Source organism: Mirounga leonina, unplaced genomic scaffold (assembly GCF_011800145.1).
Source record: "Mirounga leonina isolate KUSES-001 unplaced genomic scaffold, KU_Mleo_1.0 Mir_174, whole genome shotgun sequence".
Classification (NCBI taxonomy): domain Eukaryota; kingdom Metazoa; phylum Chordata; class Mammalia; order Carnivora; family Phocidae; genus Mirounga; species Mirounga leonina.
Genome location: NW_023270451.1, coordinates 3450866 through 3512628, shown reverse-complemented (window position 1 = coordinate 3512628; position 61763 = coordinate 3450866). Strand labels below are relative to the sequence as shown.

General features: G+C 42.6%; 3 protein-coding genes across 11 annotated transcripts in view; 1 reads left to right on the top strand and 2 right to left on the bottom strand.

The window, feature by feature from the left end:
- Positions 1-1160: 1160 nt before the first annotated feature.
- On the top strand, positions 1161-33110 carry RINT1 (RAD50 interactor 1). Of its 4 annotated transcripts, none has more exons than XM_035020384.1 (15): positions 1175-1336; positions 1779-1824; positions 7051-7235; positions 11391-11632; positions 14723-14896; positions 14996-15145; positions 15695-15851; positions 17264-17362; positions 17472-17697; positions 18212-18349; positions 22449-22648; positions 28467-28681; positions 31274-31454; positions 31529-31647; positions 32530-32890. In XM_035020384.1, exons 1-15 carry the CDS (start codon positions 1295-1297, stop codon positions 32720-32722), a joined length of 2367 nt encoding a protein of 788 aa, XP_034876275.1. In that variant the 5' UTR covers positions 1175-1294; the 3' UTR covers positions 32723-32890. The 4 variants fall into 4 exon arrangements, with proteins under 4 accessions (XP_034876276.1, XP_034876275.1, XP_034876273.1 ...); XM_035020382.1 differs by having other exon boundaries at positions 1176-1336; positions 17264-17374; positions 32530-33110; XM_035020385.1 differs by lacking the exon at positions 1779-1824 and having other exon boundaries at positions 1161-1336; positions 17264-17374.
- EFCAB10 (EF-hand calcium binding domain 10) lies at positions 32833-42526 on the bottom strand. Its single transcript, XM_035020387.1, has 4 exons — positions 42370-42526; positions 34567-34731; positions 34367-34454; positions 32833-32910 (listed from the first exon to the last, which is right to left on the bottom strand). The coding sequence occupies exons 1-4, from the start codon at positions 42476-42478 to the stop codon at positions 32874-32876; spliced, it is 399 nt and encodes a 132-aa protein (XP_034876278.1). The 5' UTR covers positions 42479-42526; the 3' UTR covers positions 32833-32873.
- Positions 42527-61385: 18859 nt separating this feature from the next.
- ATXN7L1 (ataxin 7 like 1) overlaps positions 61386-61763 on the bottom strand; it is a 232862-nt gene continuing 232484 nt past the window's right edge. For all 6 annotated transcript variants that reach the window (XM_035020375.1, XM_035020377.1, XM_035020376.1 and 3 more), the window contains one exon: positions 61386-61763. This exon is cut by the window's right edge. The gene's annotated coding sequence lies outside the window, so the exon portion shown is untranslated.

The following is a 61763-nucleotide window of genomic DNA, read 5'->3' as shown; positions in this document are numbered from 1 at the left end:
ATCCCAGGCAGGCTCCCCACTGAGTGTGGAGCCTGAGGTGGGGCTCAATCCCACAACCCTGAGCCAAAATCAAGAGTCAGACACTTAACAGACTGAGCCACCCAGGTGTCCCCATTTCGCCTCTTTTAACTGGTTATTTACCTTCATTTCTCTAAATAAAATGTTTACATAGTTATTTCTCAGTTTTTCACTTTTAAGCATTATCTATTGACTTCACTAAGTGCAAGATGAGTATTTAGCTCTTCTTCCTTTCCCCATCCCTTCTCGCACCTCCACCACACTTCTCATCTCTTTATCTGCTCAATCTAGTTATACTGTCCTTTTTAAATAGGTTTGTGTTTACTTCATTATGACTAGGTAAACATTACTTACATCTTTGGTGAAGTAGTATACTATGATTATTTCTCTTTTCTTGTTCAGCCTTTTGTTTTTCCTGCAGTTAATAATTATCTTATTTTGATTTAGTACTCATCACTAAGCCCAGTCCAAACTTTTTAATGATTTTTTTCAATCTCTGCCTCCCAAGATTTAGATAGGTGAGGAGTTCTATCAGTTTCATCTGTCTTAAGGAGTCTCTCCTGGAGCCTTCTGGACCTGCACCAATCCATGTCTGGTGATGACTGTTGTTTGAGACTCTCAATTCATTTCTCTCCTGCATTGTATGTTCTGTTTCCTATATCCTATGTCTTCTTTTTCCTTTGTTTAGTCCCTCATTTTAGTAGAGCACAACCTCCAGAAGCATCCTGAGAAAGGAGAAGTAAATGAAAGGGAAAGGACAAAGAAGTGAAAAATAAGAAAGAAAAAATAAGAAATTAGAGAACCACTCCAGGGAATCCAAAATCTGAAAAATAAGAGTTCCGAAAGAAAACAACAACAGGGGTTAGGGAAGAAATGGTCGTCAACAAAAAGTTCAAGAAAACGTCTCCAAACTAAAAGCCATGAGTTTCCAGGTAAAAAAGGCCCCCTGAGTGCCCAGAGAGGTGGAGGTTTTTCCGAGGTTGAGAAGGACCGCCCCCCCCACCTCCTTTGTCCGGAGAGTCTTTGGCCAAGGCCCACTTCCTGAGCGGCCGCGCCGGCCTCCTGCCAGCAGGGGGAGCGACGGCGCACGGCTGGCGACTGCGTGGGCAGGGCCTCTCTGGGAAGAGAGGAAGAAACCAGAGAGACGGAGGGGAAGTAGCGGTGGCGCGCAGCCCCACGGTCTCCCAGGCTGAGCGGGTGTGTGGCCGCCGGCCGCCGCCGAACCCTACAAGCCACGCTGGCTGCGCATGGAGCCGAGGACTCGCGCGGAGGCGGGATGCCCCCGGCCGGCGAGATCGGCGAGGCGCCGGCAGCCCCGGTGAGGCGGCCCTGGTGACCCGGGGGAGGGACACTGGTGACCCAGTGAGGCGGCACAGATCTCCCAAGGGAGAGTGTGTCTGTAAGGTGGCCCTGGCGGCCTGGGGACGTGATTTCCGAGGCCCGGGGGAGACAGCCCTTGCAATCTGGTGAGGGGGCACGGACCTCCCAGGGGAGGTGGTCCCAAGGCGGTAATTCTGGCGAGCCTGGTGACATGACACAGAGCTCTCTAGGGACGTGGCCCTGGAAGCTGGGCGCGGTAACTCCAGCCGTCCTGGGGAGGTGGCAGAGGTGGTCCCAAGGGCCACCTGCATCAGATGGCCCTGACCCCTCAGGGAGGCCCCAGGGGCCTCAGGGGGCCCCAGTGGATGCCCTCTGCGAATCTTGTATGAGTTCCCCGTATCTCCTTAGTCTTACCGTGTCCGTCGCACCTGTTCTTCTAGTGCTGCTCTGAAAGTGCTGACGAAAGGAAGGACGTCGAGGAGAAAAGTAAGCAGACTCGAAACACCTTAGCATTCTCTACCCAGCCATCTCTCCAAAACTCAGCCCTCCGCGGTCTGCAGCGAAGCGCCTTGGCCTGTTATCTTTTAGATGAATCTCTCTCTCTCTCTTTTGTACAATATGCTTGCATAGTATTAAGTACTGATTATCATTATATACGTATCTTTCTTTCTAAAATTGTAAAATATGGGATGATTTGGAGATAAGCACTTCCTGATCCCTACTTAGTGCAGGGACTGATGTGGATTTACTGGAGTGCTGCCCTTCATACTGGATTCAGAATGATTGGGGCCTGTCTGTTATTTTAATGAAGCATCAACTTATCATGCATCAGGAATTTGGAGGGGCTAATGATCTGGGAGAGATGATAGAGTCAAAATGGTAATTGCTTAGTTGTACTTTACCTTCGGTGAATTTACCATTAAAAGTTGATCTGGGAAGAAGAGTACAAGCGATAACTTATTTGCTGGATCTTGGTCTGGACAAGGAAGAGGGAAAAGGTCAATACCTCCATTTCCTACCTAGGACAGGAGCAGGAATGTCAGGAATGTGGACATTTGTCATTCTACTTTAATGAGCTAAGCATGGCAGGCTTTGGAAATCAAGGAGTCTTCAGGGACGTTTAAAGTGAAATTTATTAGGGCAGGAAGGGGAAAGGCATGTAACAGCTATCTCATCAGAGGGTTTTTGGTTCTTCTGACCATGGCAAGTAGTCTAGAATGAATAGTGGTAGGAGGAAGGGTGTCCACATTACTGCAGTGGCTTTAGGAGTTAGGCTTGCCCTTAACATTGCCTGCTGATACAGTCTGCCTCAGAAGGAAAGTTCTAAGTAGTCCATAGCACTTGACAGGCATAGCTCCCACAACTTAGCTCCTTTGTTAAAGGATTGGAGAGTACCGCATATCTTTCCGTTAAACCCTTCCCTTTTCCACCTTTGCCCATTCAGATGCCTGGAAGTTGGTGCCTACTGAGCTGCCATTTAGTAGAATGAGAGACACAGATTATAGACTTTGTCCTTGTCCCTCCTTTGGTGGCTTGGTCAACTTCTTTGCAATTAGGAGTGCTCATAACAAAAAACAGAAGAAGAAAGTCATAAAAACCTCGCAAATCATTGGTGTGTCATCTTACTGAATATCACTTGGGGTACCTGGGTGGCTCAGTTGGTTAAGCCTCTGCTTCTCCTTCTCCCTCTGCCACTCCCCCCTCCCGTGCTCTCTCGCTGTCTCTCAAATAACTGAATAAATGAATCTTTAAAAAAATATATTATTTGACTAAGAACGTACTGTGCTGTATTTAAATGGTGATGTCAAAAGAATATAATTTAAAGTGGCGCCTGGATGATTCAATCAGTTAAGCATCTGCCTTCGGCTCGGGACATGATCCAGGGATCCTGGGGATCGAGCCCCTCTTTGGGCTCTCTGCTCAGCAGGGGTCTGCTTCTCCCTCTGCCCCTCCCCCTGCTCATGCTTGAGCTCGTTCACTCTCTCTCTTTCTCTCTGAAAGAAAGAAATAAAATCTTTTTAAAAAAGAAAATCTAATTAAAAAAAGAATATGATTTAAAAGTAGGTGAAAAAAATTTAATTGAAAAAAAAAAATAAAAGTAGGTGAAGATAGAATTTGCTCCCAAAGCTACAGCAACCTTAGCATTCACCAGACAGTCCCTCCGCACATAGCCCTGCCTATAGGTGTCTGCAGATGCACCACGCAATGCACTTTTTTTTTAATGCACTTGTTTTATTTAAGATAAAAAAAGAGGACACTGTGACTCCTGTACATAATGGTAGATGGATTTCTGTATTAATAAAATTTGATGCAGACCAGCCAATTCAGCTCATATTTGAAGGAGGAAAAAAAAAAAGAAAATTGGGTTGAAAGTCAGGAAACATGGACTTTAATCCCGTTTATAACCTTTAAGTATAAGCTGGGCAAATGTTTAATTTATAGTTGGGAAGTTGAGGCATAGATTTATGCTAGTTTTGCTTCTACTTACTAGTGGGCTACTGGTTCTCAGCATACAAACAAGCTTTTAATTCTTATAAGTTGAATAGAACAAAGGAAAATTTGGTTTCGGGGAGCTGGGGAACATTCCCAGTCCTAAACACATTGGTATATACTCTGTTAATATTTTTTTTTTTTAAGATTTTATTTATTTATTTGAGAAAGAGAGTGAGGGAGGGAGACAGAGCACGAAACGGGGGAGGGTCAGAGGGAGAAGCAGACTCCCCGCTGAGCAGGTAGCCTGATGTGGGGCTCGATCCCAGGACCCTGAGATCATGACCTGAGCTGAAGGCAGACGCTTAACCGACTGAGCCACCCAGGCACCCCTATTCTGTAAATCTTTACATAAATAATTGAATATCTGACAGTTACATTTTGCATTTAGGCATTATCTTTTTTTTAGATATTCATATTTTCATTTTATCAGAAGTAACAGTTGTTTTGTAATGAGGCTGATTATAACCTCTTGCCTTTCTCTAATTGCTGCTTTCTTAAAACTTCATTTTTGGTAAAGAGCCAAGTTCTACAAGGGCAGCTCCAGGAAGAACAGAGGCGAAGTTCAACCAGTATTGCTCCCCAGGAGACTCTGTATTGTTCCCCCAGCTTTATCTCTCATGCACACACACTTTTCTTTTTTTTTTTAGACATTGCTGTAGTCTCTGTAATTAAACATATGCTAGTACAATCAAGCCTTTTTTTTTTTAAAGATATTATTTACTTATTTGACAGACAGAGACAGCGAGAGAAGGAACACAAGCAGGGGGAGTGGGAGAGAGAGAAGCAGGCTCCCCACTGAGCAGGGAGCCCGATGTGGGGCTCGATCCCAGGATGCTGGGATCATGACCTGAGCGGAAGGCAGTCACTTAATGACTGAGCCACCCAGTTGCCCCTACAGTCAAGCTTTTAATTTGTTTATAACTCACTGTGAATGGTTTGTTTAGAGAGGACCAAATCCTTTAGTTAAACCTGAAGTAGAGAAATACACTGTATGTTCAGGTTTATTCTAAGGTTTGGTTTCTAGGAAGTCTGCTTTTTCTCTGGGGCCTTATTTTATAGCACTTATTTCATCTGGAGATCTTACATTTTTACATTATCTTTTTTTTTTTAAAGATTTTATTTATTTATTTATTTGAGGGAGAGAGAGCACAAGCTGGCGGGGGGGTGCAGAGGGGGTGGGAGAGAGACAAGCAGACTCCCCACTGAGCATGGAGCCCGATGTGGGGCTTGTTCTCACAACCCCAAGATCACGACCAGAGCTGAATCCAAGAGTCAGACACTTAACCGCCTGTGCCACCCAGGCTCCCCCCCACCTTTTTTAAAATCTGTAAGTACTACTCAAACCTAGGGAGAGTAAGCCCTGTCTGTGGGATAATTCAAATACCAAGTTTCCTAACCTTCTCCAGGAAGAAGGATATCACAAGTAAGCAAAAGGGGATAGCCTGCACATGAAACAGACACTTCAGAGGAAACAGTATCTCTAACACGCAGGGCTGGAGTAGAAAGAGCTGTGGCAGCATCCGCATATCACGGCACTCTTACCTTCTTTGCCAACACGCCTCCGTGGCTTCAGGTTTCCCTGCGGTGTAGGCACGTCCAGCCTGGCACAGACCGTCAGGGAAGGTAGAGATGGAGGAACTCTGCAAAAGAGGAGCAGTGCTGTTGGTCCACAAATTGAGGACAGTGGAAGAGAATTTAATTTCCTGTGAAGTGGATTAAATGTTTACTAGAAATTTGTTTCTTTGAATAAAAATTGAAAATCTATTATTTATGTATTTGAATCTTGCTTCATTCCATAAAGAATTAGAGGCAGCTTAAATTGCTTAATTCTTAAGGCATCATGGATAGTGGAAGAAGGTATGGATGCTTGCAGAGTGAAAAACTGACTTGGAAATGATAGGAAATGATCGGCGTTCAAGTGTAGAATAAGGAATGGGCTCTTTGGGAAATCCGACCCACCGAATGGGGTGAGAGCAAAGCTACACAGTGTTCCTGTTTTCAATGGGCATGGTTTGCTCATCACAGGCCCTGCTACCTTTGCTACCACTCTTCCCTAGAAATGGCTCAGGGTTCCAAGTCACCTGCTTTTGTCCATTCAGTAAGTACAGTGTGGGTCAGTCCAAGTCTAGTTTATTGGCGATGGAAGGAGTCTCACTTCAGATGGTACAACTTAGTGGTTGCACCAGTCATTTTGAGTTTTTCTTAGTAATTTGTATTTTCTTTCACACTTCCTTTTATTCTTTTTCTGACATGGGCATCTTTGTACAATGGCATTTGAAGCTTTTAAAACGTTTTTACTCTTTTTTTAAGAAGATTTATTTATTGTTTATTAGAGAGAGAGAGAGCACGCACATGCACGAGCAGGGGGAGGGGCAGAGGGAGAGAGAGAATCTCAAGCAGTCTCCTCACTGAGCATGGAGCCCAATGTGGGGCTCGATCTCACGACCTTGAGATCATGACCTGAGCCAAAACCAAGAGTCGGACACTCAACCGACTGAGCCATCCAGATGCCCCTAAAACTTTTTTACTCTTACATAATAAGGAGTTTTTATTCATTGGTCAGCCTTTCAATTTTTTTCATATACTTGAAATCTTTCAATATTTTTCCTTTTTTTTAACATTTTAAAACCAGAGTCCTCCTTTGGTGTTATTCTAGACCACATTATCTGTTTCCTTACAGATTTTAAAAATATATTACTACTTTAATAAAAACCACATCAATAAAATAAGATTTGACCTTTTTTCCCCCTCTACTAATAAAATAGATTTGTAAGATAAAAGTCTTCTGGAAAAGTTTAATATCTGCTTGTAACTGCATTGTCATGCCAACATCTGTTGAAACCCATGGTTATTAGGACAGACTTCAGGAATTTCCCTTCACTCTGAATTTCCTCAGCTCCTAAGCATTTTGTAGTACTTGACTGATAGATTGCTTTATAGCTATTCATTTGGGTATTTGTGTGTGTGTGTGTACAAAAAAAATCCAAAACATCCACATATATGCATATAGATCTATACATACTATATATATTCATTTTGATATTTGTGTGTGTGTGTATATAGTATATATACATGAACATATATATACATACCATATATAGTGTTTTCTTTAAATTACTAAATTTTGAAGGTAGATATATTGCTTTGTATTATCTTTTGTATTTCCTTTAGCCCCGTGGTACTTAGTAATGTTGAATAATTGTTATTCTTTTGTTTTAGGTGACATAAATATTACAGCTCTTGTTGGAAATGAACAAGTCAATGAAGATGCAGATAATGGTGATCTCCCTTCTTACGTGTCTGCATTTATAGAAAAGGAAGTTGGAAATGACCTTAAATCTTTAAAGAAACTTGATAAACTCATAGAACAGATGACAGAAAATAAAATGCAATTAGAAGAACAGGCAAGTATTAAAACTCATTGAAATAATATCAGAAGTATACACATACTATAATATAAACATAACCATTATTGTATAGGGAATTTTGAAGATATAGCTTGTGACAAATAGTCTAATCATTTAAAACTGTTTAATAGGTTTTAAGACTTACAGTGTGCTAGATATTTTATGAATTATGTAAAAGAGAAGGATCCTGAGGCTGCCTGGCTGGTTCCGTTGGTGGAGTGTGCGACTCTTGATCTCGGGGTTGTGAGTTTGAGCCCCATGTTGGGTGGAGAGATGACCTAAAAATAAAATCTAAAAAAAAAAAAAAAAGACAAAGTTCCTGCTGATATTATTTGGGTCTTAAAAATATGACAGCTAACATTTTAAGTAGCTTTTCATACAGTGACTTTTAAAGTGCTTCTATAACTAAGTCATTTCATGGTACACAAAAATGTTGTAACACCATCATTCCAAACTTTGTATATACCCACTCATAAGGAGAAAACATGAAAACAAATATAACATAATAGTGGTTATTTCTGAGTGGTGGGTTAACAGGTGATTTATTCACATCTTTCTGTATTTTCAAGTGTTTTCTTTTTACAGTGAACATATTACTTAACATAGTTTTTTTTTTTTTTTTTTTTAAGATTTTATTTCTTTATCTGAGACAGAGAGAATGAGAGAGACAGAGAGCACATGAGAGGGGGGATGGTCAGAGGGAGAAGCAGGCTCCCTGCAGAACAGGGAGCCCGATGCGGGACTCGATCCAGGGACTCCAGGATCATGACCTGAGCCGAAGGCAGACGCTTAACCATCTGAGCCACTCAGGCGCCCTAAAATTTCTCACTCTTATATCTACACCCCAGTTCTCTTGGAATTCAGTTTCTCAAATCCTCAGATAACTCTAACATTTTATCCGGTTAATTGTCTTTTTTTTTTTTTTATAAGATTTTATTTATTTATTTATTTGAGAGAGAGAGCGAGCACAAGAGGGGGGAGCGGGAGAGGGAGAAGCAGACTCCCCGCTGAGCAGGGAGACCGATGCAGGACTCGATCCCGGGACTCCAGGATCATGACCTGAGCCGAAGGCAGTCGCTTAACCAACTGAGCCACCCAGGCGCCCACTTAACATAGTTTTTAAAACACCCAGTGAATGTAATCTTAAAAAAGTAAGTGGCTCGCTGTACCTGCAATAGAGTGTCTGTCAAGGACGCCAGGTTTCCATCCTGTAACTACCACGCGGTGGTGGAGCCGCACACCGTGTGTGGCTGATTGGTGTTAGCCCTGGGTGGTCAGTCGTCCTGTGTTCCCACCCCCAGCACCTCAGGCCTCCCGTGCTCCTGTCTTACATCACGTCTACCAAGAGTCTCTTTAAGTATGGCCCTGCCCCGTCCTCCTCCTCCACTCTGCAGGCAAGCTGTCTGTGCTGGGCGTTCTCCGAGGAAATCACACAGCGGGAGCATGGATGCCAGCCCAGACGAGCGGTCTTCAGCCCCACCTGGCAGTCCGTCCTGGCTCCTCCCCTGGGAAGGTCGGCTCCTCTGCCACTCCCCTCGCTGTTCTTCCGAATTCTGCCCCAAGATAACTACCCCATCTGGCCGTTCTGTCTTTTCCTTTTCCCAAAAAGCACAAATTAAGAGCACTTAGCACGAATCCATTGAACAGTCTACCCCACATCCCACAAACCTATTTGCCATTTCTACTTCTTAATTCAGCAAAGGATCAATGCGAGACAGTCCTCATGCCTCAGATCCTACCTGCCACCCGAGTGAGCTTGCTTCACACTTCTGTAGTTTGCTCCTCTGCCCCTCAGCCAGTCCTGTCCCCTCAGCATAGGGACACACACACGTTTTCCTTAAACCCAAACAAAAAACCCTCCCCTCATCTTTTACTAGATGATGTTAATTCCTTCCTTTTACTGTTAGGCTTCCTCAGAAAGTCATCTTTCTTTACGTCTATCTCCACTTCCCAGTCAGGCTCGTTTCCCTGATGACCATGGAAGCTTCTGCCGAAGTCCCTAACTGAAGCTTAAATTCAGCATGTCTGTCTCTTCAAATGCTTCCCTTCCTTGGAAAATGGTACCATCATCTGCCTGTCACTCGGGCCTGAAACCTAGGAGCCCTCCTAGATTGCCCTTCATCCTGCCTCCACTACCCCATCACCAAGACATCAGAGTTTTGCCCCCCTTCACATCTCTGGTGTCTGGGTCTGTCCCCTCATTCCCACCCCTGCTGCCACCACCCCAGTTTAGGGCTGCAGCCTCTCCTGCACTTGATGGCAGTTTGCCCATCTTCTGCTTCCTTCCCTCCCCACAGTAACTATCATTTGTATTCTTTTTTTTTTTTTTAAGATTTTATTTATTTATTTGACAGAGAGAGACACAGCGAGAGAGGGAACACAAGCAGGGGGAGTGGGAGAGGGTGAAGCAGGCTCCCTGCAGAGCAGGGAGCCCGATGTGGGACTCGATCCCAGGACCCTGGGATCATGACCTGAGCCGAAGGCAGTCACTTAACCAACTGAGCCACCCAGGTGCCCTCATTTGTATTCTTTACAGAAACTGTATTATGTGTAAATAAGCAAATACATATAAAACATAGTTAAAATCTTTTATGTATGTATAAGCATATGTATACTTTAAATATGCATAGCTTAACTTTTTATAATTAATATATTACTTTTTTCATATCAGTGTATATAGATCTCTCTTTTGTAATGGTTTTATGGTATTCAACTATGGCTGTATATCATTTATTTGACTAGGCCCTTGTTGGTCGACATTTTTGCTGTTCCCAGTTTTTATTATTGCAAGTAATAGGAGAATAAACATAATATTTTGTCACTTTATGTTCTAAATCATAAATCTAATGGAATGATTCCCTTGTTAAAATCTCTTGGGGCGCCTGGGTGGCTCAGTTGGTTAAGCATTCGACTCTTGATCTCAGCTCACGTCTTGATCTTAGGGTCATGAGTTCAAGCCCCACGTTGGGCTTCGTGCTGGCATGGAGCCTACTTGAACAAAAAGAAAAAAAGAAGCTCTTACTGGCTTCCCATTGCCTGTTGGGAAAAGCCCACATCCTTCTACAGCACAAGATGCTCCTGTGATCTTGTCTCCCCCTACCATCTAGACTCATCTCTTCTTTCTCCATTTTTTTGAACTGTGTTCTGTGCCTTCCCCAGCTCTTTGCTGTTCTCTCATCCTGACTGAGCCGTTCCTTTTGCCTGGAATGCCCTTTTCCTTCCGAAGTTCCCAAGAAAATTCCCGCCCGTCCTGCGAAGGTCTGTGCAGGAGCGGTGCAGCGCAATTGCCTTGCACCTCAAAACCTCGATATCCAAAGTGTGGGAGCTTGTTAGACACGCGGAATCTCAGTCCCTACTTGAGACCTGATGAGTTCACACTGGCATTATACCAGATCTCTAGGTGATTCCTACGTACATTCAGGTTTGGGAAGCACTACCTTAGCCACCATTACACCTAGCATCTCTCTCTTACTGCATTAACCCCATAATACGGGAGGTATGTGCTTCCATTTCTCTTCCACACCAACTGAGCTTTAGGGCAGATGCTATGTCTTCTTTATCTGTCTATTCCTAGCACAGGGCCTTGGGCAAAGTGTTTGATTAAACTGAAATTCTCCTATAATAGTCTTTATATTGTACTGATACCTAACGATTGTATATGTTTTTCCATATGCTATAAGAAGAATTAATAAATACCATATCTCAAGGCATTACCTGGTTATCATCTTACCAGGTCAGTGGTTCTCAACCTGGACTTAAATCAGAATCACCTGGGTAACTTTTGTGACGTACAGATACTCAGACTTTTAGAATCAGAGCTTCATTTGTTTTTGAAGGAAAGTATTTAGTAGATAAAGCATAAAAATATTCTCTGGCTGGACCCTCTGAAAGCGCTGAGCTTCATGAAGGCAGATCCAGAGGTGCTTACTGGGGCAAAAGGCTGCTCCCCACCCATCTCCGCATATAGCATTTCGTGTTTAGGTTTGCTGGGTACAGGATGCAGAAATCACACCTTTCTTTTGAAGCTTATAATTGACAATTTTCAATTCTGTTAGAACAAACATGTATTTTGAAGGTAATAGGTTTAAAAAGGTTATGAAAATTGTATCTGATTGCTGCTGTTCTTTTTTGTTTTTTCTTTGGTATGGTCAGGTACTTACGATTTCATCAGAAATCCCTAAAAGAATTCAGAATGCCTTAAAAAATGCAGAAGAATCAAAGCAATTCCTTAATCAGTTTCTGGAGCAAGAAACTCACCTCTTCAGTTCCATTAACAGCCATTTGCTGACGGCACAGCCCTGGATGGAAGATCTTGGGGCCATGATCAACCAAATTGAAGAGATTGAGCGCCATCTTGCTTACCTTAAATGGATTTCACAAATTGAAGAACTAAGGTAAAAAGGGCTTCTTTGTTCTCATAATTACTATTTTCCTTTGAGGCTCTTCTTACTGAGTGTATGCATGCCATTAAATAATTGAGTTAATTAAAGATTATAATAATGTAATTTTACCAGTTGTTATGAAAATAGCATTATGATAATGATTCTTTTCCTTTATTGTGAATGAACATAAGCTTTTCAGGGAGCTTAATTTGCATTTGAAAGAAAGTAATCTAAGTAAAAATTTTAAGTCCTATAGTTGTGTTGTGAATACATGATAACTACTTTTATAAAACCAAATTAATAAAACAACTCTTCAGTGTGGTAATATTCTCTTTTACTTTTTAGACATGGTCACTTGATGAAATGGATTGCTTTTCTAAAATTTGAATCATTTTTTTTTTAAGATGTTTATTTGAGAGAGAACACAAGAGAGAGAGAGAGAGCACACAAGCAGGGAGAGAGGGAGAAGCAGACTCCCCACTGAGCAGGGAGTCCGATGTGGGGCTCCATCTCAGGATACCCCCCTCCCCACCCCCATGCACTGCCCCACCCCCACCCCCACCCGCCATGGGATCATGACCTGAGCTGAAGACAGATGCTTAACTGACTGAGCCACCCTGGTGCCCCCAATGGAAATCATCAAACAAAAGCTACACAGTATTCTTAGATGTAACAGAGTTTTGCTACCTGTGGTTAGGGGAAAAAGAAGTACATACTTCTCTGTGAATTGAATGTGTATTACTGGTGTTGACTGTGTCTGGTATTGCCTTTCAGACAAGATAAATTAACATTTCTGCCTAGATTGGCAGATTATTTGGTTTCATGATATAGTCCCCCAGCCCCTCCAAACTGCATAGTTCCATCCTGCTTTGTTTTAACTACTCTTGCTCCAAAGCTGTCAGCAACCATTCATGTTGTCTGGAAGACTTGAGGAAGAAAGGTCATACAAGAGTCTTAATGTCCCATTGTAAATGTATCACAGTTAATATACTTTGTTATGTCTTCCAAAGAGTAATGTGGTATCATTTTATCCTGCATGTTTCTCAGTATTTTAAAGAATTTTACCTATCAGGGGGTGCCTTGGTGGCTCAGTCGTTAAGCGTCTGCCTTCGGCTCAGGTCATGATCCCAGGGTCCTCGGATCGAGCCCCGCATCAGGCTCCCTGCTCCTCAGGAAGCCTGCTTCACCCTCTCCCACTCCCCCAGCTTGTGTTCCTTCTCTCACTCTCTCTCCCTCTCTCTGTCAAATAAATAAAATCTTAAAAAAAAAAAAGAATTTTACCTATCAGTACAGTGTGAAAATCTTTGGTTTGCATCTGAGTTTTACATTTACAGAAAGAGTGATATGCCCAAGATTGTGGTGTTACCAGTGATTCCAGAAATCAGTTTAAGCTTTTTAGACCATCTCCTTCGTGTGTAGATAAATTATTTGCAGTAAACGAGTTTTAAACCTTGCTTCTTTTTATTTCACCGTCCCTTGCTCCTCTGAAAGATAATACCAATAAGGAGCAATAACTTTATTAAGTAGAATAAATTGTTTAAAAGTCTCACTCTTGTAGTAGCCAAGGTAATAGATTAATTAAAATAGGACTATGGTTATGGATAGCTTTTATCTGATGTTGGAATTGTTTAAAAGAGAAATTTGGCCTAGAAATCATGTTAGAAATAGGAATCAAATTCATAATCAAGTAGAGCACAGCTATTTCTCTTTAATAACATGCTCTTTCCTTTAGGTCTTCCATGATAAATCTCTATTTCTGGCTTCCTTTGGGCTTCTGAGATTTTCCTCATCTCCTAAATTCTAACATTAAACTGCTTTTCATTCTGTAGCACTCTCTTTTTTAAAAGAGCAGTGTTCTGGGGCAGCTGGGTGGCTCAGTCAGTTGAACATCTGATTCTTGATTTCTGCTCAGGTCATGATCTCAGGGTCCTGAGATCAAGCCCCTTGTCCAGTTCTGCACTCAGTGGGGAGTCTGCTTGAGATTCTCTCTCCCTCTGTGTCTGCCCCTCCCAATTGCTCTCTTCCACTCTCTCTCAAATAAATAAATCTTTAAAAATTTTTTTAAATTAAAGTTTTTTTGTCCTTATTCTTAGATGGCTTAAGCAATGGAATATTATTTTTTAAAAAAATTTGAGAGAGAGTGCAAGCCAAGGAGGGGCAGAGGGAGAGAATCTTAAGTAGGCTCCACACCCCTGCACAGAGTCTGACGGGGTCCATCTCATGACTTTGAGGTTATGACCTGAGCCTAAATCGAGAGTTGGATGCTTAACTGACTGAGCCACCCAGGTGCCCCTAGAATATGTATGGTTTTTTTTTTTTATTATTTTTATTTTTATTTTTTTTTAAGATTTTATTTATTTATTTGTGAGAGAGAGAGAGAGCATGAGATGGGGGAGGGTCAGAGGGAGAAGCAGACTCCCCGCCGAGCGGGGAGCCCGATGCGGGACTCGATTCCGGGACTCCAGGATCATGACCTGAGCCGAAAGCAGTCGCTCAACCAACTGAGCCACCCAGGCGCCCTGGTTTTTTTTTTAAAGATTTTATTTATTTATTTTACAGAGAGAGAGACACAGCGAGAGCAGGAACACAAGCAGGGAGAGCGGGAGAGGGAGAAGCAGGCTTCCCACTGAGCAGAGGAGCCCAATGTGGGGCTCGATCCCAGGACCCTGGGATCATGACCTGAGCCGAAGGCAGATACTTAACCTGGGTGCCCTGTAATATGTATTTTTTATCAAAAGAAACATCTCATTTTAATTTTTTTATTTTCATTTTTTATTGAAGTATAGTTGACACACAACATCTAATATTTAAGTAAAGTGTTTGCTTTATAAAGTCAAATAAACAAAATGGTAGGTAGCTCATGGGATCTATTTGGCTGGTTTCAAAGAATTTAATTAATTGGTTTTACATGGAAATCTTGATTTCTGGCTTTCTTAGAAAAATTAAAAGCTTTGGCCACATTGGTAAAAAAGCCACTTCTAGCTGGTGCTTCCTTTTTCCTTGTATGTAACTTTATATACAACAGGAGGGAGAAGCAGTTTTTCTGCATTTGGAATTATTTGAACAAACTATCTTTGAAGTTTGCTTGGCCTCATTTTGCAGCGATAACATTCAGCAATATCTGATGACCAATAATGTCCCAGAGGCAGCCTCTACTCTGGTATACATGGCAGAACTTGACATCAAGCTTCAGGAATCATCTTGTACTCATCTTCTTGCCTTCATGAGAGCCACTGTTAAATTCTGGCATAAGATTCTCAAGGACAAACTTACAAGGTAAGGAATTCACCCATATTTCATGGTAATTGCTTTCAGATGGATATTTGATGACTGTTGTATTTTAACTGAAACACGTGTGTTACTTCACTGTTACAGTGATTTTGAGGAAATTTTGGCCCAACTTCATTGGCCCTTCATCACACCCCCCCAGTCTCAAACTGTTGGCTTGAGTCGACCAGCCAGTGCCCCTGAGATATACACTAACCTGGAGACACTGTTTTGTCAGCTTCTGAAACTACAAACCTCGTATCCTTGTTGGAGTTAAAACTTACTAAAATTGCTTTTTTTCTAGAGTGGATTCGTGGCTAGAGAGTAAAACTTTTTGAAAGTGGCCAAGAAGCCAAACAGGAGTACTGGGTTTGGACTTGATCTGTATATACCCGTGGAGTGGTGGATTATTCTCCTTCGGAGTGAATTGCATGTGGGGCAGGGGAGGGTCGGTCTGAAATACGTGTGACCCAAGTTTACATGACACATAGGTTACATTACACGTAGGTCTCTTGGGATTAAAAATGGCAATTGGGAGGAGACCTTAGTAACTTCGTGTTATTTAATAAAGTGATTATTTGAATGTGTTTCCTTCCTTACTACTATTTTTTATTTTAGGAAAGAGAGATTAATTCTAATAACATTTTCGGTGCACTTTTTATTGAAATCATGTAATGTAAAATTATGTGTATTACAGTTAATTTTACTTACTGTCATATATTTGTTGGAAAAATATATCACGTATATATATGTATATATACACACATATATATGTACTTATCTTTTTCCTTGACTCGACTATGTCAGAGATGAATTACTTACTGAGCCAAAACAACTTCCAGAAAAATACTGTCTTCCTGCCTCCCCGTCTGTCATTCTGCCCCTCCAGATCATGCTGACGCCCCTTCAGAAGAGGTTCAGGTATCACTTCAGAGGGAACCGCCAGACTAACGTCATAAGCAAGGTGTGCTTTCTCAACTCTTGTCCTTGGTTTTTATTAATAGCAAATGTGAAGCGTTCTGTACTTTTTCTGGTTTAAGTTAAAATCTGATTCCACTCACACTTCTGTTTTTTCCCTAAAGAGCTAAATTCCTGTTTTGTCACTGCTCTTAATAGATCTTTTTCCGGACTTGTGTTGAGAAGTTGTCGGAATCCGCTAGCTCATTAGCATGTCTTGCCCATACAGCCATAAATCATTTTAGCATCAACAATCTGTTCAAAAGCTAATACTCAACTCTCTTGACTTCCGCTTCTCTTTCTGATATATTTAGAAACCCGAAGGAGCAATTTGCACAGTGAAACATGGGGGCCCAGGTGTAAACGGTGCCCCACAAATGCCAGAGCATTTTTTTCCTGGTTCTTAAATTTAGCTTATTCTTTCGTATTTATGGGGCTCCCCCTTTTTTGGATGGGGTGTTGGTGGAAAGAAGAATAGAACGAATTAGTAAGTAGTGAGACAAAGCAATAAACCTAAAGCTGTAGAGAAGCAGTAAGAAAGGTAAGAAAATTGTGAGTTATGTTGATTCCTTTCTAAAGTGTGGTTTGGTTCTACTCTGTCATCAAGCCTAAACTATACAGTCCCTGAGATTACAGATGCCCGTTACTCATGTTTGTATTTCCAGCATCTAGCACACAACAGGGATTTACCGCTCAGTAAATGTTTTTGAATACCTGCCCAACAAAACGTGTAAGGTTTGTAGAATCGGCTCTAGGGACAATTTTAAAAGCTGCTACTTATATTTACTTTTCTATGATTATACCTGTTTTAAGGTATGTGTTGTTTTGTTTTCTTAATTTACCTTTTCAAAAGAGAGAGCAGAAGAAAATCAAGTTTAAAAGTTATTTTGGAATGTTATGGCCAAAAAGTCCAATTTAAAGGCCATCAGATCTTTGTAATGCTCATCATTTTACGTATTTCCAAAGGGCTACATTTTATTTTTTATTTTATTTTTTAAAGATTATTTATTTATTTAAGAGAGAGAGAGAGAGGCAGACTCCCCGCTGAGCAGGGAGCCCAGTGTAGGACCCGATCACAGGACCCTGGGATCATGACCTGAGCTGAAGGCAGACACTTAACTGACTGAGCCACCCAGGCGCCCCCAAAGTGCTGCGTTTTCAGTATATATGGTATTGTAAATTTATGAGTTTATTGACTTATGCCACGTTTGGGAATTTGTTGGGAGGACATTGGGAAACATTTGATTATTAAGCCTGACATGACCTTAAAGTTCAGAGTAGAAATTGCATTCTTACATATAGGAATTTTCAACTAATTTTTTTGTAAGTGCTGCGTGTATACAATTAAATGGAGCCCTTTAATTGTAACTTTTTAGGTGGAATGACTTAAGAATTGAAACTGTTTACTTCTTTCCTTAGCCTGAGTGGTACCTGGCTCAAGTACTTATATGGATCGGGAATCACACTCAGTTTCTGGACGAGAAGATTCAGCCAATATTAGACAAAGTGGGCACTTCAGTAAGTGCTAGGGTAAGAGACTCGGTCCTAAGCATTCCAATTTTAGAGTTGGTTGTGTCCACAAATAGCCTGTCATCTACATTACCTTATGCTTACATATTTCTTTCAGCTCGAATTTTCCCGGGGCCTTATGATGCTTGTTCTTGAGAAGTTAGCTGCTGATATTCCATGTCTGCTCTATGATGACAATCTCTTCTGTCATTTGGTGGATGAAGTGCTTTTGTTCGAAAGGGAGCTACACAGTGTTTATGGGTATCCTGGCACTTTTGCCAATTGTATGCATATTCTATCAGAGGAAACCTGTTTTCAGAGATGGTTGACTGTGGAGAGAAAGTGTAAGTGTTCATGTGGCCATCAGGTGGGGAGAATTGTCTCCTTTTGTGGGTGTTAATTTTTGGTGTTTTTCTCCACCAGTTCTGGTAGAAACTAGAGTCATCTGAAATTTTCTTGGTCAGAGTTTACCAAGGTGCCTTATTTGCTTCCCATCAAACTTCAGTTTTTCTTGAATTTACACTTGCACGGTACATGTTTCCAGAGTGCAGCAGTCAAGCCGGTGGAGCATAGTATTAGCTGTCCTACAGATTGTACTACACTGTTTCGGTTCTTGGTAGAAGCTGTGGGATGTAATTTGTCTAATCACTTCAAATATTTTGAAGATTTGGGGTAGGGATGGCGGGGAGAAGTCAAGTATCTTGTTCGACCCTAAACCAGAGCATGTTAAATATAGTGCAACCAGTATGAGGTTGTGGGTTTGTTTATATTTACAGGAAAGTCATTCCTAAAAAACTGCTGAAAATTAAGAATGAGTGTAACTATTTAATTGACATATTCCTTTTTTCTGCATATCAGTTGCTCTTCAAAAAATGGACTCAATGCTTTCATCAGAAGCTGCCTGGATATCCCAATATAAAGATATCACCGATGTGGATGAGATGAAAGTTCCAGATTGTGCAGAGACTTTTATGACGCTACTACTGGTGATAACTGGTAAGTAGAAGTCTTTTAAGATATAACTTTGTTCTGGGACGCCTGGCTGGCTCATTCGTTAAGCGTCTGCCTTCAGCTCAGGTCATGATCCCAGGGTCCTGGGATCAAGCCCTGCTTCGGGCTCCCTACTCTGTGGGAAGCCTGCTTCTCCCTCTCCCCCTCCCCCTGCTTGTGTTCCTTCTCCCGCTGTGTCTCTGTCAAATAAATAAATAAAATCTTAAAAAAAAAAAAAAGATATAACTTTGTTTTAAAAGTACTGATTCTTCATATAGTACTTTTTTAAGTAGTTCAACAAAATTAATATCATATAGTGGTTGTTATAATATCTTCAAATACAGCTTCTATTTTGGTAGAACTCTAGTACAATATTCTAGCTTTCAGATTTTTAATAATTCAAGATCTTTTTTTTTTTAAAGATTTTATTTATTTATTTGACAGAGAGAGACACAGCGAGAGAGGGAACACAAGCAGGGGAAGTGGGGGAGGGAGAAGAAGGCTTCCCGCAGAGCAGGGAGCCCGATGCAGGGCTTGATCCCAGGACCCTGGGATCATGACCTGAGCCGAAGGCAGATGCCCAACGACTGAGGCACCCAGGCGCCCCAATAATTCAAGATCTTAAACATTGGTATATATTAGGAGCAAATTCCTGAATGGTTACCTAAAAATAATTAAATGAGAATTAATTTTATGACCTGAATTCTCTTTCCATTCAGCTTAAGTGTCTTCAATAGATTGACCTGACTTTTAAATATTGTTTTTTTCTCCTTGATATAGAAAAGATTGCAGAAGGGGCACCTGGGTGGCTCAGTTGGTTAAGCATCTGCCTTTGGCTCAGGTCATGATCCCGGGGTCCTGGGATCGAGTCCCGCATCAGGCTCCTTGCTCAGGGGGAGCCTGCTTCTCCCCCTCCCTCTGCCCCCCACTCATGCTTGCTCTCTCTCTCTAGTGCTCTCTCTCTCTCTCTCAAATAAATAAATAAATAAAAAGATTGCAGAAGAATACAATAATAAAGTAACTTTAAGGATTGAAATAGTAATAGGAACTCTTTTTACCTGCAAGAATGTTCTGACTGAAGGGGGACCTAGCAGCCTCTAGCCCTGTTTGGCCCATACTCGTCTGCATTGTCCCACTGGAGACTTGCTGGTGCTCCAGGTGCCCCTGAGCCTCAATACCACCATCCTCCTCTGGCTTGTCCATTTCTTGGGCCTGTGTAGTCACCTGAAGAAATGTCATTCCAACCTAGCCAGTAAATAATTCCATATTCTTAACTGTAAGAAGAATATGAAAAACACCAAAACATAAGAAATCTAAAAAAACTCATGTTTTTGTTTTTAAAGATTTTATTTATTTATTTGACAGAGAGAGAACACAAGCAGGGGAAGCAGCAGGCAGAGGGAGAAGCAGGCTCCTGCTGAGCAGGGAGCCTGATGTAGGTCTCGATTCCAGGACCCTGGGATCATGACCTGAGCCAAAGGCAGACGCTTAACCAACTGAGCCACCCAGGTGCCCCAAAACTCATGTTTTTTATTTTATTTATTTATTTATTTATTTAAAAGATTTTATTTATTCATTTGACAGAGAGAGACAGCGAGAGAGGGAACACAAGCAGGGGGAGTGGGAGAGGGAGAAGCAGGCTTCCTGCGGAGCAGGGAGCCTGATGCCGGGCTCGATCCCAGGACCCTGGGATCATGACCTGAGCCGAAGGCAGCCACTTAACCAACTGAGCCACTCAGGCACCCCAAAATTCATGTTTTTTAAAAACTTTTTATTAGGGAAATTTTTTAATGTACACAGAAGTGATATAATATAATGAACCCTCAGGTATCTGTACTAAAGTTTAAAAGTTTAAAGTAAAAAAGTTTATATTTTTTTTCTCCTCAACTTTTCTTAGAGTATTTTAACTGAGCCACCCAGGCATCCTCTTTTCTTGGAGTATTTTAAAGAACCAGACATCATTACACCTGTGAATTCTTTTTTTTTTTTTTAATATTTTATTTATTTATTTGAGAGAGAGAACATGAGCGGGAGGGGCAGAAGGAGAGGGACAGAGAGAGTCTCAAGCAGACTCTGCACTGAGCATGGAGCCTGATGGGGGCTGGATCTCATAATCCTGAGATCACAACCTGAACTGAAACCAAGAGTTGGATGCTCAACCAACTGAGCCACCAGGAGCCCCTCACCTAAATTCTTAAATGTAAATCTTGTAACCTATTGTAGTTTTTCCTTCATTTTATTTATTTTATATATATAGATATATATATATTTTTTTTTTTTTTTTTAAGATCTTATTTATTTATTTGCCAGAGAGAGAGGACAGGCAGGGAGAGCAACAGACAGAGGGAGAAGCAGGGAGCCCAACATGGGACTCGATCCCAGGACCCTGGGATCAGGACCCGAGCCAAAGGCAGACACCCAACTGACTGAGCCACCCAGGCGTCCCGGGATTTTTATTTATTTGAGAGAGCATGAGCGGGGGCCTGGGGGGGGGGGTTGGGGTAAAGGGGCAGAGGGAGAGAGAAGCAGGCTCTCCTCTGAGCATGGAGCCCAACTTGGGGCTCCATCCCAGGACCCTGGGATCGTGACCGAAGTCAAAGGCAGACGCTTGCAGGGTTCCTGGGTGGCTCAGTCGGTTAGGCGTCTGCCTTCGGCTCAGGTCATGATCCCAGGGTCCTGGGATCGAACCCCACATTGGGCTCCCCCTGCTGAGCGGGGAGCCTGCTTCTCCCTCTCCCTTTGCCTACTGCTCCCCCTGCTTGTGCTCTCTCTCTCTCAAATAAATAAAATCTTAAAAAAAAAAAACAACTGAGCCACCTGGGCACCCCTTCCTCCTGTTAAAAAAGAACTCATTTTTTTGTTGAAGAAATCGGATGATTTTTGTATATACAGATCTTTGACGTACGTGGGGCTATAGTCTGATAAGCCTATCCTAAGTTGAAAATATTTTAAGTAATGGGGCGCCTGGGTGGCTCAGTTGGTTGGGCGACTGCCTTCAGCTCAAGTCATGATCCTGGAGTCCCGGGATCGAGTCCCACATCGGGCTCCCTGCTCAGCGGGGAGTCTGCTTCTCCCCTGACCCTCCCCCCTCTCATGTGTTCTCTCTTTCTCTCTCTGTCATTCTCTCTCTCTCAAATGAATAAATAAAATCTTTAAAAATATATATATATTTTAAGTAAAAATGCATTTAATACACCTAACCTACTGAGTATCACGGCTTACCTAGCCTACCTTGCATATGCTCACAACACTTACATTAGCCATTAGTTGGGCAAAATCATCTAACATGAAGCCTACTTTATAATAAAGTAGAGACTCTCTCATAATTTATTGAATACTGCACTGACAGCGAGACCCAGAATGGTTGTGTGGGTGCAGCCATTCTGTAACGGCCGTGAGCACACAGGTTGTTTGCCCTCACTGTCCCATGGCTGACAGCTATGGCTTGCTCCCACTGCCCAGAGTCACGAGAGGGTTGGACACCAGATGGCTAGCCTGTGAAAATAGCCAAATAACAAATCTGAAGTAGTTCCTATGAATGCGTATGGCTTTTGCACCATCGTAAACTTGCAGAATCTTAAGTTGAACCATCATAAATCAGGCACCATCGGGGCGCTTGGATGGCTCAGTCATTGGGCGTCTGCCTTCGGCTCAGGTCATGATCCTGGCGTCCTGGGATTGAGCCCCGCATTGGGCTCCCTGCTCCGCGGGAAGCCTGCTTCTCCCTCTCCCACTCCCCCTGCTTGTGTTCCCTCTCTCGCTCTCTCTCTGTCAAATGGATGAGTGAATTCTTAAAAATAAAATAAATAAAATAAATAAATAAAAAATAAATCAGACACCATCTACAAGCTCCTCATGCCTTAAAAAATTTGAGATGTAATTTATACGCAGTGAAAAACACTAATCTGAAGTATACAGTTCAGTGAGTTTTGACAAGTACATATACTTGTGAAACCCACACCCTTATAAAGTGTAGAAGTAGGTCCATACTTGAACGGTTGATAGATTTTTTGACAAAGGCACCAAACAGTGTCAATAGGGAAAACTGTAACTGTGTCATGAATGGAACCCAAACCTTCATATGTCTTATTAACTTTCTCCACAGACAGATATAAAAATCTTCCCACGGCTTCCAGAAAGCTACAGTTCCTGGAGTTACAGAAGGACTTAGTAGATGATTTTAGGATACGATTAACTCAGGTGATGAAAGAAGAGACTAGAGCTTCCCTTGGCTTTCGATACTGTGCGATTCTCAATGCCGTGAACTATATCTCAACAGTACTAGCAGATTGGGCTGACAATGTTGTAAGTTAATGTACTTTTATTCATTTATTTTAACATTTTTTAAGTTTATTATTATTATTATTTTATTAATCTCTACACCCAACGTGGGGCTTGAACTCATGACCCTGAGATCAAGAGTTACATGCTCTTCTGACTGAGCCAGCCAGGTGCTCCGTTAATGTGCCTTTTTTTTTTTAAAGATTTTATTTATTTATTTGAGAGAGAGAGAATGAGAGACAGAGAGCACGAGAGGGAAGAGGGTCAGAGGGAGAAGCAGACTCCCCGTTGAGCAGGGAGCCCGATGCGGGACTCGATCCCGGGACTCCAGGATCATGACCTAAGCCGAAGGCAGTCGCTTAACCAACTGAGCCACCCAGGCACCCCCGGTTAATGTGCTTTTATATTAAATAATAGATTAGTAGTTTTAACAGTTTTACCTTTTGAAGTGTTGAATTTATAGCGTGCAGAAAGTACACAGTAGGTAGAATAACAATTAGGCCAAATAATGTATGATTAAATTACATATTTTTCTCAATTAAGTCTCAAATGGTTAAAGAATCCCAATATTTTAGTCATTAGAAAAGAAAGCCAACTTTTCATGAAATAATTGTCTATGAACCTTTTTCTTCTATGGACTTGGGAAATATTCATGTATGGTAACTGCCATCTCAGAAAAAGCTAAGGTTGAATAATGGTGTCAAAATCAATAAAATCCAGGACTTTAAGAAAGATAAAATAATAGCATTTGAGGGGCGCCTGGCTGGCTCAGTTGGTGGAAAATGTGACTCTTGGTCTTGGGGTCATTGAGTTCGAGCCCCACACAGAGATTACATAAAAAAAAAAAAATAATAATAATAATATTGGCTACCTTTTGAATGCCTTCAAAACATGAGTAAATAGAAGGGCACTGTGTGGCCCAGTTGGTTAAGTGTCCAACTCTTGGTTTTGGCTCAGGTCATGATCTCGGGTGAGATTGAGCCCTGGATCAGGCTTGGGATTCTCTTTCTCTACCTCTGCCCCTCCTGCTTGTGCTCTTGCTTTCTCTCTCTCTCAAATAAATAAATCTTTTAAAAAGAAACAAAACATGAGTAAATAGAATAATAAAAGGGACTCCCATGTGCCTATGACCCAGCTTCTTACACCAATTTTTTTTTTTTTTCCTTAAGATTTTATTTCTTTGACAGAGAGAGAGAGAGCACAAGCAGGGGGAGTGGTAGGCAAAGGGAGAGGGAGAGAACCAGGCTCCCCACTGAGCAGGGAGCCCGATGTGGGGCTCAATCCCAGGACCCCATGACCTGAGCCAAAGGCACTTAACCGACTGAGCCACCCAGGTACCCCACCAATTTTGTTTTTTTGAGCTTCTCCATCCCCCACCCTTGATTATTTTGAAGATCTTAGATCTATTTCATGATTAGTTCAAAATGTATCTCTAAAAGAAACTCCTTAAAAAAAAAAAACATAACCACAATACCATTATCACATCATCCAAAAAAATTAATTTCTTATAGTGAGAGGTATCTTTCAAATAAGTCTAAAAATCAAAACCTTGGGTCTGGTTAGCAAGTATTATAAGGCCTTTTACGTCCAAGAATTTTATTTATCTTTCCTTTTTCCACACAATTCTGTGTGTTGACAGATTTGGTGCGCCTAAATTAATTAATTAATTAATTTAAAGATTTATTTATTTGAGAGTGTGCGAACGCTTGAGAGCGGGGGCAAGGGCAGAGGAAGAGGGAGAGAAAGAATCCCAAGCCGACTCCTGCTGAGCGCAGACCCCGTGCTCCATCTCACAGCCCTGAGATCATGACCTAAGCCGAAATCAAGAGTTAGCAGCTTACTGGGGCGCCTGGGTGGCTCAGTTGGTTAAGCGACTGCCTTCGGCTCAGGTCATGATCCTAGAGTCCCGGGATCGAGTCCCACATCGGACTCCCTGCTCAGCGGGGAGTCTGCTTTGCCCTCTGATCCTCCCCCTCTCATGCTCTCTGTCTCCCATTCTCTCTCTCAGATAAATAAATAAAATCTTTAAAAAAAAAAAAAAAAGCGGCTTACTGACTGTGCCACCCAGGTGCCCCTGTATTTATGCATCTTTTAAAGACATCCCAAAGGTATCAAATATTATTATTTTTATTTATTTTTTAATGTAATCTCTATGTGGGGACTCAAACTGAGCCACCCAGGTGCCCCTGCCTAAATATAATTATTAATTAGTAATTTCTGTTTACTTTTTTTATTAATCCAAGGAATATATTGGCTATCAAGGCATTTGGTAGCCAGATTTTCCAATATGTACTTCTGGCCAAAAGTGAAGAAACTTAATTAGCCTTTATAGCCTTAACATAGATTAATTCCTTTGGATATTTTACATACTAGAATGATCTCAGAGGGTCTCCAGGAACTCCTTGGACAGGGTGCCCTTGGGTTTGGAATCACTCTTGGATGATCATCTGTATGGATACAGAAATCAGCTTGGGTTTTCACCAGTGTGTCCCATGAAGTAGGTTTCATGAAGGAAGTATTAGCAGAGAATTAACATGGCCATAAAACAGTGAAATATATATTAAATGGTAAAAAAGCTATACTGAGATACATTATAAAGTATTATATGATTGTGTCATGAAATGAAAATAGGAAAGTAAAACAACAAAACAACTATAATTTTAACTCTAAGACTTAAAAATACCACTTATAAAAAGTGGTAGGTAAAGTGGGAATTGAAAAATTCCAGTGTAAAATAATTAGAAAGATTGATTAAGGATTGGTGATAAGTTCATAGGATACTAGAAAACATAATTTTTGAGTGTGTACAGATGAGTCACAAAGATGGACAAGGTAAATGAAATGTCTGTACATTGTCAAATCTTAATACAATAAAATAAAAAATAAAAGGAGAAATGAAATATAGTCAAACACAGGCATTTAAAAATATTTAATGCCTGAGTTCGAGAGTCTGGAAAATGTACCAAGAATATATTTTATTTGTTTACTTTGTTGTTGTTTTAAGTTTTTATTTAAAAGAATATATTTTAAATTATGAATTTATGACAAAAATTGTATAATGCTAGTGCATTATATAGAAGAAAATGTGTTCCCTTACTGTGAAAGAACAAACGAAACAAAAAAGTCTTCATCTTAATTAAATACAGGGTAATAAACCAAAAAAATAGGAAACAAAAATAAATATAATAATAACAAATATAAACAAGATGAAAACTTGAGAAACACAATCATAGTTTATTCTAATCTGGACTCTGGCTGGGACAACTATTTAAAGCCTTTTTTCTACAAAAACATTAACTGAAATCCACGTACGTAATATCATTCTGCTAAGCAAGGAAAATAAGACACAAAATAATTATTTCATAGGATGAATATAATGTAGAGTGTAATGATCAATGCATTTCTGTTTATAAAGTCACCTAATTAGAATACATTTTTTCATTGTGTACTTTCATGTGTTGTTTTCCTCATTTTAGTAAGTGCTTTCTTCACTCAGCCCCCACGCTGCTCCATTTTCTGCTAAGCTTTGTCATAAAACAAATTGTCATTCCTGATTCTTGTGCCAGATGATGTAATAAGAGACTCATTCAAGGCCAGATTTTTAGCTTCAGTGAATTATTTGTGGAACATCATTAACTACTTTACTTGGTGCCATAGTCTGTTAACAACGATGAATTGGCCATCATCCCTCTCCTTAGGAAATTTATCATCTGATGCTGAATTAACTGGTCCTTCTGTCAACAGAATAATAACTGAATTTAGACTTACTCTTCAAATCATGAATGAGTTCTTTGTCCTTGCATGTTTTCATAGTACAAATTCTGTTTAACATCAAAAATTATTTAACCAGTGATGCCTGGGTGGCTCAGTTGGTTAAGCGTCTGCCTTCGGCTCAGGTCATGATCTCAGGGTCCTGGGATTGAGCCCCATGTCGGGCTCCCTGCTCTGCGGCGAGTCTGTTTCTCCCTCTCCCTCTACTGCTCCCCCTGTTTGTACTCTCTCACTCTCTCTGTTGAATAAATAAATAAAATCTTTTAAAAAAATTATTTAACCATCTTCATGGTCCTTCAGCCTATAAATGCTTAACAATAAAATTAAAGCTCTTGTATTTCCTAGGTAGAAAAAAGAAGAGTGGACAGAGTTCACCTTCCATTCATTTAGATTCTATACTAATAGCTGTCTGACTATTGCCAGATTATGCCAAGCCCGACATACCCAGCCCTTCAGAGTCAGGAATTTTTGAGTTGTAGGTGACAGAACCCCAATTGATGCTGGCCTGAGTGGGGGTCAGGGGCTGGAGAGAGGAGGTGAGGAATTTGTATAACTGCAAGTATTAGGCATGGCTGCCCTAAACTCGTTCACTTCTGGCTTCATTCTCAGGCAGGCTCTGGGAGGTGTGGCCACAGGTACCAAGGTACTCCAAGCTCACATTGTCCTTCAGCAACCTCAAAAGGACAAGTGCCTCTTCTCAGATAGTTTGAGCAGAAAATACCAACTTGGCTTTTCACATGTCCATCAGTGAACAGTCACTAGTGTGGCCATATCCAGTCCCCTGTCAGTGGACATTTAGGCTGTTTTTAATCTTTTGCTAATTATCTACAGCATTATTCGTATTAGAAAAAATATTTTTTCTACCCTACTGAAAATGCCACTGTAAAAATGACATTTTATTTTTCTTAACTCTCATAAATCTGCTGGGTTTACTACAATTCTCAGTCTGTGTCTGGAAAAAATGAGTACCCAAAGAAGTTAGCCATCAGGCAAATGCAAATTAAAATCACAGTGAGACCTCTACCTCTGAAACCAATAATACATTATATGTTAATTAATTGAATTTAAATAAAAATAAATCAAAAATAAAATCACAATGAGATGGGGTACCTGGCTGGCTCAGTTGGTTGAGCATCCAACCCTTGATTTTGGCTCAGGTTATGATCTCAGGGTCATGAGATCCAGCCCCACGTTGGGCTCTATGCTGGGTGAGGAGTCTGCTTGACATTCTCCTTCCTTTCCCTCTGCCACCCACCCCCACTGCTTACACTCACACTCTCTATCTCAAAAAAAAAAAAATCACAGTGAGATACAACTAAATATAAACTAAGATGGCTATACTAAAAAAGGTAGTAAGTGTTATTAGTTCAGATGTGGAGAAATTTGAGTGGTCACACATGGCTGGTGCAGTCACTGGGGAGAATAGTCTGTCATATCCTCAAATAGTTAAAGAATTACCATATGATCCAGCAATTCTACTTCTAGGTATATCCAAGAGAAATGAAGACAATTATCTACACAAAAACTTACACACAAATGTTCATAGTGGTATTATTCATAAAGACAAAAAGGTGGAAAGAACCCAATTATCTGTCAACTGATGAATGGATAAATAAAATAGATATATATAAATAAAATGTAAATGTAAATATAATGGATTATTCAGTAATGAAAAGAAATTAAGTCCTGATACATATTACAACATAGATGAACCTTGAAAACATACTAAGTGAAAGAAGCCAGTCACAAAGAACCATAAATTATATAATTACATTTCTATGAAACGTCCAGAACAGGCAAGTCGACAAAGACAGGAAAATCAGTGGTTGCCTACGGTTGGGGGTGGCATGCAGGGAAGGGATTGGGAGATGATGGTTAAGTGTGGGGTATCTTTTTGGGGTAATGGAAACATTCTAAAATTGACTCTGGTGATAAATGCACAACTCTGAATATATGCTAAAAGCCAATGAATTGTCCACTTGAAATGAATGAGATGTAGTACATGAATTATATTTCAAGCTGTTAAAAAAGAAGTATCTTAATGACCATATTGACCTATTTTTGCTTTCAGTTCTTCCTACAACTTCAACAGGCAGCACTGGAGGTCTTTGCAGAGAATAACACCCTCAGTAAGTTGCAGCTGGGACAGCTAGCCTCGATGGAGAGTTCTGTCTTTGATGACATGATTAACCTGCTGGAACGTTTAAAGCATGACATGTTGACCCGCCAAGTAGACCACGTTTTTAGAGAAGTTAAAGAAGCTGCAAAATTGTATAAAAAAGAAAGGTAGGTCCTTTTGTATTTACTGACAATTCAACTATCAAATCCAGTTTGCTAAAAATTGAAAGATGATAAATACCTATTTTTCTCAAATTATTCCAAAAATTAGAAGAGGAAGGAAAACTTCCTAATTCATTCCATGAGGCCAGCATTACCCTGATACCGAAACCAGATAAAGCCACCACAAAAAAAGAGAATTACAGGCCAATCTCCCTGATGAATATAGATGCAAAAATCCTCAACAAAATACTACCAAGCCAAACCCAACAGTCCATTTAAAAAAAATCATTCTCCACAATCAAGTGGGATTTATTCCTGGGTTGCAAGAGTAGTTCAATATTTGCAAATCAGTCAGCGACACACATTTACATCAGTAGGAGAAAGGATAACCATATAATCATTTCAGTAGATGCAGAAAAAACATTTGACAAAGTATAACATCCATTCATGTTAAAAAACCCTCAACAAATTAGGTTTAGAGGGAGCATACCTCAACATAATAAAGGCCATATATGAAAATCCCACAGTGAACATCATCCTCAGTGGGGAAAAGCTGAGAGCCTTTCCCCCTAAGGTCAGAACAAAACAGGGATGTCCACTCTCACCACTTTATTCAATCTAATACTGGAAGTCCTAACCACAGCAATCACACAACAAAAAGAAATAAAAGACATCCAGATCGGTAAGGAAGAAGTAAAACGTTAATTGTTGATGACCTTATACTGTATATAGAAAACCTGAAAGACTCCACCAACAAACTGGTAGAATAATGAATTCAGTAAAGTCATAGAATACACAATGTACAAAAATCTGTAGCATTTCTATACACCAATAATAAAGAAGCAGAAAAAGAAATTAAGGAAACCATCCCATTTACAATTGTACCAAAAATAATAAGATAACCTAGGAATAAACCTAACTAAAGAGGTGAAAGACCTGTACTCTGAAAACTATAACACTGATGAAAAAAATTGAAGATGGCACAAAGAAATGGAAAGACATTCCCTGCTCATGGATTGGAAGAACAAACATTGTTAAAAAGTCTATGCTACCCAAAGCAATCTAGACATTTAATGCAATCCCTGTCAAAATACCAACAGCATTTTTCACAGAGCTAGAACAAATAATCCTAAAATTTGTATGGAACCACAAAAGACTTCGAACAGCCAAAGCAGTCTTGGAAAACAAATAAAAAGCATGGCTGGAAGCATCACGATTCCAGACCTTAATTACAATACAAAGCTGTAGGCATCAAAACAGTACAGTACTGACAAAAATAGACACCTAGATCATAGAACAGAATAGAAAATCCAGAAATAAATCCATGATTATATGGTCAATTAATCTTCCACAAAGCAGGAAGGAAAAATGGGAAAAAGACAGTCTCCACAACAAATGGTGTTGGGAAAACTGGTCAGCAACATGCAGAAGAATGAAACTGGACCACTTACCATACACAAAAATAAAATCAAAATGGATTAAAGACCTAAATATGAGACCTGAAACCATAAAAATCCTAGAAGAAAACCATAGCAACATTTTTCTAGATAGGTCCCCTGAGGCAAGGGAAACAAAAGCAAAAAATAAGCAACTGGGACTTTATCAAAATAAAAAGCTTCTGTACAGCGAAGGAAACAGTCAAGAAAACTAAAAGGCAACCTACAGAATGGGAGAAGTTATGTATCCAAAATACATATAGGGGCGCCTGGGTGGCTCAGTTGGTTAAGCGACTGCCTTCGGCTCAGGTCATGATCCTGGAGTCCCTGGATCGAGTCCCGCATCGGGCTCCCTGCTCGGCAGGGAGTCTGCTTCTCCCTCTCCCACTCCCCCTGCTTGTGTTCCCTCTCTCACTGTGTCTTTCTCTGTCAAATAAATAAATAAATAAATAAAATCTTAAAAAAAAACCCAAACAAACAAAAAACCAAAATACATATAGAACTTCTAAAACTCAACACCCAAAAAATAAATAGTCCAATTAAAAAATGGGCAGGGGTGCCAGGGTGGCTTAGTTGAGCGTCCAACTCTTTTTTTTTTTAAGATTCTATTTATTTGACAGAGAGACACAGCTAGAAAGAGAACACAAGCAGGGGGAGTGGGAGAGGGAGAAGCAGGCTTCCCGCTGAGCAGGGAGCCCGATGCGGGGCTCGATCCCAGGACCCTGGGATCATGACCTGAGCCGAAGGCAGACGCTTAACTGACTGAGCCACCCAGGCGCCCCAAATATATTTATTTTCTCAGCTTTTCATGCTGGGCGGTACATCGTTTCTTATCCAAAGTGCACTTCCCCGAATTTGAAAGGATCTGTTAAATCTTTAAAAACACCACGTTTTGGGGCACCTGGGTGGCTCAGTCGTTAAGCTTCTGCCTTCGGCTCAGGTCATGATCCCAGGGTCCTGGGATCAAGCCCCGCATCGGGCTCCCTGCTCGGCGGGAAGCCTGCTTCTCCCTCTCCCTCTCCCCCCTGCTTGTGTTCCCTCTCTTGCTGTGTCTCTGTCAAAAAAATAAATAAATAAAATCTTAAAAAAAAACCACCACGTTTTGAAAATCTTGTAGTCACACTTAACGTGCCACAGGCCGTGCTGCTCTTGTGTCTTGCAGGTGGCTGTCGTTGCCGTCGCAGGCCGAGCAAGCGGTGATGTCCCTGTCTAGCTCGGCCTGCCCACTCCTGCTCACGCTCAGAGACCGCTCCCTTCAGCTGGAGCAGCAGCTCTGCTTCTCCTTGTTTAAAATTTTCTGGCAAATGCTTGTGGAGAAGCTGGATGTATACATCTACCAAGAAGTAAGTAAGAGGAGGCCGCATGTCGGGGCTGTGAGGATCAAGGCGGCCGTTACAGGACCTGCTCTTTGTTTCAGATCATTCTTGCTAATCACTTCAATGAAGGAGGAGCGGCTCAGTTGCAGTTTGATATGACTCGGAATCTGTTTCCCTTGTTCTCCCACTATTGCAAGAGACCAGAAAATTATTTTAAACAGTAAGCTCAATATTTAACAGTGACTACTAAGCGTTTAGACGAGGTTGATTCCTTTTTTTTTTCTAACAACTCTCCGGTTCCAGTGATGTTTGATGGGATAAATAGAGCATCAATTGAAATTTAAAAACATGCACTGTGTACCCAGATAACCTAAGATGTGATTCATGATTCCCCAAGTTTATCAAAAATGAATCTAAGTTATGTGTTAGGCTTTTTGTTGCTTGCATTTGGTTTAATGCTCCTATTTGCATGTTACTGGAGAGAGAAAATGCGAACAAGTGCAGTTCTGCCACATTCAAGTAGAAGAAATTGAAAATATGCTTAGTACCTAATAGTAAGCCAGGCCTGAAGAAAATGTTTTCCTAAATATTTAGTATTAATTTTGGTTCTAAGCATAATTATAAATGTACGAAAAAGTCTTAGGAGTATTTTTAGAAATTGTTGATTTAAAATTTAAATTATTGGGGGAATTTGAGATTATAAAGTATTTCTTTTAAAGTTATTATAAAATGAAAGATTTATTTTTGCTCATTTTAGTAAGTTATCTAATTTTGTTTGTTTCTCTTTCCATATTCTAATCTAGCTAAAGTCTTAGCTACATTTAATAGGCTATTGTGTTAGTATCATTATTATATTTTGGGAAGTAATAGATACATATTGAAAACAATGGTCCTGTTACATTAATCTATTAAATATAAACACTGTACAAATACATAGTCCTAATGTGTTGAAAGAGCCAAATAAGAAATCCATCAATACTTTTTACAGAGGGCATATGGACAGTGCAGGGAAGCTGTTTAGTTTCGAAAATATTGTGGAATAATGTGGATGACACAGATAATGGATATCTCATTTCCCTCCTACCTTTTTTTTTTTAAACAGTGTAAAAGAAGCCTGTATTGTTTTGAACCTGAACATCGGTTCTGCCCTACTTCTGAAAGATGTCCTCCAGTCCGCTTCAGGGCAGCCTCCTGCCACAGAGGCATTAAATGAAGTTGGAATTTACAAACTGGCTCAACAAGATGTTGAGATTCTACTTAATTTGAGGACAAACTGGCCTAACACTGGAAAATAATGCATCCTTTTTTGTTTTGGAGTTTTTGTTTTTGTTTTTAACAAAGAGGAAGCCAATTGGATTTCAAGTTATATGATGACGTTCTGAATTAATGAAACTGGACAATTGAAAACTTTATAGAATCATTTATTATCTTGGACTTATGGTGTTATTAAAATGCGGACCATATTTTCTCAGTCCTCTTGTTCCTAAGAAAACAAAAACAGAAAACTCAGAAGCCAGGAAAACTCAGAGCAATTTCATTTACAAATATAAATGCTAATAAGTATGTCTGTTGAATAAGATACAAGAGCAGAGATAATAAATTACAACGAATTTTCAATTTCCTATGCTAATTAAGGGAGACTATTGTAGATAAACGTAGCAAATAAATTTTTTAAAAAATCAATTTAGAATGCATGTTTATAATTGAAGTTCCTGTATTTGGTTTGGAAATTCACTCTATTTCCTGTAAGAAAACATGAGATGGTGACTAAAACAGAATTGCTCTCATTTTCCACAAATGTCCTTACATTTAGAATCCTTCCTAGGAGCGCCTAGGTGGCTCAGTTGGGTGAGTATCGGACTCTAGGTTTCGGCTTAGGTCATGATCTCAGGGTTGTGGGATCAAGCCCCATGCATTGGCCTCCACGGTCGGTGGGGAGTCTGCTGGAGATTCCCGCTCTCTTCTCTGCCCCCCTACCCTTGCGTGCACTACTCACTCTCTCTCTCATAAAGAAATCTTTATAAATAAATGAATGAATGAATCAATAAATGCCCTTCCTAGTTCCATTCATATGACAGTAGGCAGCCTTTCCGTTTGGATGAAACATTTCAGGCCAGAGCGCTGTGTTTGTCTTCCCCTGGGGTAGGGATGGGAACTAAACAGTTTTTGTTTAGTGTTTATGTAAGTGAGAATGAGATAGAAATCTTTAACTTTTTTTTTCTTCTAACTTTTCCCTGGCTCTGGACTCTGTTACATAATGATTTCTTGATTAATAAATCCTCAGAGAACAAAATAAAGGAATTGAGTTCCATTGGTTAGAAGCCTTCTACAACTATCAAATTTTATTCCTTTTTTTTTTTTCTGACTTAGCATTTAGTTAGTACTTTTCAAGCTGTAATACCTCAAATCTAAAATTGTTGGGCTGGCATGCAACCCATACTGGTTTTTTTTGTTTGTTTTTAAGTAAGCTCTGTGCCCACGTGGGGCTTGAACTCATGACCCTGAGATCAAGAGTCTCATTCTCTACTGACTGAGCCAGCCAGGCGCCCACAACCTATACTATCAATAAACATTTACTTGGTGATATATAACTTTGAGGAAATAACTCTGAGAGAACTTCTATTGCTCCATATTTTATAGAGATTTTCCAACTAGTGTATTGGGAACAAAGCTTTTCTGTTAGTTCTAGCAGACTGGAGCTTCTCTCCCACATTTCTTTGAGAACTGCTGGGCTTTCCCATTGAGAAAAGAATTAATCTGCCCCAGGAACTTCCTAATTCCAGACTTGACTGTCACCCCTTGCTTTCTAGATAGCTGAAAGTTTCAAGGGAATGAAATGTTTCTGTCAAAAGGTAGGAACTTCTGTTTTAAATTATATTACTTGTACTTCAAAGTCATGTCATGTCATTTAAATATCAGCCATGTAAAAATAAACTTACACTTCAGATCTGAATTTTTCCAAAGTTATTACATGTCCATCATCTTTTAAAACTTCATCTTCATTCAACAGACCCAGGGTTTTTAGGCCTGTAAAATCAGAATGAGAAGAAGGGAAAATTTACGAAGCAAGCATTATTTTCAACTAGGGAACGTTAAGGACTGAGCACACACTGTTCGTCAGCGGGTGGAGGGTACTGACCTTCTCTGTACCGCGCGAATGATATGGTGCCTTTCTCTGAAGTGTCCATCATCTCAAACATAGACACAATGTTAGAGTGGTCCATAAAGAAAGGAAAAGCCACGCCTGTTATTTTGGCAATTCTCAGTCGTTCCAATATAGATATTAAATACTCTCTTGGCTTTTCTGTAAAAGAATAGTTCCAATTCTTTCTGACATAGAATTAAGATACATCACAAATGGAAACAATCATTTAATAATTATTAAATAACTATGTTCAAAGTACTGTACTAGGCACTGGGGTCACAGACCTTGCTTACAAGTAAAACAAGACATTAGACAATTAATAACATATAAAGTGCTCTACCCCACATATGGGACCTGAGCATTTTTTTAAAAAGCTCCTCAGGTGATTCTAATTTGCAGACAAGCGTCGAAAACCAAAAAAAAAAAAAAAAAAAAAGGTACAACATGATGCATGGAAGAAGGTAGCCAGCTAAAAGGGATAAAATATAAATAAAAACAAAGACTCTTAGGGGCACCTGGGTGGCTCAGTTGGTTAAGCATCTGCCTTCGGCTCAGGTCATGATCAAGGGGTCCTGGGATCGAGCCCCCGTGTCGGGCTCTCTGCTGAGCAGGGAGTCTGCTTCTCCCTCTCCCACTCCCTGCTGCTCCCCCTGCTTGTGCTCGCTCTCTCTTTGTCAAATAAATAAGTAAAATCTTAAAAAAAAAAAAGACTTTCTTGAGAATTTCATAAATATATAAAAGTAGGAAAGTATAATGAACCCATCAACCAACTTTAACTGTTAAAATTTGTGGCCAGTCTCATTTCACCATCATCTCATCCAGGTCCCCTCTTCCTGTATTATTTTGAAGTCAATTACAGTGATAATATTTCATTAATAAATATTTGAGCATGTATCTCTAAAAGGTAAGGACTTCTTGGGCGCCTGGGTGGCTCAGTTGGTTAAGTGACTGCCTTCGGCTCAGGTCATGATCCTGGAGTCCCTGGATCGAGTCCCGCATCGGGCTCCCTGCTCGGCAGGGAGCCTGCTTCTCCCTCTGACCCTCCCCCCTCTCATGTGCTCTCTCTTTCTCATTCTCTCTGTCTCAAATAAATAAATAAAATCTTTAAAAAAAAAAAAATTCTTTTGAGATGTAACTGACATGTAGCATTGTGTAATACATGTAATTACATAACATGTTGATCTGATACATTTATAGTTTGCAATATGATTGTCACTAGTATTAGCTACACTTTTATCACATCACATAATTATCATTTCTTTTTGGGGGCAGGAATAATTAAGATCTAGTCTCTCAGCAAGTTTAATGTTTATCATACAGTAATACCTTCTGTAAGCACTATGCCGTGCTTTCGATTTCCAAGACTGACCTACGAGTTGCAGGTACATACCCTTAAACAACAGCTCTCCTACTCCCCCACCACTCACCATTCTACTCTGTTTTTACAACTGGCTTTTTTAGATTCCCCATATAAGTGATATCATGCAGTATTTGTCTTTCTCTCACTTAGCTCACTTAGCATATCCTCAAGGGGCATCCACGTTGCAAATGGCAGGATTTCCTTTTCTCTCATGGCTGAATAATATTCCATTGTATAAATATACCACATCTTCATTATTCATTCATCTGTAGACAGACACTTAGGCTGTTTCCATATCTTGGCTATCGTTAATTATGCAGCAATAAACATGAGGGTGCAGATCTCTCTTTCAGATTCTGTTTTCATTTCCTTTGGATATATACCCAGAAGTGGAATTGCTGGGGCATACGGTAGTTCTGATTTTTTTTTTTTTTTTTTTTTTGAGGAACCACCATACTGTTTTCCACGGTGGCTGCACCAATTTACATTCCCACCAACAGTGCACAAGGGTTCCTTTCTCTCCACATTCTTGTTATCTTTGCCTCTTTGACACTAGCCATTCCAACACATGTGAGGTGGTATCTCATTTTGGTTTTTGTTTTTTTTTTAAAGATTTTATTTATTTATTTGACAGAGAGAGACACAGTGAGAGAGGGAACACAAGCGGGGGAGTGGGAGAAGGAGAAGCAGGCTTCCCGCAGAGCAGGGAGCCCGATGCGGGGCTCGATTCCAGGACCCTGGGATCATGACCTGAGCTGAAGGCAGACACTTAATGACTGAGCCACCCAGGCGCCCCACTCTCATTTTGGTTTTGATTTGCATTTCCCTGATAATTAGGGAACATCTTTTTTTTTTTTTTTTAAAGATTTTATTTATTTATTTGACAGAGACACAGCGAGAGAGGGAACACAAGCAGGGGGAGTGGGAGAGGGAGAAGCAGGCTTCCGCCGAGCAGGGAGCCCGATGCGGGGCTCGATCCCAGGACCCCGGGATCATGACCCGAGCCGAAGGCAGACGCTCAACGACTGAGCCACCCAGGCGCCCCTAGGGAACATCTTTTAATGTACCCGCAGGCCATTGTATATCTTCTTTGAAAAATGTCTATTTAGTTCCTCTGCCCATTTTTTTTAGTTTATTTTTTTATAGTAACCTCTACACCCAACGTGGGGCTCAAACTCATGACCCCAAGATCAAGAGTCCCGTGCTCTCTTGACTGAGCCAGCCAGGCGCCCCGCCTTGCCCATTCTTAAATCAGATTTTTTGCTATTGAGTTGTAGGAGTTCTTTATACATTTTAGATCTTAACTGATATATAGTTTGCAAATATTTTCTCCCATTCTATAGGTTGGCTTTTCATTTTGTTGATCCTTTCTTTTGTGGTGCAGAAGCTTTTAAGTTTGATGTAGTCCCAGTTGTTGATTTTTTTATTTTGTTGTTTGTGTTTTTGGTGTCATATCTGAAAAATCATTGCCAAGACCGTGTCAGGGAGCTTCTTTCCTGAATTTTCTTCTAGGAGTCTTATGGTATCAGGTTGTCCCACAAATTTTATGAATTGTGAACACTTTTTAAAAATAAAAAAGTAGGGGTGCCTGGGTGGCATCTGACTTCAGCTCAGGTCATGATCCCAGGGTCCTGGGATCAAGTCCCACGTCTGGCTCCATGCTCAGCAGGGAGTCTGCTTCTCTCCCTCTCCGTCTGCCCCTTCCCCCTGCTCATGCACTGGCTCTCTCTCTCAAATAAATAAAATCTTACAAAAAATAGTTAAGAAAATTTAAAAAGTAAAAGTGAATTTAAAGATTTTATTTATTTATTTAAGAGAGAGAATGAGAGAGAGCACATGAGAGGGAAGAGGGTCAGAGGGAGAAGCAGACTCCCTGCCGAGCAGGGAGCCCGATGCGGGACTCGATCCCGGGACTCCAGGATCATGACCTGAGCCGAAGGCAGTCGCTTAACCAACGGAGCCACCCAGGCGCCCAGTAAAAGTGAATTTAAACACTTATTCAAATAACATCCATACATTGTGATTATGTTTTTAGATCTCTCTTGTGCCTTTCTGTACAAATTTTAACAGACTATAGAAACAAATGGGTTACTAAAGGCAATCACATCATGTATGTAGTCTTCTGTTGCTTCTCTTTGACCTATTTATCAAATTCAGAAAGAGAAAAAAAGGCTGTTTGAATTTTAATTCACTACTTTTCTTTTTAAGAGTAAGTAAATAATGCTAATAGAACTTGGTGTGTTTCTCTGATGAAGGATTTTTACTGTATATCCTTTAGACTATATGAGATGCTATAATGTTTATGTCTGGAGTCTATAATTTATACTCTGCCTGCTTCTAAAAATGTTTTTAAAATGCTTACAACAGAAATAATAAAGATATTAACTTTAAAGAGGGGCGCCTGGGTGGCTCAGTTGGTTGGGCATCTTCCTTTGGCTCAGGTCATGATCCCAGGGTCCTGGGATGGGAGTCCCACATTGGGCTCCTTTTTATTTTTATTATTTTTAAAAGATTTATTTATTTATTTATTTGAGAGAGAGAGAGAGCACAAGAGGGGGGAGCGGGAGAGGGAGAAGCAGACTCCCTGCTGAGCAGGGAGCCCGATGCGGGACTCGATCCCGGGACTCCAGGATCATGACCTGAGCCGAAGGCAGTTGCTTAACCAACTGAGCCACCCAGGCGTCCCCACATTGGGCTCCTTAATCAGTGGGGAGACTGTTTCTCCCTCTCCCTCTGCTGCTTCCCCTGCTTGTGTGCTGTCTCTCTCAAATAAATAAATTAAATTTGAAAAAGATATTAACTTCACAGAAATATTTTATTTTTAAGTAATCTCTCTACCCAACATGGGGATTGAACTCACAACCCCGAGAACAAGAATTGCATGCTCCACTGACTGGGGCAACCAGCCGCCCCTAAAGATATAACTTTTTAAAACATGAAGTGGGGTGCCTGGCTGGATCAGTTGGTTGAGCATCCGACTCTTGGTTTTGGCTCAGGTCATGGTCTCAGGGTCCTGGGATCGAGTACCGTGTCAGGCTCTGTGCTGGACTTGGAAGTTGGCTTGAGATTCTCTCCCCCCCCCCCCAACTGTGCGCTCTCTCTCTCTCAAATAAATAAATCTTTAAAAAAAATTAAAAAATGAAACATGAAGGGAGGATCCAAATGTTACTAATCACCTAAGTTATATGTCAGCTGATAATGACAATCAGTTTTTCAAGGGAAACAAAACCTCAAGTTCACATCTTAATAACAGCAGCTAATAATTATTGAGCCCTCACTATGTGCCTGGTACTCCTCATAACCATCACTTCCCCAAGACCCACAGCTAGTATGAATCCAGGCAATGTGCTCCCTAAAATTTGCAGGCTTTTCCACACTCTATAACTCAAATACAGGAAGTATCTGGAACCCCCAAACCTAGTCCTCCATAACTCTCAAAGATATCTTATCCTCCTTTAACCGTTCCATAGCAGCATCTGTCATCTCGGTTACAATTGTCTCCTTTTTAAAAATGAAATTCTAATTTTATTAAAGGCCTCCCCTAAGCATTTATACTCCCTCCCTCCCTAGCACAGAATTGTCACTGGGAAGTGACACGTTTCCCTATCGAATGACTTCAGGTTATGTTAGGTTTTGCTGTCAAATGAGTTGTGAAAATGTGGTTTTCAGGGCTGTTAGAATTTTGGGAGTTGAGGACGTGGGACTGTAGACCTATTCCCTCAATAGTAGTAAATGCAATCCAACTATCTAGTCTTATTTTCCATAAATCCCTCACGATCCAAGCTTTTCAAACGGGGATACATGTCATAAGGCCAGAGGCTTCGTAAAGACCCCAGGTGAAGATAGTGTTTCTTCCTGAGAATCAATCGTACTCTGGTGAGTAATATGAAACATTAATAGTAAGAAATGGATATATCTGTAGAAGAACAAAACTTGTAACTTTTTATGGTAAAACAGGTGACTCCAGAGAAACTTGTCAGGCAGCATCAGGCTAAGGGCTCAGACACCAAAGGTACAAGCCCCCTCTTCTTTGCCATTAAGAGGATCTGGGCAGGGAACTTGGAGGCATTGCCCTGTACTCTGGACACCAGCCAAACCCTTCCTTAGCTTCTCCTCAGTATTTCTTCACCTTTTCCCTGCCCCTCCCACCCCCTTTGGAGTTTGTAGAGATGTTTCAAGAAGTTCACATTGTAGGGCACCTGGGTGGTTCCGTCGGTTAAGCATCTGCCTTCAGCTTGGGTCATGATCTCGGGTTCTGGGATGGAGCCCCGCATCAGGACCGCTCAGCGGGGAGTCTGCTTCTCCCTCTGCCCCCCCCCCCCACCGCCCCGGGTTGTGTGCGCATATGTGCGCGCTCTCTCTCTCTCAAATAAATAAATAAATAAGATCTTTTTTTAAAAAAAGTTCACATTGTTACAGGGGGTAACAGCATCTCGTTGATAATTAGAAGACAAAGGGGCAATGCCCTCCAAATTCTGAGAGCAATATTTTCTTTTTTTTTCTTTTTAAGATTTTATTTATTTATTTGAGACAGAGAGAATGAGAGACAGAGAGCATGAGAGGGAGGAGGGTCAGAGGGAGAAGCAGACTCCCCGCCGAGCAGGGAGCCCGATGTGGGACTCGATCCCGGGACTCCAGGATCATGACCTGAGCCGAAGGCAGTCACTTAACCAACTGAGCCACCCAGGCGCCCTGAGAGCAGTATGTTCTAACTGAGAATTTTATCTACCCTAGTTATCATCATGTTTGAGGGTAGGATGAGACACTTTCATATACGTGAGTTCTCAAAATATTTACTGCTCGAACAAAGCACACTGTCTCAGGGAGCCGCTAGAGGATATGTTCCTCTAGAGGAAGGGGGGAAAAAGCAAAAAAGAGGGAGACCCAAGCACCATAAAACAAACAGGCTGTAAGCACAGGAGAGAGGTGAAGAGGATTAGGGTCAGATAGAGGGAAACCCCTGAATGATCGCCATACAGCACAGCAGGGCAGCTGGACCATCAGTCCAGCCTGGAGCAGTAAGACAGAAAGAGCCGGGGGATGTGCTGCGGGTGGTGATTACAGGATCAATCTTTCCTACTGAGAGGAGATCTCTGCTTGCAACAAAAAGAGGATATCGATAAATGAGTAGTAATGACACAGAAAATTTAAGTAAACATTTAAAATGTATTATTAATTCCAGGGAAATCAGCAAAGGAAATATAATCATAGCATGCTGTATGGATTAGCTGTGGATATTTGCCTAATAATAATGTAAATTCTGACTACTGGTCACACCAAAATTGAATTCTAACTTTATTGGGAAGGTGGGGATGAGTGGGAACAGGTGTGAGTGTGTGTTTGTGCTCGAAGTTTCCTCTTACATAGTATGAGGCTAAATCTAAACCTGGGGGGTTGGGGGAACATTAGTAAGTATGTGCAAGTCTGTGATTTAGAAATATCAAGGTAAATAGCTAAAGGAGTTGGGAATCATTCTGTAGAGTAGGAATCTGGGACAGGGAGGAACATGCTGTTTTTCACTATAAGCCTTGGAGTGCTTTCTGATTTTTTTTTTAAAGATTTTATTTATTTATTCATGAGAGACAGAGAGAGAGAGATTGAGAGAGAAGCAGAGGGAGAAGCAGACCCCCCGCTGAGCAGGGAGCCCGATGCGGGACTCGATCCCAAGACCCTGGGATCATGACCTGAGCCGAAGGCAGACGCTTAATGACTGAGCCACCCAGGCACCCAAATATATATATTTTTAAAGGATAGCTCTAGGTTCAAATCTTTTTTTAAGATTTTATTTATTTATTCATAAGAGACAGAGAGAGAGAGAGGCAGAGGGAGAAGCAGGCTCCCCGCTGAGCAGGGAGCCCGCCGATGCGGGACTTGATCCCAGGACCCTGGGATCATGACCTGAGCCGAAGGCAGACGCTCAACCACCTGAGCCACCCAGGTGCCCTGCTTTTTGATTTTTAAACCCCATACGTATGCTTTTATAAAAAATCAAAATGAAACATCTGTTGGTTGCCCCGCATGGGGCTGATTTACATATTACTCATTTAATCTTCGCGGCGCGTCCATGAACTCGGTACTGTTCTCCCCATTTTCCAGAAGAGGGCACCGAAGCGCAGGCCCTCGCCCACACCCCCTAGTACTAAGGACGACCCTCCCCCGAGCCTCTCTCCCACCCGCCGCGAGCCTCCCCTGCGTGAGGCCCGCGCACCCGGCCCGCGGTAGACACAAAGAGGCCGTTCAAGAAGTGCTCGTTCGAGGGCCGCGGCGCGGGCTGGCAGAAGGGCTCAAGCAGCCGGGAGGCGGGGGCGAGGGCGCGTGTGGAGGGGGCACGGGGAGCGGCGCGGGCCTGCAGGGACGGCTGTCCCGGGGATTTCTGGGCCCCGCCGGGGCGGGGAGGCGGGTGGGACCGAAAGCCGAGCGCCAGGCCGGACCCTTACCTGGCCGGAAAAAGAGCAGGGCGCTGGTGAGATAGTTCAGCAGCTCCATAATCCGATGTTTTTCCAAATAATTCTTGGCCCGCAGCTCCCTGTCGCCGCCCGCCTGCATGGCTCCGCGTGGGGGCGTTGCTAGGCGACCGGGCGGCGGCGCGGCCGTTGGGCTCCACCCCCTCCGCCCGGCTCCACCCCTCCGCCCGGCGCGGTCACGTGACGCGCCTCCCTTAGGGGGCGACCTGGGCCCGGAGTTCAAGACTCGGTCCCCGAGCGGAAGCCTGGGCGGTGTGGGGTGGGGCCTGCGCCGAGGCCGACGGTGCGCCGTGCGGAGCCCCTGGTGGGCGGGCGGGGCGCTCCCGCAGCCGGGCTGAGGGCTGGGCAGGTGGTCTTCCCCTGTTTTCGTCTCTAGCGCCCAGCGCGGTACTGGCTGACCCAAGGAATGAGACCTCAGGTCCCCATAACAGGATGAACTAACAACGGAAGGAACTTGTGGAATTTTAGAGGGTACAGTGGCGAGTCCTCAGTCCCATCTTCAGTATGAGCAGCCTGCAGCACAGCGCGGGCAACGGGGCCGGAAGACAGCCGGTTTTCTCCACTGGACTGGGGGCCAGGGAAGCATGCTGGCACCCTGAGCTCCAGCCTCGGCTGCGTAACTAGGCTGCGGGGAGCTGGTCGTATCAGCCAGAGACCCTCCGACCGTGGTTTTGAGGGCATGTCACTGAGCTAGATGGGATGCAGGTGCCAGGGGGGCCGCTCCTCAGTCGTCGTCGTGCCTTCGAAACTACACTCTAGCCTGGGACATCTGTCCCTGAGGGCCACGCTCTGAAGCCTGTGGCCTTACCGCTCAACAGAGAGCTCTCCCAGAACAGGCACTTCAAGGAGAGAAAAGACAAATGGCCAATATACATGAAAATATTCTCAGCCTCTTCCGCAATCCTGTAAACCAATTAAAACTACAAGAAAAGGGGCGCCTGGGTGGCTCAGTTGGTTGAGCGACTGCCTTCGGCTCAGGTCATGATCCTGGAGTCCCGGGATCGAGTCCCGCATCGGGCTCCCTGCTTGGCGGGGAGCCTGCTTCTCCCTCTGACCCTCCTCCCTCTCATGCTCTCTGTCTCTCATTCTCTCTCTCAAATAAATAAATAAAATCTTAAAAAAAAAAAAAAAAAAACTACAAGAAAAGCCAGTTTAGGGGCACCTGGGTGGCTCAGATGGTTGGGCGTCTGCCTTCGTTCGGCTCAGGTCATGATCTCCGGGTCCTGGGATCCAGCCCCATGTCCTGCTTCTTCCTCTGCCTCTCCCCCTGCTCATGCTCTCTCTCTATGTATCTCTCTGTCTCAAATGAATAAATAAAATCTTAAAAAAAGAAAAGAAAAGAAAAGAAAATGCCAGTTTACACGTACTGGACTGGTAAAAGTTAGGAAGTTGGACAATACCTAGGGCTGGCAGGGATACAGTGCAACAAAACAGCCAGTGATGATGGAAGCATAAATTGCAACATCCACTTTGGAAAAACGATTTTGAATTGTCTTGATAATATAAACATGTTTCTGCGCTATGACCCAGAAATTCCACTCTGGGAGCAACTCTTGGACAGGTATACCAGGATATATGTACAAGAACGTTCACAGCAGCACTGTTCATAATAGTAAACACTGACAGCAACCCCAAAGTTCATCAAGAACACAATGGATCGGGCTGCCTGGGTGGCTCACTTGGTTGAGTGCCCGACTTTGGCTCAGGTCATGATCCCGGAGTCGTGGGATCAAGTCCCACACTGGGCTCCCTGCTCAGCGGGGAGTCTGCTTCTCTCTCTCTCTCTCTGACAAGTAAATAAAAAATCTTTGCTCACGGACTATGATTCTTTATACTTTATATGTATTTTACGAGTTTTAAAATCTACTCAGCATTTAATACCAATCATTTTTAAGCAATTGAAAAATTGAAAAAAAAAAAAACAAGGAACCAGAAAGCCAATGCCAAGGGACTGAACCAAGTCTGAAACAGAAGGTAGCCTCCGGTATTTGGGGACATGCACCGAATCTCCAGAGGTCAAGGCCCCCCTTGAGAATTCTGTGCCCTGAGCATCTGAGAGAACTCGAGAAGGAGATTGGTTGGGAGACTGGCACAACCTTGAGCAAAGAGGAGGGACAAGGCTCTTTGTTTTCAAAGTCTGGAGGAGGCCCTCTAAGAAGGAGGAGGAATCATTTCTCTGAAATGATCTGAACATCATGTGCCCAAATTTGCAACAAGAGCTTAGGTTTCTAGGAAGGAGAATATTTCAGGATGACGTAGGAGAGTGCTTGGCTAATGTTTTAGCAGCAGAATCCTTTGAAGAAGTCATGCATGGAATCCCCACACGCAGAACAGATAAAAGAGAGCCCTGCATTGGGATTCCTATGTAATGACAGGGGCCCGTGATCGAAGCTACTTTAGCGGTACTTTTCTCACAGAGGCCTGCTGCAGCCTGCGGGATCCTGGTGACAGAATTACCTGGAGCCTGGTGAGCCCTGACAGAAGGAAGCTGACAAAGCAGATTCGTTACTCTGGGGCCTGTGGACCGAGGGCCAGCTCGGACCCCAGTTCTTGCTGGGTTCTGGGGAGAATTTGTAACTACTGATGTGGGCTGTTATTCTTTAGTGTGTTTTGATCCTTCCTTTGGGGACTTGCTTCATGTTCCCTGGTGGAGGACAGTGAAGCACAAACAGCAAAGCCTAACGTGTGCGCCCCCCTCCAAATCATGGCCACCCAAATGCTTGACCCTTCAGGGCTGCCGGAAGATGTGTGATCACTTAGGAAAGTGACTCTGGCTCGGCACAGCAGAGGCCAGACAATGGCAGGAGAACTAAAATGGTGAGCTCAGGGGCGCCTGAGTGGCTCAGTTGTTAAGTGTCTGCCTTTGGCTCAGGTCATGGTCCCAGGGTCCTGGGATCAAGCCCTGAACGGGGCTCCCTGCTCAGTGGGAAGCCTGCTTCTCCCTCTCCCACTCTCCCTGCTTGTATTTCCTCTCTCGCTGTCTCTCTCTGTCAAATAAATAAAATCTTTTAAAAAAAAATAAAATAAATGGTGAGGAACCCCTTCAGGGATAGAGGTTAGGGGAAGCAGAAGACAGAGGGGCTGGTCATGGTGTCTTTTGACTGACTGGCCTAAGGTCCAGGGGAAGCAACGTAAAAATGTCAAGGGGCGGTTAAGCATCTGGCTTTTAGTTTTGGCTCAGGTTGATCTCGTGGGTCGTGGGATTGAGCCCTGCGTGGGGCTCTGTGCTCAGCACGGAGTTTGCTTGTCCTCCCTCTGCTCCTCCCTGGCTTGTGCTTTCTCTCTCTCTCAAATAAATGAATAAAATCTTTAAAAAAAAATGTCAGGACTGTTCCTTAATGGAGGGAGAGAAGACTGCAGGGTGGTCCATTGGAGACAGTGATTTCTGCCTGGTGCTCTAAGCTCAAGACATTTGGTCTTCTCTATAGGAACTTCATTTACTCCCCATGGGTTACACAGTGCCTGAATAAACAGCTCTGCTCTTTGAACCTCAGATGACACTAGAACCTTGACTTGGAAATGGAGGAATCTGATCCCTGTGACTATGGAGTCAGGTGGATAGGCTGAGGAGAGCACATTGGATCCTGCTGACGTCTTCCCGACTCGCTGTTTTCTCTTCCAGCAAACCTGGCTAGGTTTGTGTGCACGGAGCTCCCTCTCACAACACACCTCGGGCAGCTAAGGCTCCGAATCTGCGATTCCCGAGGAAGTCATGCTAAAGGGAAGCGTCCAGATGCCACCTAGTGGAGTCAGCTATTCATTGTTGATGCCATCTCTCTCTCTTATTTAAGATTTTATTTATTTGAGAGAGAGAGTGCACGCGAGCTCGAGCCAGGGTAGGGGCAGAGGGAGAAGCAGACTCCCCGCTGAGAAGGGAGCCTGATGCAGGGCTTGATCCCAGGACCCTGGGATCGTGACCTGAGCTGAAAGCAGACGCCCAACGACTGAGCCACCCAAGCGCCCCATGTTGGTGCCATCTCTTAAGGCAATTTGGGCTTAATAACCATCATCAACATCGTCATCCTAATGCGTCACCAACCCTTAGGCTTCCCCATCGCCCCTCTCCTTGTTATTGCTAATCCTTTCAGTGGTTTGGGAGAGTAACTCCAGATGGTTCCCAATCATGACTGCGCATTAGAACCAACTGGGTCCTCTAGAAAGTACTGGAGGCGCAGCCCCCTTCCAGGCACATGAAATGGGATCTCTTGAATTGGGGCCTGAATATTGGTAGCTCTGTTGTTGTTTTAAACAGCATGATTGAGGTATAACTAGCATTTAATAAACCACACATTTTAAAGGTGTACTCATTGAGAACTTTTGATGTACGTATACATCCATGAAACTCTCACTGCAATCAAGACGATCACCCCCAAAAGTTTCCCTGTGTCCCTTTTAGTTCCTCCCTCTCACCCCTCCTTAACCCTGCTCCCCCCATCACCAGGTAACTCTGACCTGCTAGGTATTACTCTAGGTTAGTTTACATTTTCTGAATTTTATATAAATGGAACCATACAGTGTGGGTTTGTTGTTGTTGTTTTGGTTCAGTGAGTGTCTTTCACTCAATATAATTATTTTTTGAGATTCACCCATGTTGTTGCACGGTGCAGTATTTCACTCCTTGCTAGTGCTAAGATTTCAGGGATGGAGGTACCACAATCTGTTTATCCATTCAGCCATTGATAGACATTAGGATGGTTTTCAGTGTGGAGCTGTTAGAATGGTATATGGATCTTTGGGTGGACATATGAGTTCATTTCCCTTAGGTAAATAGCTAGGAGTGGACTGCTGGATCATATGGTAAGTGCAATTTTTTGAGAAACTGCCAAACTGTTTTCCAAAGTGCTGTTCCATTTTACATTCCCAAATTGGTGGTTATTAAGGGCCTCCCAGGCGAGCCTGGCGGACAGCCAGGACTGAGACCCTGCCTTATGGCCACCTGGGAGGCCCGAGCTGAAGGTCTGAGAAATGTTGCTCAGGAGACCCGAGAATAGAGGCCCACAGCCTGTCTCCACCCAGGACACACACTGGAGCCTTCTGGGGAGCCTTTTACAAACACAGCATCTGCCCCCTCACCCACAGGGACTCTGAAGTAATTGCTTCGGGGACAGGGCAGGAGTGGAGGGCTGTCTCAGGCATCACGGCTTTTTAACAGCTTCCTGGGTGGTTCAAGAGCACAGAGTGACTAACTCCCCTTGTTTGCCTAGGACTCCCAGGGGGCCAGTTCTGGGAAACTTTTAACGATAAAACTAGGAAAGTCCTGGGCGCCTGGGTGGCTCAGTTGGTTAAGCGACTGCCTTCGGCTCAGGTCATGATCCCTGAGTCCTGGGATCGAGTCCCACATCGGGCTCCCTGCTCGGCCGGGAGTCTGCTTCTCCCTCTGACCCTAACCCCTCTCATGTGCTTTCTCTCATTCTCTGTCTTAAATAAATAAATAAAAATCTAAAAAAAAAAACAAAAAAAACTAGGAAAGTCCCAGGTTAGCTGAGCACTTGGTCCCCCTGTTGGTGGACCACTAGCATAAGGAGCATGGGCTTTGGTGTCAGACTTGCCAATCTGCCCGTGCACCTGGGATGTATAGCTCCTGGTTAGTGTGTGTTTCGGGGGGAGGGGGGTATGTATAAGAGGGAAGTGAGAGGCCAGAACAGACTGTGGGATGGTTCCCTCTCTGTTTTCTGTTTCAACCAGGAGTAAGTCAGAGATGCCTCAGCTAGTTCTGCTGGTTGTTCAAAAGGAGGGAAAAATATATAAAGCACAATTTTTTCTGGGAAAATATAGGTGAGGCAGGGTGGTGTAGTGGTCTCTGCCCCCCGACCGCCTCTCTTTAAAAATCCAGTGTTACCACTGACCATGAATAGCTATGCAATCTTAGGAAAAACACCTAAATTCTCTGCCTCAATTTCCTCATGGATTTAATGGGAATAATTTATCTACCTCACAGGGGGATGTCTTGAGCTACTTATATAAAGCTATTTAAAATGTACCAAATGAGCTACTTATATAAAGCTATTTAAAAAAATGGTGCCCGGTATGTACTAAGTGCTATGTAAGTGTTTGCTATTATTATCTTAACAGTCTTGTTAAAGTAAGAAGAGGAAATTGTGGCTAAACCCAGTAGTCTCTATAACCTCTGTCCACAGGCTGTTCTACCTGGTTTCCTACTGGAAGACTTTCTGGGGTAACATTTCAGATTTTGTATTGCAGCTTTAAGAAACTATAGACTCGGGGCGCCTGGGGGGCTCAGTCATTAAGCGTCTGCCTTCGGCTCAGGTCGTGATCCCAGAGTCCTGGGATCGAGCCCCGCATCAGGCTCCCTGCTCCGCGGGAAGCCTGCTTCTCCCTCTCCCACTCCCTCTGCTTGTGCTCTCTCTCTGACAAATAAATAAAATCTTAAAAAAAAAAAAAAAGAAAAAGAAGATCTAGAGTCTTGGTTCTGTGTGACAACACAGGAGGAGCTAAAGGTCTGTTTGCTGTACACTTAAAGTTTTCGCACAAATCCTGAGACAGATGAAGTTTGCAACCTGAGGATTTAATTTTCACCAGGTTGTTTTACTGGTGAGATGCATTGTAAGAGTTTATTTATTTATGTGCATCTTTTTTTTATTCTTATGTTAATCCCCTACATTACATCATTAGTTTTTATTTATGTGCATCTTAAGAGTTAAAAAAAAAAAAAAAAAAACCAACAGAACACAGTCTAAAAGTGACGCCATATGGATCTTTGTGTTAGGTCGGGCTAACCCGGGAGTCTGTGGTCACTGTGCGGGTGTGATGTCGCTTGGTGCTGGGAGGCCCAGTCTCAGAAGCTCGACGGCCATCTGTGTGAGATGCTGACATTCAAGCGTCTGACATAGTGCTCTGTCTGCTCGTAGAACATAGCAAGACAGTGGCCACAGTACAAAGGATAGCAGAAGATTGGGCTAATGGATCTGGCGCTCTGGTACCATTTACGGAACCTCATTTATATATATTTTATATATATATGGAACTTATATATACATAAATGAAGTACTATATATATATTCATATATATATATGAATATATAGGTATGTCTTTAAATTCTGAAATAGTTTAAGACTCACAAGAAGTTGCAAAATAGTGTAAAAAGGGGCGCCTGGGTGGCTCAGTCGGTTAAGCATCCACCTTCAGCTCAGGTCATGATCCCAGCATCCTGGGATCGAGCCCCGCATTGGCTCCCTGCTCACTGGGAAGTCTGCTTCTCCCTCTGCCCCTCTCCCTACTTGTGCGCTCTTGCTCACTCCTCTCCCTCTGCCTCTCAAATAAATAAATAAATAAAATCTTTAAAAAAAAAATAGTGCGGCCATGTGTCCTTCCTTTGGCTCTTCCCAATGACAATAGGTCACACAACCAAAGAACATCATCATCGAACTAGGAAATCAACACTGGTATATATTCACTGGTACTGTTCACTCTGGCATAGATCTCATTTGCATTTCACTAGTTTTTACCTGAACTCTTTTCTTTTCCTGTCCTGTTTCATTTTTTTTTTTTTTTGACATAATCTCTACAGCCAACATGGGCCTTGAACTCATGACCCAAGATCAAGAGTTGCATGCTCTACCAACTGAGCCAGCCAGGCACCCCTGTTCTGTTTCATTTTTGAGACTACTTCTGTATTTCAGAATATCACAGAAACTGAACCTCACTTTATAAACTGAGACTAAATTTCACTTCCATCACACTGACTGGGTCTGTTTGAATTAGGCCCACCAAACTGAAGCCCAGAACGAAAGTTATGAAAAATATTCTTTGTGCTTCTAAATTATTTGTATGATGGATGACCTCAGGTGATTTGCTGTTTACACAAGTTACTGGGGGGATTTCCCAAAAGGCTTCCCGCTCACGAGCTGTGTGGTCCTCACCAAATTACTTGACTGCCATAAGCTTTGGTTTTCTCATCTCTAAAATGGGGGCAGTAATCTCACCTGCCTCGTAGAGTTATTGCAAAGTCTCGACTCCCCTGGCAGTTGGCAGGTAATGGGGTCTCTCATGGTTGTGGATGGTGGCCGGGGGCATACAATCCTGTCTTCCCTAGCTGAAACTAAGAATGCATTTCCCCAAATAATACTACGGCATCGATGTCGGACTTCAAGTGCATCGTGGATCCATGGGCTCTTGCGGGTTGTCCTGTAACCTAATCACCCTTGATAGTACATTTAAATGGAAGAATATATTAGGTTCCAAATGAAGCATTTGGAACACAGACCACAGAGTGAGGATGGCTTTGACAAGACAGCTAGATCATTGCTTCGTATATGCCCCAATGCCCTTTTCAAGCAGAAATAAGTTTAAAAGACAAAGAAAAAGGGTAAAAAAAAATTGATGGCTTGAATGTTGGTCATTTTTAAGTGATAGCAAAGTTCTCCTTTCCGGTCTTACTAATGGATTGAATTATTGCATGAAGTTTGACATGAATTAAATTTTTTAAAATTTTTTATTTATGCATTTGAGACACAGAGATACAGAAAGAGAGAGAGAACATGAGCAGGGAGAGAGGCAGAGGGAGAGGGAGAAGCAGGCTCCCTGCTGAGCCAGGAGCCCGATGTGGGACTCGATCCCAGGACTCCAGGATCATGACCTGAGCCGAAGGCAGATGCTTAACCGACTGAGCCACCCAGGCACCCCTGACATGAATTAATATAGTATTACTGGTCATAAGCATATCTGTTGCATTGGCCAAAATCAGGGCGGCCCAGAGCTGGCTTGTCCAGGCTCAGAGGACTCAGCTGTGCACCTCTCCTCCCTCTCTGTGTTCAGCAAAGTTGGGTTGATGGCTTGAAATGGGTAGGCCATGGTGGGAGTATTAACATCACAGAAATCAGCAAGCGCTTTCCCTGTTACTCCCAAAGGCCAGATATTGGACATTTACCTGCTCACCATTGACTCCTTTTTTTTTTTTTTTTTTTTAAAGATTTTGTTTTTAGGTGATCTCTACACCCAACATGGGGCTGGAACCCACAACCCTGAGATCAAGTCTCATGCTGCACTGACTGAGCCAGCCAGGCGGCGCCCCGATTGCTTCATCTTTTTTTAAATTTTATTTTATTATGTTATGTTAGTCACCATACATTACATCATTAGTTTTTGATGTAGTGTTCCATGATTCATTGTTTGCTTATAACACCCAGTGCTCCATGCAATACGTGTCCTCTTTAATACCCATCACCAGGCTAACCCATCCCTCCACCCCCCTCCCCTCTAAAATGCTCAGTTTGTTTCTCAGAGTCCGTAGTCTCTCATGGTTCGTCTCCCCCTCTGATTTCCGCCCCCTTCATTTTTCCCCTCCTGCTATCTTTTTTTTTTTTTTTTTTAACATATAATGTATTATTTGTTTCAGGGGTACAGGTCTGTGATTCAACAGTCTTGCACAATTCACAGCGCTCACCATAGCACATACCCTCCCCAATGTCTATCACCCAGCAACCCCATCCCTCCCACCCCCCACCACTCCAGCAACCCTCAGTTTGTTTCCTGAGATTAAGAATTCCTCATATCAGTGAGGTCATATGATACATGTCTTTCTCTGTTTGACTTATTTTGCTCAGCATAATACCCTCCAGTTCCATCCACGTCGTTGCAAATGGCAGGATTTTGGGGTTTTTTTATGGCTGCATAATATTCCATTGTGTGTATATCTATATCTATATCTATATCTATATATATATATATATCACATTTTTTTTTTTTAAGATTTTATTTATTCATTTGAGAGCGACAGAATGAGAGAGAGCACATGAGAGGGGGGAGGGTCGAAGAGAGAAGCAGACTCCCTGCCAAGCAGGGAGCCCGATGCGGGACTCAATCCCAGGACTCCAAGACCATGACTTGAGCCGAAGGCAGTCGCTTAACCAACTGAGCCACCCAGGCGCCCCCCACATCTTCTTTATCCATTCATTTGTTGATGGACATCTTGGCTCTTCCCATGGTTTGGCTATTGTGGACGTTGCTCCGATTGCTTCATTTTTTAATTCAACATTTATTGTATGCCTGCCACTATTTTAGGATCCATGTGGCACTGAACAAGACAGCTCCTTAGAACTGTAAGGGGAATCCCTAAAGGTAAATTCGAAGTCCAAGGAAACATGAAATATACATGGTTTGAAAGAAAAAGCGCCTGTCAGTGTAACCCATGTGCATTTCCAACACAAGATCGCTGGTGGGAAAGGCCCCCTGTAAAGGAGGATTGCCTTTAAAGCCAGGCATTCCATTTTTAACCACCTCCAGAAAGTGGATTCATTGTAATCAATTATACTTGCTCGCTTCAGGTCCTATTTCCAGACTTTTTAAGCTTCCAAGCCCAGAGCCAAACACTGTACTCTGTCATACACAAATGTGAGATCACCTCATGGCTCCCGTACATTTCATCATTATTTAGGCCTCTGATATTATACTTGCTGAAATTGTAAAAATATCAAGGCAATACACGCACATGGTAACAAAACTCTACAGTTTATGATGAGAAGAGAGGAGCTCCTGCCTCATCCCAGCCCCCATCCCACCCGAGGCTCACTGGCTCTGCTGAGCCTGGTAACCCTGAATCCTGAATCTCAGTATCCCATTCCGTTTTTCTACAAAATAACACTTCGGTCTCCAGCTGGGGGGCAGGGAAAGAGCAGCCCCTTGGCTGCATGGGGGAGGTGACAGGGCTCCCAGGGGTCCGACAACCTCATGTGAGACTTTTCACTCCCTTCTCCATTTTCAACCCATTGCTGCCCCCTCCCCTCTGTGGCACCTCACGCCCCTGGGGGATCGGGGGAGAAACTGGGCCTCTCATTAGTATTCTCCTTAAACCACTTTGCAACTTTCTTCTTTCTGCTGACACAGTTATGGCTCCAAGTCTGCTATTTACTTTTTGTGTCTATGTGTAAACTTTGCAACTTCAAAGTGCACAGTGAAATGAACCAATCTTGAGCCTACGACCTGACAAATATTTCGTCAACGATTATATTCATTTAACAAGTTCCCAGGTCAAGATACAGAACATTTCCAGCACCAGAAACCTCCCTTGTGCCCCCCAAAGGTAAGAGCTATTCTACAAATCCGTTTGTTGGTATTCAAGGCTTTAATTCACCAGGGTTACTTTGAATGCCAATTCATTAATTAAAATGTTGAACAGTGCTGGGCTCAGCGTCGACCTGGCGGGAACATCCTCTAAGTGCTTGAAGGTGAGTGCCCTGGAGGCACCCTCTCTGCAGACTAAGTCAGTCCTGTACTCAGTGCTGTGCATCTAGTCCATAGCAAATTTGTCTCAGTTTATTGAGTTGGGCAGAACCAAAAGACTTGCAAAAATTGCAAACAAAACCAAAAACATGCATCTGATTTTTTTTTCAAAAGAAAAGCTCCCAAATCATGGTTTCCTCCCTGCTCGCTTCACTTCTGTGGGGCTCTGCTTTTACCCCATTCTGATAAGGTGACAGAATTGTTAGCTTATCCCTGTCAGCCCCAACATGGTGTCTGGATTACTCAAGAAAATTGGGAGATGCGTGTGTGTGTGTGTGTGTGTGTGTGTGTGTGTGGTTGGTTGGGGGTTAGTAATAACTGGCTAGGAAATCGGATAGGGAAATGAAGGGAGTTGAGAGAAACTGAAAATCCTAATACGGGCTGCATAAGCTCCTATTTTTCTAGCAGCTTCCATAGTGCTTGCTCAGGTCTCAGAGGAAGCAAAGGCTTTTGTGATGATGTTTGCTTTGATTAGAAATTTACTGAAATATTTGAAGGTGAAAGGGAAGCCCAGAAAACTTCCCAAAATTTCTGAAATTGAGAGAACCTTTCCAATCTTTATGACCTTAGATCAGATTTGTGTTTCGAAATGTCACAATGAATGCAACACCTCTAAGTTACTGGCAAGCTTCCTACAGTGGTCCTGTACTGACCCAGACTTTTGTGGGACTGATTTAGTTTTTGAGATATTTAGCTTATTTTGCACTTTCCTCATTTACTTGCCTAGGTGAGCTGCTTATGAGGATATACTGGATAGAAAATACACTTATTAAAATACATTCCTGGGAACTGGACTAATCCCAACCGGATCAGTAAGCAAGAAATAATCCATCGGTCAAGTAGTTATTGCCCAATGGGAAAAATCAAAAAGGAGAAAAAATATTTTAGTAAAAGAAATTCCAGAGACCTGAGTAAGCCAATTAGGAGACACAGAATTTTATTTTAAAATTTTTTTAAAAGATTTTATTTATTTATTTGACAGAGAATGAGATAGAGAGAGAGAGCATGATGGGGGGAGGGTCAGAGGGAGAAGCAGACTCCCCGCTGAGCAGGGAGCCCGATGCGGGACTCGATCCCAGGACCCTGGGATCATGACCTGAGCCGAAGGCAGTCGCTTAACCAACTGAGCCACCCAGGCACCCTATTTTAATTTTTTAAAAAAATATTTTATTTCTTTATTTGTCAGAGAGAGAGAGAGAGAACACAAGCAGGGGGAGTGGGAGAGGGAGAAGCAGGCTTCTCGCCGAGCGGGGAGCCCGATGCGGGGCTCGATCCCAGGACCCTGGGATCGTGACCTGAGCCGAAGGCAGACATTTAACCAACTGAGCTTTCCAGGCGTCCCGACACACAGAATTTTAAAACACCGTTGTGGAAAAGTCTGTAGGTGGAGTTTATTTCTACAGGAAGCAGTGAGATACCATGGAAAGAGCGCTAGACGGAAAGAACAGGCTTGCCCGTCCGCCAGCTGTGTGGTCTTTGTACCTTACTTGACCTCTCTGTGTTTCGGTGCCCTCACCTGTAGAAGAATGTCTTTAAGGTCACTTCTGGTTTTCATAGCGATTCTCCAAGGCTGCGACTAGTACTGAAGGAGGCTTCTCAGAGGTCTAGGTTTGGAAAACACAGAATGTAGGCTCCTTTCAAAATGGAGCTAACGGTCACCAGGGCCAACACAGGGATGGGTGGCCAGTCACAGACAAAGCTCAGAACAAATGGATATATGATGCCCTTGGTGCTAGAAGTACCACACTGAGGTTTTGTGACTGTGGATAATCCATTTGTACAAACATTTATTTGCAAGGTGTTTACTACGTGCCAAGTTTCAAATCTGCTTCCCCTGGTTTTCTTTTCTTTTCTTTTTTTTTTTTAACTTTTTTTTTTTTAAAGATTTTATTTATTTATTTGAAAGAGAGAGAATGAGAGAGAGAGAGAGAGAGCACATGAGAGGGGGGAGGGTCAGAGGGAGAAGCAGACTCCCTGCCGAGCAGGGAGCCCGATGTGGGACTCGATCCCGGGACTCCAGGATCATGACCTGAGCCGAAGGCAGTCGCCCAACCAACTGAGCCACCCAGGCGCCCAATTACTTAATTCTTTCTTTACATTTCCCCCACTTCTCCCAAGCTCCCCCACACACTCAGGTTACCCCGCGGTCACTAAGGAAATGGAAGCCACCAGGTATGACTTTTTCCTGTCTTCCCAACAGCCAGTCTGCAAGCTGGCTTCTACCCCATCGCCCTGGAGGGAGGGCCCTTCTTCCTACTGGTCCTTTCATTAAACAAGGAGGCCCTGAGACCGAGGCTCTAATGCCCCAGTGGCTTATGGAAGCCCCCCCAAATCTCTGCTCGTCAAGGCCTCAAGGTCACGAAAGCAAAACACTGAGGACGACCAGTCACAAACAGCCAATTAGGCTTTAAGCTACCGTTGATCGAAGAACTTCTTCGCTTCCACCTTTTCTCTGTAAAAGTCTTTTCCCTGTTGGTGATGTGCTCCCAACCACTTGCTGTTTGGTGCTGCCTGATTCAAATCCATTTTTGCTTAAATAAACTCTTTTAGAGTATTTTAATATGCCTCAGTTTATCTTTGAATCCTACAAACGCATGCGTTTGGGTTCACCTCCCTCTTGCCTTCTCAAAGACTTCCCTTCTTTTTTGGGGGGGGAGGAGAGAGACAGAGAGAGAGAGTGAGCGTAAGTGGGGAGAGCGGCAGAGAGAGCGAATTTTAAGCAGGTTCCCGACGTGGGGCTCGATCTCATGACCTGAGCCAAAACCAAGAGTCAGAGCTTAACCCGCTTAACCTACCGAGCCCCCCAGGGCCCCCCCCCCCTTTTTTAATCACCTCCTGCTTCTTCAGCTTTTTCCCTCCCCTACTGTCCCAGTCTTATCAGCATATGAATCATAATCTTGTCTCTTCTCCCTTGAAAAGCAATAAACAAAGAGAAACAAAATCCAAACACTCTCTTGAGACTTCTGATCTCCTTAAGATTTGTCGACATATCTGAGTTTCCTTCAAACCACCCCAGTCTGGCTGTGGGCCCTACCATGCCATCACACCTGCTTTGTAAGGTCGCTGTAGTGGATTGAATAGTAACCCCCCAAATGATAGGTCCAAGTCCTAACTACTGGAATCTGTGAGTGTGAACTTCCTTGGAAAAAGATGTAATTAACTTAAGGATCTGGAGATGAGATCATCCAGGATTTAGGGTGGGCCCTAACTCCACTGACAGATGTCCTTACAAGAGAAAGGCAGGGAGAAATTTGAGACATGGGAGAGACATCGGGGCTATAAGACCATGTGAAGATGGAGGCAGAGATGGGAGTGATGTGTCTATAAAGCCAAGGAATGCGATGGACTGCTAGCAGTCAACAGAAACTGGAAGAGGCCAAGAAGGAGTGTCCTCTAGAGCCATCGAAGGGAAGGCAGCCTGCTTGATTTTGGACTTCCGGTCTCCAGAACTCTGAGAGAATAAATTTTTGCTGCTTTAAGCCACCACGTACGTAGCAGTAATTTGTTATGGCTGCCCTAGGAAACTAATAGTCACCCATGACCTCCATGCTGCATAACTCCAAACACAATATACCATCTGGATCTAACATTGTGCATGGTAGCTGACTCAGTTGACTGTTCCTTCCTTGAAACATCTTATAGTCCTGGCTTCGAGGGAACCCCTTTCTGTTGGGTTCTCTCTTCTCTTTAGGAATGCTTCATCTTAGGGTTCTTTGCTAGTTTTCCTCTTCCACCTAACCTCTAAGTGTCTGCTCTTCTCACTCTACATTCTCTCAAGCAATCCCACTCATGTTTGTGGTTCTAAATATTATCCATGTACTAAAGGTCCCTAAACTGGTGCCTCTAACTTAGAGCTGCTGATCCTTTCAGTCATGCGTATATCATGCCTACTTGGCACAGAATCTTCGGTGGGCCAGTGATCCCATTGATGAGCCAACACATGCACACAAAAGAGGACTTCTAAGCCTCACTAAACTCTCCTCCCTGCCCCGTGAAAAACTCATTCCTCCTCTGGTTTCCACATCTGAAGAAATGGCAGACATCTTCACCTAACACAACCTGGGAGTCATTTTTCCTTATTCTCAGATCCAATTCCTAAGCAAGTCTTGTCAATTTAATATGTAAGATATATCTTGATTCCATTCACTTCCCCTATCTCTACTGTCATCATTCTGGGACAACACAGACATGGTATCTCACCTAGTCTCTTGAACTAGCTTCCGAGTGATTTTCCACCCAGCAGCTCGTACTTAGGGGATCATGCCATGCCCCTACTTAAAGCCCTTCAAAGGATTCCCATTGAACTGAGCATGAAATCCAAACTCTGTGAGGCCTTTTGTGACCTTGCCTTGCCTTCTGTCCATCTCTCTCCCTCTGCTCTGTCCACAGTGGATCTTCCCTAGGCTCTAAGAACTTACAAGCATTTCCCACCTTGGACCATCTCTGCCTGGGATTCTCTCCTCCACACTGTGCCTTCAGCTCACTTCCTCAGAGGGGACTACCGGATAGCGCTCTATCACCCGTTTTAATTTTAATTCTAATTTAAATTCTCACAGAATTCAATTCTTTCCACCAAAGCCTTTGCCACAATCTGTAATTACACATTTGATCGTGTGTTTATTTACTATCTTCCCCACCAGGTGCCTTCCAGAAAGCAGCTGGGACTGTGTTTCTCCTCGCTGAGCACAGAGCGCCTAGCTGAGAGGCAGCCACCATGGGATGCTCCATAAATATTTGTTGAATGAATTCACTCTCTTCTATCAAATGTGTGTTCTAGCAGGAAGGTTCATCAGGTGGGAACACTGTCACCCAGAAGAAAAAAAGAAATGGCAAAAAATCTACATTTTACAAAAACCCGAAGACTTTGTTTTACAAACATATAAATTATTTTATTTACAAAGCCATGTTACAAAAAAAAAAAAAAGGCAAAAAAAAAAAAAAAAAGTACAATCGCTCACTGGAGAATGTCTCCAGGCCTGGTGCTGAACCATGGCAGTATCAATAGATACATGTTTGTTCTTTCCTTTTAAAACTGTAAGCCATAGAATTTACTATTTACACCTACTTTAGACATTTATTCTGCTTACAATATCACAGGCATGGAATGAATTCTATCTGATAGTGCTAATACGTAAAGGTGCGGGGACAAAGAAGGAAAATACTTAGTGTTACAAAATAGGGACCGTAGAAAAGAAACCCACTCCACAAGTGTGGCGTTTGCTTAGAATGTTGGGACATGCTTTCTCCAAAATTCTTCTGGAAAAGGTTCTAAAATCAGTAAGTAGGAAAGGACAAATGAGCAGGTGTAAATTCTTGTCTGCAACAACAGTGACTGAATATACCCCATGACTGACCAGCTACATAAAACCCGCAGAGTTTTGTTAAAGTGCCATGGGCTGACAGCATAACAAAATAGAAGGTGTAAATAGAAAATTTCTTTTTTTTTCCTTTTTTAAAACAAGAGTTCACTGAGAATCAGCAATAATAGAATATGCTGTAGAAACTATTCTCTACAAAGGTTGATCAGCGTTATTTACAATTGGTACATTGATACAAAAGAAGGCATACAAGTTATCCAAGTCGCTTTTTTTTTCTTTTTCTTTTTTTTTTTTTATGGCTGACAGGTCTATGCATTGTGTTATGCTTAACCACCAGAGCTTTCGAGCCTCTATGGCTGACGACAAGTCACGAGATCTTCAGGCAAATGGGGGGTGGTGGTGGTGGTATGTGTGTGTGTGTGTGTGGGTGGGTGAGGGTGTGTGTGGGTGGGTGTATGTGTATGTGGGTGTGGGTGTGTGTGCAGTCAAGGGGCTGGGGCGGGATGCGCAGAAACAGAAGCACCCAAAGGGTCTCACCCTAATAATGCTTTATAGGCTGGTCCAGTTGAACTCCGTTAAAACAAACCCAAAGAAAACCTTTTATTTGCATTCCATTTTTCAAGCTGTGAGTTTTTAATACATCATTATAAAGTAAACCTGTGGTTGATTGTGAAGGAAGAAACACCATGGGTTTTCCCTTTTTGCTCAGTTTTCCAGAAATGTCCTCACCTTGGTCAGAGCCAGGCTTTCACCAAGTAAGCAGCATTCGGTGGGGAGCCTCTTTATTCCAGCTTGCAATTCAAGATGTAGACAGCTAAAATGTTTAAGCCTATTGAATTGCTCCTTTCGTCCCTGTCAAGAGACATTATTTCTCAGAAGCAGCCACTTAATCTCTCAACCTTTGTTTTCCCTCTTTGAGTGTAAGAGTTTATAAATCAGAGGGTTATTTTGTTGCTGAGATTTTTTTGTTTTTTTGTTTTTGTTTTTTTTTTTTACTCCTGCAAGTTTTAAACTTAAAATAAATTATAAAAAAACAACAGACTTCTAAAACCGAACGAGACAAAAATTGTGCAAAAATAACAAAGATATGTACATACTTTTCAGTCTGAAGAAATGTACAATAAAAACATAATTCAAAGAACATTTTAAAAATATAAACATTGCTTAAACTTTCCTACGTTTCATATTGTTTCAGAAACTATTCTGGTCAGTTAGCTCTGCAATATAGTAAAACATAAATTATTACAAAATTAACACTATAAAAATTTACTTTAAGAATATCTTCTAAACTTTTTTTCCAAAGGGTCTAACCTGTTTATAATTTCTTAAACATTTTATAAGTCTTAAAATCTGCCTTAACTTTTTTTTTTTAAAAAAAAGAAAAAGTAACCATCTTCCCTTCAATTTGTAGTCTCTTTTTCCCAAGACGTAAATAAACCGGCATATAAGTGCACTTTTAACACTGTAGAAATAAAAATGAAATCATCTGAACTAATGTTCTGGTACCTAATATCAACTCCTGATTTTTAAAAAAATCTTCATTTTATATTAAAAATTTTAGGAATCCTATAAGAAACACAGTCAGTGCAATTCCATTGATACAAATCACTCTGTTTGCTTCCCGTCTTTGCGAAATCCAATGTGGTGAAACGTAACAGTAGTCTGATCTTTGGGTTGTGGGGATGGGAAGGAAAAGGGAAACTTCAGGGTAGGGATGAGGGTTTGGGTCCAGCTGCAAAACTGGCATTCATTTCTGATTTAGGGATGAAGCAAAACTTCCTAGTATCTCTTGCTATTATATCGGATACAAGTTTCATGATTAATAGCACAGAATGCCTATTTCATATTGTGAATTCCTTTCCTGATTACCATTCCCTAGTAGAGCATGTGGTATTGCTATGTCTTTCAAAACGCCAGTGTGAACAGTTTCAGAGTTGTAGGGCTCTAGCTTCTCTCTTCCTGCTCTTCCAATAGCTCTTCTTCACTGAGCGGTAGCTGAGCTCACTACACCTCCCTGGGGAGGCTGGATCAGAGTTGGGGCTTGTGATAGCTTAGGACAAGCTGATCGATGGGTGTGCCGATTGCACAGGACCCTGGCGCCCAGGGCACGGAGGTGGGTGGGCAGGGCTAGTGTTTATTACTTAACCCTCCATGGAAGCTTTCTCTCAGACCCTTCCTGCACCCCCAGCCCTGCCTTTCCTCCTCTTGTCTCACCCCTGAGGGCAGCTTGAGAACTTCCACCGCTGTGGAAGCTGTGTCTCAAGCCCTGAGTGGCCCCCTGGGGTCTCGTGCCCTTCTCCCTGGGATTTCTCCTTCTCTGGTTCGCCTCACTTTGGCGCCCTTGTACACCCGCGCCCTGGAAGGGATTCTGCAACATGGATCTCTAACAAGCTCAGGTGACAAGCCACCCGGTTTCCTCCGCCTTTTGAGGGATATCGTCCCCTACGCATAAGCTCTGCTTCTTGCCACCTTCGGGGCCCATTCCAGTCCCTGTCCCTGACCCAGATCCTCTCTGAGCTGCACGGCTGGACAGTGGTATCAGCTAAACGACATAGTTCAATGGTCACTCTTCTCCGTTTTGCGCACAGCATCCGGCTCGCGCAGTGCTGGTGCAGCGCGGAAGCCTGCTGAGGGCGCTCAGCCCAGGCGGGGCTCCCCGCCCTCGGCTCCCCAAACACAGGCTCTTCCCCAGCAAAGCCCCGCCCCCAGCACGCTGGCCAGTGGGGAGCCGGTGGGCGGCAGGTGGGAGGGGACGGAAGGGACGGGTGGGAGAGGTCAAGGAAAGGAGCACCGCACGTGCTCCAGTTCAA

Bases quoted from the DNA above. Each gene is read 5' to 3' on its own strand.
- RINT1 (XM_035020382.1), top strand. From the start codon at position 1,295: ATGCCCCCGGCCGGCGAGATCGGCGAGGCGCCGGCAGCCCCG. The intron at 1,337-1,778 runs GTGAGGCGGCCC...CTGTTCTTCTAG, and splicing joins GCGAGGCGCCGGCAGCCCCG to TGCTGCTCTGAAAGTGCTGA. The intron at 17,375-17,471 runs GTAAGAGACTCG...TATTTCTTTCAG, and splicing joins GCACTTCAGTAAGTGCTAGG to CTCGAATTTTCCCGGGGCCT.
- EFCAB10 (XM_035020387.1), bottom strand. From the start codon at position 42,478: ATGCAGGCGGGCGGCGACAGGGAGCTGCGGGCCAAGAATTATTTGGAA. The intron at 34,455-34,566 runs GTCAGTACCCTC...CTGATTTTACAG, and splicing joins ATTCGCGCGGTACAGAGAAG to GCCTAAAAACCCTGGGTCTG. The intron at 32,911-34,366 runs GTAAGTTTATTT...TTGTTTTCTTAG, and splicing joins GAAAAATTCAGATCTGAAGT to GAACAAGAGGACTGAGAAAA.